Below are 72,089 nucleotides of genomic sequence, written 5' to 3'. Positions count from 1 at the left end.
TTATATTAAATACAGTAAAAATAGTATTTTCTGTCTGTTTCCTGATTTATCCGTGCAATATAAAAATATCCCGAAAATAAAAGTCCTCAGAACGACATGTCAATTTAATATGATTTTTTTGGGAATATTTGAGGATTTACTGTGCAAAAATTACCGCGGGAGGAGCTGCCACCTGGCCAAGAGGGTGGTGGGCACCCCCCCCCCTATAGGGCACGCCCCCTGCCTCGTGGGCCCATGGTGGCCCTCCTCCACTTATCCCAGCACCCATCTTCTTCCTCTATCTCACACAAACCCGAAAAACCAACTCAAGCACGAGTTCCAGCCACTTTTGCTATGATTTTCGATCTCCTTGCTCAAAGCACCTCTCTCAAAACTGCTTGGGGAGATTGTTCCATGGTAGGTGACTCCTCCATTGGTCCAATTAGTTTTTGTTCTAGTGCTTTATTCTTTGCAAATTTGTGCTGCATAGGTGACCATGTTCCTGAGCTTGCATGTCAAATTTATATGGTTCCAAGTAGTTCTAATGCTTGATATAGGCTCTAGGCACTTGTAGGAGTAGTTGCTATTAGTTTTATTGAAGTTGGTTCACTTTTATTTTGAAGTTACTAAAAATTTCAGAATTTTTCAGAGAAAAACAATATGTTTAGGAAGATGTTCCAAGGTGGTTCCTCTAAGAAGCAAGGACCCAGGATTGCTATGCGCGATGCTGACGAGGATCCACCAAGAGACGCTCCAGTACGGCCTTGCGAATGGCCGTTGTCGGTGTCAAAACCGGCGGATGTCGGGTAGGGGGTCCTGAACTGTGCGTCTAGGCCGGATGGTAACAGGAGGCAAGGGACACGAAGTTTTACCCAGGTTCGGGCCCTCTCGATGGAGGTAAAACCCTACGTCCTGCTTGATTAATATTGATGATATGGGTAGTACAAGAGTAGATCTACCACGATATTGAAGAGGCTAAACCCTAGAAGCTAGCCTATGGTATGATTGTTGATGTGTACGTTGTCCTATGGACTAAAACCCTCCGGTTTATATAGACACCGGAGAGGGTTAGGGTTACACAAAGTCGGTTACAATGGTAGGAGATCTACATATCCGTATCGCCAAGCTTGCCTTCCACGCCAAGGAAATTCCCTTCCGGACACAGGACGGAGTCTTTAATCTTGTATATTCATAGTCCAGGAGTCCGGCTGAAGGTATAGTCCGGCTATCCGAACACCCCCTAATCCAGGACTCCCTCAGTAGCCCCTGAACCAGGCTTCAATGACGACGAGTCCGGCGCGCAGATTGTCTTCGGCATTGCAAGGCGGGTTCCTCCTCCAAGTACTTCATAGAAGATTCTGAACACAAAGATAGTGCCCGGCTCTGTAAAATAAGTTTCCACATATTGCCATAGAGAGAATAATATTTACACCAATCTAATCTGCTGACGTATTCTGTAGCGTGACACACCACGGCCAAGCCTTTATCCGAGTCGTTTTATTATCCCACCTCAGCGCGTAATGCGAGGCGCTTTCCTTGGCACATCTTGTTAAAGCAGAGATCATGTCCCCTTATCTCGGGATTCTCATCAATACGGGCGTGGGTAACCCAACCGCTTCTAGGACTCCTAGATTATAGGCAAGTCCAAACAGACACGGAGAGGACGCTTGATATTCACCCTCTTTATAAAGGGGACAAGGCTTTTATTTTTCCCTCCCGTGCTCAATCGAATCCTTCCCCCACCTCAAGCTCAAACGCCCGAAGTTCAGGTCAGGTGCTCCGAACCTTCAGTCATGTCCAGATCTAGCCTTCAAGGCCGATGGATGCCTTCCTCCGTCACGGAAGAAGACATCAAGAAGTTGAGGGAGGCCAGATATCTGACCGCCGAGATTTTGCATCGGCTGCCTCCCCGAGGGCAGGCCGTCCCCACCCCCGAACTCAACGAGAACGTCGTGTTCGTTTCCCACTTCCTCCGAGGTCTAGGCCTTGCCCTGGATCCTTTCGTCAGGGGTTTGATGTTTTACTACGGGCTAAATTTTCATGATCTAGCTCCGGACTCCTTTCTTCATATCACGACATTTATTGTCGTGTGCGAGGCCTTCCTCCAGGTTACCCCTCACTTTGGCCTATGGCTCAAGACCTTTGAAGTGAAGCCGAAGATGGTCGAGGGGCAACATGCAGCGTGTGGAGGTGCCTCAATACGCAAGATGACGAGAGCTCCGTGGCCCAAAGGTTCCATCCCAGAGGTGTCTGAATTGTGGCAAAAGGATTGGTTCTACATCACGGCTCCTAGAAGTGCCAACTGGGCAGCCCCCCTGACTTCCGCTCAGGCCCTCCACCACAGCTGATGTCATGGATCAGCAGAGGTCTGAGCTGGGGTCCAGTCAAGGACGTGCCTATACTGCAAGGCCGCATTCGAGATCTCTTCAATGGAGATTTCAGTTTGGTTGCGGTAATACAGGTTATGCTGGTTCGTCAAGTCCAGCCTTGCAAACGCCGGCCTCTTCGCCTGTGGGAGTTCAATCCCGAGGGACTGCGTGCCATTCAAAGTTTTCTTGGCCTGACGCACGAGGAGATGTACAAGTCATTCTTCGGACCTCAGGTGGAGTGTTCGGAAATCACCGAGGACGTGGGCCTGAGTAGTAACCGCACCGCCGAACAGGTAAGGCATCTTCCGGCCGAACATACTATCTCTACTTTGTTACAAAGTTATTTCTGAGAGTTCGCTTTTTGACCAGGACTGGCTAACAAAGGAGAAGTTGATTCGGTGTTCAGCCCCCCTCCCTGAGGGTTTGGAAAATCCGGTATTGGAAAATATGCTCCAGACCGCACCTTGCTCGGAGCCCTTGAAGGAAGATACTGTGGAGGATAATGCGGGCAGACACGGGCCCCCAACGCTGCCCATTCTAGCCGAGGGAGCGAGCGTCTCCATGAGGGAAGGCGACCAGAAGAGGAAAAGGACTGCGCCCGGGGATTCGGAAGCTGAAGCTTCCAAACGGGAGAAGAAGTTTCCCACAGAGGATCCTACCTTGGGGGGCGCTATTGCCGCACAAAGTCCGCGGGGGGATCAATTCTCCCATGAGTCGTAAGTGACCCGAAATACTTTTAATAGTACATATATGCCATCTTTTTCTTCTGAGAAAATAACCACCGCATATATTTTTGCAGCTTGGGCCTTAGCCCCTCTCAAATGAGCTCATCTTCGGGGGATCTTCTTCCAGAGATGATGGAGAGCGAAACGCCTCCTCCGGACTCCTCCGCTCCAGAAGCGGGCGACCTTGAAGTGTCGTCGTGGAGGGCCTCTCCGAGTCCGGTGAGGCCAAAAGACAATCACATTGACCCCCGAAGCTCCTAGTGTCCGGCTCCCGAAGAGAGCAGACAAAAGAGTCCGGCCCCATCTAGTGTGCGATCGGATGTTCTGAGGGAGTTGGTGGGGCGAGCGGCCATCTCAGATGAACACCGTGTGATGATGAATACGGCGATGGAGAGAGTATCATCCGCCGAAAGCGGATTGCATGAAGCTTTTATGAGTCTACTGACAGGCTTTGAGGTACGTAAAAGAATGTATGATAATCCTGCACATGCTAGGTGTGCCCTGTGTAGATAGTAGCCCCTGAGAATCTGGTTGTCGTCAGAAATGACGACAAACAGAGGATCATATTCCCAGGAAATAACCATACTGCCTCTATGTGCAGGTGATGGAAGCTCCGGTGGCTAGCCGGACTAGCGAGTTTGCCCATTTAGAATGGCAGTTGGATGCGGCAGACGCCGACATCGAGCTTGTTAACAAAAGGCTTGACGAGGCACAGGGTAAGTGTCAATATCTGGTAAACGCCACATAGGAAGAGCAGCATGATGCCAGTATTTTTAATATGTTGTGACTGCAGATGGAGCTGCCACTATTGAAGCCTTGCGGGCAGAACTTGCCCGAGCCAAGGAACAAGCAAGGTTGGGTAATGCGGCTGTTGTGAAGGCGGCCAAAGAGTTGCAAGCCGAGAAGGTCGCGCATGGCGAGACCTGAGACAAGATGGCCAAGATGGCTATAGAATTAAAAGCCGCCGCCGATCGTTGTCGGGTTCTTGAAAAGGAAAACCAAGCGAAGGCATCATACCTTGAGAAGGCTGCTGCGACGAAAAAGGATCTCTGCTTTGCTATGAGGGCAAAGAAGGAGGAGCTGCGGGAAGCCGGGGATATTGTAGCTGGGAAATCCTTTATGAAGCGGAGGAAATTCAGAGATCCACGGTATGCCCCTCTGGATCGGCTGTGGAGTTCGGAGGATTTGTATATGGATTTGGCGGCGAGCGCTACCGATGCGGCCAAGTACTTCCAGGGTCAGACGGACCATGGAGTAGACCAGCTGTTTTGGAGACAATTCCATTCTCCCGAGAGTCCACTTTCACTGACTGACTAATTAGCGAATGGGCCGAACTAAATAGGTTGTCTGGACTCTCTATGAGGTCTGTTGTGGACCAGCTATGGCCGGGAAGGTCAAAACCGAACAGCTATTTTAGCTTGGTGTAGCAGGTCCTTGACGTGGTGCCGCACATTAATGCGATGAGGAGGTCGGCATGCATAGAGGGCGCACGGATGGCCTTTGCCCGTGTTAAGGCATATTGGGCGGAGATGGATGCTACCAATATTGCAGCGCGGGATTCGGCTATAGGTCGAAAGGCTGCCGAGCACTACTTTGAAGAAGTTCTTGAGGGTGCCCGTTTGATAGAGACCCAGTGCTCAAAAAATATTATGTTTGAGTGATATGTAATCTCATTGTAAGCGAAATGCTTTTATAAATTTTTATAAGGCTATTTTTATACTTTTGCCTGAAAGTAATATGATGCCTCCTGGGCGGCCGTTTATGTATACATGTGTATAACCTGAAAGATTGCAGCCGTCGGCTTAAACCTTCACGCATATAATGCGGAGGTGCTCACAAAAACACGCATTCACACTTAACCCAACGTCTTGGTCCTATTAAGGAGGTGATAGCGGAGCGAGCGAGGCAATCGGACTATAATGCTTTAGCACTTTCTCTTAGCCATAGGAGTTTGACAGTGGGGCTACTAGATAGCCCCTGGTGGCTCCGCGCTCTCCCGATCTCGGGGTGCGTACATGCCTGGCCGGGAAACGGCCCTTCGTTAAAGTGGAGGAATTCTAACATTCCGACAGGTCATCGAGTGGTTGACTAGTCTCACACTATATCATGACAGTCAGTTTTCGGCTTTCTCTACTGAGGTGCTCGTCCGGATGAACCAGGGCACAATCGCAGTAGTTCTCCTGGTGCTATCTTAGCCGGCAAGGCAGAACGTAAGGCACCAAAACACAGGAGCCGGGCAAACCCAACATTTGACCAAAGACAATGATTCGGAGCTGATGCATATAGGGCCAAACTCGCGACGCTGAACACTCCCTAAGGTATTCGGTCTTTGTGGTATAAACCGGGCCTAAATAGTGGCCTTTGTAAGAAGCCCCGTGTGTCCAGGTATGTGCATTGTTCTGGCGTGGCCACATGCCAAGACGTCAGCATCCTTCTCAACGGTGGATATGTATCAACAAGAGACAGTAAAAAAGGTTTACGCAGGGTCTTAATCTAAAAAGAATCCTTGGAGCGGGTCCCTGCTGCACGTCTGCGCCTGTGTCTCCATTGTGCCGTATCCTGGACGGGTGTAGCACGATGATCGTCTGTAAAAGAGAGGAAGTTAAGTGAAAAAGTTGTCGTGCAAAAGGATAGTTTTTAAAGAAACCATGTATAATTCAAGATGATAAGAAATTGCCACTTGTCTGCGCGCGTTGAGCCCCTTGTATTGACAAATAGGGGTGTGACCACTTATTTCCGTATAAATAGCGGCGCCGGACTTGATTAGTTGTATCGGAGGTCTTGACGACCTATTGGGTGCTTTCGCTTGTCCGGGCGCCTTTAGTGTGCAGCGGCCAAGGCAGCCTCACTCTCTTCGGCGCGCAGAGATCGCTTGATATTTCCGTGCACTGTAATGATGCCACGTGGACCGGGCATCTTGAGTGTGAGGGAGGCGTAGTGTGGTATTGCATTAAAGCGAGCGAAAGCTTCGCGTCCGAGCAGTGCTTGATAGCCACTTTGAAACGGAGCGATGTGGAAAGTTAAATGCTCGCGACGGAAGTTATCGGGGGAGCCAAATATAACTTGTAGTAGGAGGGAGCCCGTACAACAAGCCCCTGGGCCTGGCGTTACTCCTTTAAAGGTAGTATTGCTATGGCGAATTTGTGTTGGGTCTAACCCCATCCCGCGGATTGTATCCTGATATATTAGGTTTAGGCTACTGCCGCCGTCCATCAAGACCCTTTGAAGTGATATCCGCCAATTACTGGGTCTAATACCAGGGCAGTCCATCCTGCGTGTCGGATACTTGCTAAGTAATCGCGATGGTCGAAAGTGATCGGTTGAGATGACCAGTGGCAGGACTTCGTGGTGACAGGCACTTGGGTATACTTTCCTGGGAGTGCCGCATTATTTTTTCCCTTGATTACGTGTAACACATTTACTGTTTTGACTTCTGGTGGAAATTGCTTTTGTTACCCCGTGTCTTGCTTGGGGGGCTCGTCCTCGTCTTCAATTGGTGTATCCTCCCCCTTGTGTACGGCGTTGAGCTTGCTGGACTGCTTGAAGACCCAACATTCTTTGTGGGTATGATTAGCAGGTTTACCAGGGGTACTATGAATCTGACATACTTGGTCCAGAATTTTGTTGAGGCTGGACAATTCATCCCTGGTGCCTTTAGGGGGCGGCTTTTGTCCTGGCCGAGAGCTTTTGAATCTGGCATTTACTATCATGCCCTTCGTGCTGTCTTCTTTATTCCGGCGTTTGTTATTGCTGTTGCGCTGTGATTTCCCGTTTCCATCTCTAACTTCAGATGTACTGGGGTTGCTGGTGCTGCATCTGGCTAGCCAGCTGTCCTCTCCCGCGCAAAAGTGGGTCATGAGGTTTGTTAATGCGACCATCATTCTCGGCTTATTTTGGCTGAGGTGTCTGGCGAGCCATTCGTCACAGACGCTATGCTTGAAAGCTGCTAAGGCTTCGGCGTCCGGACAGTCGACAATCTGGTTCTTTTTAGTAAGAAACCTGTTCCAAATCTTTCGGGCTGACTCTCCAGGCTGTTGAGTTATATGACTCAAATTGTCCGCATCTGGAGGTCGGACATAAGTCCCTTGAAAATTTGCCCGAAAGGCGTCTTCGAGCTCTTCCCAACTTCCAATGGAGCTTTCGGGGAGGCCTTTGAGCCAGTGACGAGCTGGCCCTTTGAGCTTGAGGGATAGGTACTTGATGATGTGGAGATCATCTCCTCGAGCCATATGGATATGAAGGATGTAGTCCTCAATCCAGACCCCAGGGTCTGTTGTTTCGTCGTATGCCTCTATGTTTATGGGCTTGAATCCCTCTGGAAATTCGTGGTCCAGCACCTCATCGGTGAAACATAGGGGGTGTGCGGCACCCCTGTAGCTGGGTGTACCGCGTTGTTCGGATGTTTTTTGTGTTGCATTGTATGTTGGGGCGCGCTTGCGTGGTCCATAGATGGATCTTGTTGCACCGTTCTTTGGGTGCGAGCCCTCGCATTGGTTGCGTGTTGTATGGTGAGCAGCGTTGTATGCCGCTCTGTGTTGGTAGAGGGTTCGTCTATCTGACCAGGTGGCTGCTTTGATATTTGGTTGTGGGGGGTCTGAGGCCTCCTCATCGAATTCGGGTAGCAGCTTCCGCTTTGGGTAGCTCTTGTAGGGGCGATTGTCGCCGTACCTTGCTGCCGTGTTGAGTATTTTACTCCATCTGATTTGGAGTGTGTCTTGCGCGGCCTTGAGCCTTTGCTTCTGCTTTTTCAGACTCCTCGCGGTGGCAACAAGCCTTTTATGGGCAGTCTGCTGCTCCGGGTGCCTATTCGGCGTTATGTCGTCCAGACCATTATCCTTGATAGGATTTGTTTGTTCGGTTTGATTATCCGGATTGCCGTTGTCCGGCAGCGGTTCGCCCTACTCCAGCGCTGGGTCTGTGTGATCGCTATTTCTGTCGAGGCGGGATTTGGGGCGGCGCTTGCGTCGCCGCTTTGACTGCTTTTCGAGGGAACAAGCCTTCGGTGCGTCTTTCCGATCCTTGTCGTCATCTTTTGGTGCGCCCACCATGTATACGTCATATGACGAGGTGGTGTTCCAGGGCCCAATAGGCGGTGGTTCTTCATCGTCTCCTTCATCGGCATCCATACCATCGATGTCTTCGGAGTCGAGGTCGAGCATGTCGGTTAAATCGTCGACGGTGGCTACAAAGTGGGTGGTGGGTGGGCTTTGAATTTCTTCATCGTCCATATCCCAATCTCGCTGACCGTAGTCCAGCCAGGGCTCTCCTGATAAAGAGAGAGACTTTAGTGATTTCATAATATCGCCGAAGGGCGAGTGCTGAAAGATGTCCGTGGCAGTAAACTCCATGATCGGCGCCCAATCGGGTTCGATCGGCAGAGGCGCGAATGGTTCGGAGTCCGGAGAGGAGTCCGGCTCCTTGGAGTCACGAGTCTCGCAGAGTACGGGGCTGGTGTTCGGCTCAATCACCGTTGGGTTCGCAGCCCCCGAGGTGGCGTCCAACCGCCCATCCTCGATCGGCGCAGTTGGCTCCGGATTAAGGGTCAGAGCCGATGCGGGTGCGGCCTCCAGGGCACTGTTCGGCGGCAGAGCTAGATCATGCTCGTCGTGACAGTGCGGCGCGCTCGGCAGTGGCTCGAATCGTGTAGTTTAAACTTCCGAATCTGACCTGACGGCCAGGGGCGTAGCTTTCGATCTGCTCCAGATGGCCAAGAGAATTGGCCCGCAGTGCGAAGCCGCCGAATTCGAAGATCTGTCTGGGGAGGAAGATCTCACCCTGGACTGCATCTCTATTGATGGTCGTAGGAGCCATCGAGCCTGACGGCGATGACACAGCGAACTCTCAATGAAAGCACCAATGTCGGTGTCAAAACCGGCGGATCTCGGGTAGGGGGTCCCGAACTGTGCGTCTAGGCCGGATGGTAACAGGAGGCAAGGGACACGAAGTTTTACCCAGGTTCGGGCCCTCTCGATGGAGGTAAAACCCTACATCCTGCTTGATTAATATTGATGATATGGGTAGTACAAGAGTAGATCTACCACGAGATCGAAGAGGCTAAACCCTAGAAGCTAGCCTATGGTATGATTGTTGATGTGTACGTTGTCCTACGGACTAAAACCCTCCGGTTTATATAGACACTGGAGAGGGTTAGGGTTACAGAAAGTCGATTACAATGGTAGGAGATCTACATATCCATATCGCCAAGCTTGCCTTCCACGCCAAGGAAATTCCCTTCCGGACACGGGACGGAGTCTTTAATCATGTATCTTCATAGTCCAGGAGTCCGGCTGAAGGTATAGTCCGGCTATCCGAACACCCCCTAATCCAGGACTCCCTCAGCCGTCGGAAAATTTTATGGACCATGCGGGAATTAAAGAAGAATTCAAAGCATATTTGCGCAATGCCGGTCTTGAGGATTTTGAGGCTAACAAATGCCCCCAGTATCATGGATCTCACAAGTTCATTTGTGAGGAGGTTTGAGTATTCATCTTCGCGTAATTCTCCTTCAGTCATGTTTGATCTTTATGACAAATCTTATACCATGGACCTAGAGGATTTCACTTCTGGCTTGCAACTTCCATCATGGGCAGTAGTTAGGATCCCTAAATATGAATTTAGAAACTTTCTTGCTAGTATAACTGTGGGGAATTAGAGATATAACGCGGCTTACCATAGGGAGCATCACTTTCCTGCTATACATTATTTTGCTCTTTTCATCGGTAGGATGCATAAATGCTAAAGGATTGAAGCATGTCAACATGTGTGTCCTGATCTTAAGCATTTCTTAGGAGTGCTGTGTTAGGAGACCAATCTTATCATATGGGAGCCATTGTAGCTCGTAGGTTGCATCATAATAGACATAATGGAGATTTCTTTGGAGGAATTTATGCAACCCGCTTAGCTCATTTTCTTGAAATAGACATTCGTGAGGGTGATATGGAGTTGCCTCCTGCATATTTAGATTATAACTCTATGGCTTCGCACCAGTTTGTCGAGAGGCCTAAATCACCTCTCCTATATCGTTTAATTTTTGATAAACGACGTGTTTTCTGTATTACTCTCCCTGCTCCTGCCTTCTTTGATTCACAGGCAAAAGGAAGATATGTTATTACCAGAGAGGAGGCAGAAGAGTACGAGAGGAGAGCGGAGGAAGCCCGACTCCACGCTGCAGCTCAGCAGGCGATAACCGCTGCACATCAGCATGATCCCAACTATCCTTCCTCATCACAGTATGACCCCAACAACTATTATTATGGATATCCGCCAGGCCAACCGTGGCCATAGACCAACTTAGGCCAAAAGCCTAAGCTTGGGGGAGTACGTATTTCTCACCGACATTACATTTATGTTCACACACACTCATTGCTAGATGTTGGTGCTCATACTTTTTCACTGTAATATCCATGCTAGACTATTTTCTTTTTCCTGCTTTCTTCTTGTGTGTTTGTTAAACCTTAAGAAAAACCAAAAAAATTAGTAGTAGTTTCTTTTTCTACTGTAGTAGTAATAATTAAAAAGAAAACCCAAAAATATTTCCCGTTCTTATTTTGCTTGTTGGGAGCTTTCCCGTGTAAATAGTTTATTTCTTTTCTTTTATTTGGGGGTCAGTAGGAGAAGACCATAATTAAATTGTTGAAGTGGCTCTTATATGCATTATTGTTGACTTAACCCAGAGCCCATATTGCCTTGTCTTCTCCTATTTATTGAATGCTTGCAGATTCTAGCTTAGTCCAATGCACGTGCACTCTTATTATTATTCACACCATTCGGTCGTGCAAGTCAAAGGCAATTATGATGATATATGATGGACTGACTGAGATGAGAAAAGCTGGTATGAACTCGACCTCTTTTGTTTTTGTAAATATGATGAGTCCCTCGTTCTTGATTCAGCTTATTATGAATAAACATGTTTGCAATGACAATTAGAGATCATAGTTGCTTGTGCCATGCTTGATTAGCTATGAGTTATAATGACTTACCTTGTATGCCAACATGCTATTGAGATGATTATGATGTGGTATGATGGGGTGGTATCCTCTTTTGAATGATTTAAGTGACTTGACTTGGCACATGTTCACGCATGTAGTTGAAACAAATCAACATAACCTTCACGATATTTATGTTCATCGTAGATTATATCCTACTCATGCTTGCATCCAATGTTTATTAATTTTAATGCATGTACATGGCTGTTGTCGCTCTCTAGTTGGTCGCTTCCGAGTCTTTTGCCAGCCTTCACTTGTACTAAGCAGGAATACTGCTTGTGCATCCAATCCCTTAAACCCCAAAGTTATTCCAGATGAGTCCACCATACCTTCCTATATGCGGTATCTACCTGCCGTTCCAAGTAAATTTGTATGTGCCAAACTCTAAACCTTCAAATAAATATTCTGTTTTGTATGCTCGAATAGCTCATGTATCAACAAAGGTTGTCCTTATCTTCCGTGTTAGGCGGGTTATTCTCAAGAGGAGTGGACTCCGCTCCTCACTCACGAGAAAATGGCTGGTCACCGGGATGCCCAGTCCCATGCTTTATGCAAACTAAATCAAAATTAATTGCAAACAAAACTCCCCCTGGGACCTGATGTATGTTGCAGGCACTCGTTGTTTCGAGCAAGCCATGGATTGATGCTTGTTGGTGGAGGGGGAGTATAAACTTTACCATTCTGTTTGGGAACCACCTATAATGTGTTTAGCATGGAAGATATCGCCATCTCTTAGTTGTTACGTTGACAATGAAAGTATACCGCTCAAAATACAATTTATCTCTATTTCAAAACCGAGCTCTGGCACCTCTACAAATCCCTGCTTCCCTCTGCGAAGGGCCTATCCATTTACTTTTATGTTGAGTCATCACCCTCTTATTAAAAAGCACTAGCTGGAGAGTCCAGCCGTCATTTGCATTCATCACTGTTAATTTATATTGGGTATGACTATGATTGGATCTCTTTTACCATGAATTACAATGTCTAGTCAGTCCTTGATCTTTAAAGGTGCTCTGCATTTATGTTTTGCGGTCTCAGAAAGGGCTAGCGAGATACCATCTTGTTATATCATATTATGATTGTTTTGAGAAAGTGTTGTCATCCGAGATTTATTATTATGACTTTCTAGTTGATAATGTTATTGATATGAGTAATCATGAGACCTGAGAATTATTGCACATGTGGTTAGTTATGATTTATGTTGAAAACTTGAATGCTGGCTTGACATAGTTACAACAACAAGAGCAAACAGAGTTTGTAAAAGTTTTTCTTTCTTTCTTTCAGTTTGTCAACTGAATTGCTTGAGGACAAGCAAGGGTTTAAGCTTGGGGGAGTTGATAGGTCTCCGTCGTATCTACTTTTCCAAACACTTTTGCCCTTGTTTTCGACTCTAACTTGTATGATTTGAATGGAACAAACCCGGATTGACGCTGTTTTCAGCAAAATTACCATGGTGTTGTTTTATGTGCAGAAAACAAATATTCTCGGAATGACCTGAAACTCCACGGAACATCTTAGAAAAAACAATAAAAAATCCTCGCCAAAGATGAAGACAGGGGGGCCCACACCCTTCTCACGAGGGTGGGGGGCGCCCCCCCTAGGGCGCGCCCCCTACCTCGTGGGCCCCCTGTTGCGTCTCCGACTCCAACTCCACCTCCATATATTGAGTTTCGATGAGAAAAAAATCAAGGAGAAGAAATCATCGCGTTTTACGATACGAAGCCGCCGCAAAGCCATAAAACCTCTTGGGAGGGCTGATCTGGAGTCCGTTCGAGGCTCCGGAGAGGGGGATTCCTCGCCGTCGTCATCATCAACCATCCTCCATCACCAATTTCATGATGCTCACCGCCGTGTGTGAGTAATTCCATCGTAGGCTTGCTGGACGGTGATGGGTTGGATGAGATTTATCATGTAATCGAGTTAGTTTTGTTAGGGTTTGATCCATAGTATCCATTATGTTCTGAGATTGATGTTGCTATGACTTTGCTATGCTTAATGCTTGTCACTAGGGCCCGAGTGCCATGATTTCAGATCTGAACCTATTATGTTTTCATGAATATATGTGAGTTCTAGATCCTATCTTGCAAGTCTATAGTCACCTACTGTGTGTTATGATCCGGCAACCCCGAAGTGACAATAATCGGGACCACTCCCGGTGATGACCATAGTTTGAGGAGTTCATGTATTCACTATGTGTTAATGCTTTGTTCCGGTTCTCTATTAAAAGGAGGCCTCAATATCCCTTAGTTTCCAAAAGGACCCCGCTACCACGGGAGGGTAGGACAAAAGATGTCATGCAAGTTCTTTTCCATAAGCACGTATGACTATATACGGAATACATGCCTACATTACATTGATGAATTGGAGCTAGTTCTGTGTCACCCTATGTTATGACTGTTACATGATGAACCACATCCGGCATAATCATCCATCACTGATCCGGTGCCTACGAGTTTTCCATATACTGGTTTACGCTTATTTACTTTTCCACTGCTACTATTACAATCACTACAAAATACCAAAAACATTACTTTTGCTGTCTTTACTTTTGTTGCCGCTACCACCACTATCATATTACTTTGCTACTAAACACTTTGCTGCAGATACTAAGTTTCCAGGTGTGGTTGAATTGACAACTCAGCTGCTAATACTTGAGAATATTCTTTGGCTCCCCTTGTGTTGAATCAATAAATTTGGGTTGAATACTCTACCCTCGAAAGCTGTTGCGATCCCCTATACTTGTGGGTTATCAAGACTAATTTCTGGCGCCGTTGCCGGGGAGCATAGCTCTATTCCTTGAGTCACATGGGATTTATATCTGCTGGACACTATGAAGAACTTGAGAGATCCAAAAACCAAGATCTATCCCTCAACTACAAGGGGAGGTAAGGAACTGCCATCTAGCTTTGCACTTGATTCACCTTCTATAATGAGTAAGTTTGTGACACCTACATCTGCTTCTGCTATTCGTTCTGATATGTCGCATGTTATTGATGATGCCACTTCTGCTATGCATGGTACTTATGATGAAACTACTTATATGCCTGATACTACTGTGCCCCTTAGTGAATTTCTTGATGAACAAATTGCTAGGGCTAGAGAAAAAGAAATCATTGAATATGAATACGATGATGATAGTGATGATGAAAATATGCCTGTTATTCCTGAGGGTTATCTTTTTGATATGGAATCTTCTGCCGCTATTTTTGCTTGCAAAGATAGATATGAGCTTAAGAGGTTATTAATTAAATGGAACAAAGAATCACTTAGAGATAAAATGAGACCTGACCCCGCTTTTGCTACTTCACATATTTGTGTTCCTGATAAGGATTATGAATTCTCTATTGATCCTGATATAATTACTTTGGTTGAATCTGATCCATTTTATGGCTATGAATCTGAAACTGTTGTGGCACATCTTACTAAGTTAAATGGTATAGCTTCCCTGTTCACTAATGATGAGAGATCGCGTTACTTTTAGATACTCAAAATATTTCCGTTCTCATTAAAGGGTGATGCTAAGATATGGTTTAATTTTCTTTATCTTGGTTGTGTGCGTAGTCCCCACGATATGATTTATTACTTCTCTGCTAAATATTTCCCTGCTCATAAGAAACAAGCTGCTTTGAGGGAAATATACAACTTTGTGCAAATTAAAGAAGAGAGTCTCCCACAAGCTTGGGGGAGGCTTCTCAAGTTACTTAATGCTTTGCCTGATCATCCTCTTAAGAAACCTGAAATACTTGATATCTTTTATAATGGACTAACAGATGCTTCCAGAGATTACCTGGATAGTTGTGCTGGTTCTCTTTTCAAGGAAAGAACACTGGATGAAGCTGAAATTCTATTGAATAATATGTTGAAAAATGAAAATAATTTGGCACCTCCTGAGCCATCTCCTGAGCCAAATCCTGCTCCAATTACTGAGCCTATTCCTAAACCAACTCCGAAGAAGAGAGGTGTTCTATTTCTCAGTCCCAAAGATATGCAAGAGGCAAAGAAATCTATGAAAGAAAAAGGTATTAAAGCTGAAGACGTTAAGAATTTACCTCCTATTGAAGAAATACATGGTCTTAATATACCGCCTGTTGAAGAAACATATGATGTTAATTGTTTATTTACTGAAGAACCTCCTGATCCCGATATTCCAACACAGGTAGTAAAGGTAAATTCTCTCTATAGATATGATAAAGCTGAAGTCCCTCCTACTAAAATTGCTAGTCAATGCTTGGATGAGTTTGATAACTTTGTGTATAAGCAAGACGACTTCAATGCTTATTTTGGTAGAAAATTAAAAGAAAATGCTTATATGATTAGACGCTTGGGCGATTATATGGCTGATATTAAAGGTGAACTTAAACTTGTTAGCAAACATGCTTCTATGGTTACCACTCAAGTATAACAAGTACTTAAGGCTCAAAAAGAAGTGCTTGATGAAATGAATAGTAAGAAAAATGATTATGCTATTAGAGTGGCTACTAGAACTGGTAGAATGACTCAGGAACCTTTGTATCCTGAAGGCCACCCTAAGAGAATCGAGCAAGATTCTCAAAGAAATAATATTGATGTTCCTAGTTCTTCTAAAAAGAAGAAGAAGAAAAATGATAGAACTGTGCAAACTTCTAGTGAACCTATTGTTGAACCACTTGATAATCCAAATGATATTTCTATGCCAGATGCTGAAACACAATCTGGTAATGAACATGAACCTAGTAACAATATTAATGATGATGCTCAACCTAGTAATGATAATGATGTAGAAATTGAACCTGCTGCTGATCTTGATAACCCACAATCAAAGAATCAACGTTATGATAAAAGAGACTTTGTTGCTAGGAAACATGGTAAAGAAAGGGAACCTTGGGTTCAGAAACCCATGCCTGTTCCTCCGAAACCATCCAAGAAAAAGGATGATGAGGATTTTGAGCGCTTTGCTGAAATGATTAGGCCTATCTTTTTGCGTATGAGATTAATTGATGTGCACAAAACAAATCCTTATGCTAAATATATGAAGGATATCATTACTAATAAAAGAAAGATACCGGAAGCTGAAATTTACACCATGCTTGCTAATTATACTTTTAAGGGTGGAATACCAAAGAAACTTGGAGACCCCGGAGTACCTACTATACCTTGCTCCATTAAAAAGAATTATATTAAAACTGCTTTATGTGATCTTGGAGCCGGTGTTAGTGTTATGCCTCTCTCTTTATATCGTAGACTTGACTTGAATAAGCTAACACCTACTAAAATATCTTTGCAAATGGCTGATAAATCAACTGCTATACCTGTCGGTATTTGTGAGGATGTGCCTGTTGTGGTTGCAAACGTTACTATTTTAACGGACTTTGTTATACTTGATATTCCCGAGGATGATAGTATGTCTATTATTCTTGGAAGATCTTTTCTTACTACTGCAGGGGCTGTTATTGATTGCAACAAAGGCAATGTCACTTTTCATGTTAATGGTAATGAGCATACGGTACACTTTCTGAGGAAACAACCTGAAGTTCATAGTATCAATTCTATTGGGAAAATTCCATCGATTATATTTGGAGGTTTTGAATTTCCTCTTCCTACTGTCAAGAAGAAATATGATATTCTTATCATTGGGGATGTGCATATCCCCGTTGAGGTAACTTAGTGTTATTCGAAATTTCTCCGGTTTCATGATTATCGGAATGAGTTTGTTAACAAGACTTGATCAACCTTGTTAGTGGATTCTTTTTGATGAGCATGAGATGGATGAAACTAGAAGCACAAACTTCTGTACCCCACTTTTACTTTCTGTTATTTATATTAAATAAAGTAAAAATAGTATTTTCTGTCTGTTCCTGATTTATCCGTGCAATATAAAAATATCCCGAAAATAAAAGTCCTCAGAATGACATGCCAATTTAATATGATCTTTTCGGGAATATTTGAGGATTTACTGTGCAAAAATTACCGCGGGAGGAGCTGCCACCTGGCCACGAGGGTGGTGGGTGCCCCCCCCCTATAGGGCACGCCCCCTGCCTCGTGGGCCCATGGTGGCCCTCCTCCGCTTATCCCAGCACCCATCTTCTTCCTCTATCTCACACAAACCCGAAAAACCAACTCAAGCACGAGTTCCAGCCACTTTTGCTATGATTTTCGATCTCCTTGCTCAAAGCACCTCTCTCAAAACTTCTTGGGGAGATTGTTCCTTGGTAGGTGACTCCTCCATTGGTCCAATTAGTTTTTGTTCTAGTGCTTTATTCTTTGCAAATTTGTGCTGCATAGGTGACCATGTTCCTGAGCTTGCATGTCAAATTTATATGGTTCCAAGTAGTTCTAATGCTTGATATAGGCTCTAGGCACTTGTAGGAGTAGTTTCTATCAGTTTTATTGAAGTTGGTTCACTTCTATTTTGAAGTTACTAAAAATTTCAGAATTTTTCAGAGAAAAACAATATGTTTGGGAAGATGTTCCAAGGTGGTTCCACTAAGAAGCAAGGACTCAGGATTGCTATGCCCGATGCTGACGAGGATCCACCAAGAGACGCTCCAGTACGGCCTTGCGAATGGCCGTCGGAAAATTTTATGCACCGTGCGGGAATTAAAGAAGAATTCAAAGCATATTTGCACAATGCCAGTCTTGAGGATTTTGAGGCTAACAAATGCCCCCAGTATCATGATCTCACAAGTTCATTTGTGAGGAGGTTTGAGTATTCATCTTCGCGTAATTCTCCTTCAGTCATGTTTGATCTTTATGACAAATCTTATACCATGGACCTAGAGGATTTCACTTCTGCTTGCGAACTTCCATCATGGGGCAGTATTAGGGATCCCCCTAAATCTGAATTTAGAAACTTTCTTGCTAGTATAACTGTGGGGGAATCCAGAGACATAATGCAGGCTACCATAGGGAGCATTCACTTTCCTGCTATATATTAGTTTGCTCTCTTCATCGGTAGATGCATAAATGCTAAGGATGAAGCATGTCACATGTGTGTCCCTGATCTAAGCATTCATAGGAGTGCTGTGTTAGGAGACCAATCTTATCATATGGGAGCCATTGTAGCTCGTAGGTTGCATCATAATAGACATAATGGAGATTTCTTTGGAGGAATTTATGCAACCCGCTTAGCTCATTTTCTTGAAATAGACATTCGTGAGGGTGATATGGAGTTGCCTCCTGCATATTTAGATTATAACTCTATGGCTTCGCACCAGTTTGTCGAGAGGCCTAAATCACCTCTCTTATATCGTTTAATTTTTGATAAACGGCGTGTTTTCCGTATTACTCTCCCTGCTCTTGCCTTCTTTGATTCACAGGTAAAAGGAAGATATGTTATTACCAGAGAGGAGGCACAAGAGTACGAGAGGAGAGCGGAGGCAGCCCGACTCCACGCTGCAGCTCAGCAGGCGATAACCGATGCACATCAGTATGATCCCAACTATCCTTCCTCATCACAGTATGACCCCAACAACTATTATTATGGATATCCGCCAGGCCAACCGTGGCCATAGACCAACTTAGGCCAAAAGCCTAAGCTTGGTGGAGTATGTATTTCTCACCGACATTACATTTATGTTCACACACACTCATTGCTAGATGTTGGTGCTCATACTTTTTCACTGTAATATCCATGCTAGACTATTTTCTTTTTCCTGCTTTCTTCTTGTGTGTTTGTTAAACCTTAAGAAAAACCAAAAAAATTAGTAGTAGTTTATTTTTCTGCTGTAGTAGTAATAATTAAAAAGAAAACCCAAAAATAATTCCCGTTCTTCGTTTGCTTGTTGGGAGCTTTCCCGTGTAAATAGTTTATTTCTTTTCTTTTATTTGGGGGTCAGTAGGAGAAGAACATAACTAAATTGTTGAAGTGGCTCTTATATGCATTATTGTTGACTTAACCCAGAGCCCATATTGCCTTGTCTTCTCCTATTTATTGAATGCTTGCAGATTCCAGCTTAGTCCAATGCACGTGCACTCTTATTATTATTCACACCATTCGGTCGTGCAAGTGAAAGGCAATTATGATGATATATGATGGACTGACTGAGATGAGAACAGCTGGTATGAACTCGACCTCTTTTGTTTTTGTAAATATGATGAGTCCCTCGTTCTTGATTCAGCTTATTATGAATAAACATGTTTGTAATGACAATTAGAGATCATAGTTGCTTGTGCCATGCTTGATTAACTATGAGTTATAATGACTTATCTTGTATGCCAACATGCTATTGAGATGATTATGATGTGGTATGATGGGGTGGTATCCTCTTTTGAATGATTTAAGTGACTTGACTTGGCACATTTTCACGCATGTAGTTGAAACAAATCAACATAGCCTTCACGATATTTATATTCATGGTAGATTATATCCTACTCATGCTTCCATCCAATGTTTATTAATTTTAATGTGTGTATATGGCTGTTGTCGCTCTCTAGTTGGTTGCTTCCCAGTCTTTTGCCAGCCTTCACTTGTACTAAGTGGGAATACTGCTTGTGCATCCAATCCCTTAAACCCCAAAGTTATTCCAGATGAGTCCACCATACCTTCCTATATACGGTATCTACCTGCCGTTCCAAGTAAATTTGTATGTGCCAAACTCTAAACCTTCAAATAAATATTCTATTTTGTATGCTCAAATGGCTCATGTATCAACAAAGGTTGTCCTTATCTTCCGTGTTAGGCGGGTTATTCTCAAGAGGAGTGGACTCCGCTCCTCACTCACGAGAAAATGGCTGGTCACCGGGATGCCCAGTCCCATGCTTTATGCAAACTAAATCAAAATTAATTGCAAACAAAACTCCCCCTGGGACCTGATGTTTGTTGGAGGCACTCGTTGTTTCAAGCAAGCCATGGATTGATGCTTGTTGGTGGAGGGGGAGTATAAACTTTACCATTCTGTTTCGGAACTGCCTATAATGTGTTTAGCATGGAAGATATCGCCATCTCTTAGTTGTTACGTTGCCAATGAAAGTATACCGCTCAAAATACAATTTATCTCTATTTCAAAACCGAGCTCTGGCACCTCTACAAATCCCTGCTTCCCTCTGTGAAGGGCCTATCCATTTACTTTTATGTTGAGTCATCACCCTCTTATTAAAAAGCACTAGCTGGAGAGCGCAGCCGTCATTTGCATTCATCACTGTTAATTTATATTGGGTATGACTATGATTGGATCTCTTTTACCATGAATTACAATCTCTAGTCAGTCCTTGATCTTTAAAGGTGCTCCGCATTTATGTTTTGCAGTCTCAGAAAGGGCTAGCGAGATGCCATCTTGTTATATCATATTATGATTATTTTGAGAAAGTGTTGTCATCCGAGATTTATTATTATGACTTGCTAGTTGATAATGCTATTGATATGAGTAATCATGAGACCTGAGAATTATTGCACATGTGGTTAGTTATGATTTATGCTGAAAACTTGAATGCTAGCTTGACATAGTTACAACAACAAGAGCAAACAGAGTTTGTAAAAGTTTTTCTTTCTTTCTTTCAGTTTGTCAACTGAATTGCTTGAGGCCAAGCAAGGGTTTAAGCTTGGGGGAGTTGATACGTCTCTGTCGTATCTACTTTTCCAAACACTTTTGCCCTTGTTTTGGACTCTAACTTGTATGATTTGAATGGAACTAACCCGGACTGACGCTGTTTTCAGCAAAATTACCATGGTGTTGTTTTATGTGCAGAAAACAAATATTCTTGGAATGACCTGAAACTCCATGGAACATCTTAGAAAAAACAATAAAAAATCCTCGCCAAAGATGAAGACCAGGGGGCCCACACCCTTCTCACGAGGGTGGGGGGCGCCCCCCCTAGGGCGCGCCCCCCTACCTCGTGGGCCCCCTGTTGCGTCTCGGACTCCAACTCCACCTCCATATATTGAGTTTCGATGAGAAAAAAATCAAGGAGAAGAAATCATCGCGTTTTACGATACGGAGCCGCCGCGAAGCCCTAAAATCTCTCGGGAGGGCTGATCTGGAGTCCGTTCGGGGCTCCGGAGAGGGGGATTCGTCGCCGTCGTCATCATCAACCATCCTCCATCATCACCAATTTCATGATGCTCACCGCCGTGCGTGAGTAATTCCATCGTAGGCTTGCTGGACGGTGATGGGTTGGATGAGATTTATCATGTAATCGAGTTAGTTTTGTTAGGGTTTGATCCATAGTATCCATTATGTTCTGAGATTGATGTTGCTATGACTTTGCTATGCTTAATGCTTGTCACTAGGGCCCGAGTGCCATGATTTCAGATCTGAACCTATTATGTTTTCATGAATATATGTGAGTTCTTAGATCCTCTTGCAAGTCTATAGTCACCTACTATGTGTTATGATCCGGCACCCCGAATGACAATAATCGGGACCACTCCCGGTGATGACCATAGTTTGAGGAGTTCATGTATTCACTATGTGCTAATGCTTTGTTCCGGTTTTCTCTATTAAAAGGAGGCCTTAATATCCCTTAGTTTCCAATAGGACCCCGCTGCCACGGGAGGGTAGGACAAAAGATGTCATGCAAGTTCTTTTCCATAAGCACGTATGACTATATACGGAATACATGCCTACATTACATTGATGAATTGGAGCTAGTTCTGTGTCACCCTATGTTATGACTGTTACATGATGAACCGCATCCGACATAATCATCCATCACTGATCCGGTGCCTACGAGTTTTCCATATACTGGTTTACGCTTATTTACTTTTCTGCTGCTATTGTTACAATCACTACAAAATACCAAAAACATTACTTTTGCTGTCTTTACTTTTGTTGCCGCTACCACCACTATCATATTACTTTGATACTAAACACTTTGCTGCAGATACTAAGTTTCCAGGTGTGGTTGAATTGACAACTCAGCTGCTAATACTTGAGAATATTCTTTGGCTCCCCTTGTGTCGAATCAATAAATTTGGGTTGAATACTACCCTCGAAAGCTGTTGCGATCCCCTATACTTGTGGATTATCAGTGGACCGGTGCTTAGGTGTTGTTCTTACTTGAACAAGCCTCCTACTTATGATTACCCCCTCGCAAGAATCCACAACTACGAGAAAAGTATTAAGAATAAATTCTAACCATAGCATTAAACTTTTGGATCCAATCGGTCCCTTACAAATTAGCGCATAAACTAGGGTTTAAGCTTCTGTCACTCTCACAACCCATCATCTAATAACTACTCCACAATGCATTCCCTTAGGCCTAAATATGGTGAAGTGTCATGTAGTCGACATTCACATGGCACCACTATGGGAATCACAACATACATACTATCAAAATATCGAATACATATCAAGTTCACATGATTACTTGCAACAGGATTTCTCCCATGACCTCAAGAACAAAAGTAACTACTCACAAGTGATAAACATGCTCAGGATCAGAGGGGTATTAAATAGCATAATGGATCTGAACATATAATCTTCCACCAAATAAACCATATAGTAATCAACTACAAGATTTAATCAACACTACTAGTCACCCACAAGCACCAATCTATAGTTGTGGTACAAAGATTGAACACAAGAGATGAAGTAGGGTTTGAGATGAGCTGGTGATGTTGAAGATGTTGATGGAGATTGCCCTCCCCAAGATGGGAGAGTTGTTGGTGATGATGATGAGGACGATTTCCCCCTCCGGGCGAGAAGTTCCCCCGACGGAATCGCTCCGTCGAAGGGCAAAAGTGCCCCTGCCCATGTTCCACCTCGAGATGGCGGCTCTCCATCCCGAAAGTCCTCTCCTTATTTTTTCTAGGTCAAAACGACTTATATACTAGAAGATGGTCAAGGAAGGTGGGTCGAGGGGAGCACAACCCACCAGGGCGCACCTGGGCTCCCTGGCGCGCCCAGGTGGGTTGTGCCCACCTGGTGGGCCCCCTCTGGTACTTATTGGCTCCAATATTCCTCTTATATTCCATAAAAATCCCTGTAAAGTTTCAGCTCATTTGGAGTTGTGCATAATAGGTGGCCTTACGTAGCTTTCCCAGGTCCATATTTCCAGCTGTGGGAATCCTCCCTCTTTGTGTGTACCTTGCATATTATCAGAGAAAAGGCATTAGAATTACTCCAAAAAGCTTTATTGTGCATAAAAACATCATAAATAATAGTAGGAAAACATGATGCAAAATGGACATATCAACTCCCCCAAGCTTAGACCTCGCTTGTCCACAAGCGAAAACCGAAATCGAAAAACATGCCCACATGCTTAGAGAGAGAGGTGTCGATAAAAACAAAATACGGACATAGAAGCATCATGTGAATTATTATAACAACAACAAAAATTCAACAGGAAACTTTTATCATAGAACTTTTATCATGGACTTCTTATGAATAAGTAACAATTCATCACACTATCGAAGTATAAAGCATAAACTCTATTCGAAACCAACAAACTATGTTCTCAGTCAACTTTGCAACTACAATTCATCATCTTTTTAGGAAGGGTCAGGTATCGGAGCCTTTTGGCAAGTCCACATACTCAACCATCATATAGTATTCTATGATTGCTAACACTCACCGCATACACATGAGCAAAACGTCTCCTCCCAATGTATTCACCTCAAGGGTGATGTCAACAATAATAATTCATGCTACCCATATTCAAATGGACATATGTGCCTAGATCTTTCCTCACCACATGATTCTTGACAAAGGAGAAAAATAAAAAGGAATAGAGAGAGAAAAACTTTGACCCTTGCATAAAAGTAAATACATAAAGGCAAAAGATATTCCCTTCGCAGAGGGAATCAGAGGTTGCCATGCGCTTATTTGTTTGTATTCTCAACCCCTTAGTGCAAAAGAACGTCACATTGTATTGCCCCTTGTGATGGCAAACTTTATTATGCAGTCTGTTGCTTTTATTCTTCACCATCACAAGTTCGTACAACGCTCAATTTTCTCTTACACTAAATGATCTCACAATTTTAGAAGCAATTTTATTGCCTTATTGCACCAATGACAACTTACTCGAAGGATCTTGCTCAATCCCTAGGTAGGTATGATGGACTCTTGAAAGTAAGATTTGGGTTTAAGGGTTTTTGGATGCACAAGTAGTATCTCTACTTAGTGCAAAAATTTTGGCTAGCAAAGATGGGGGGCAAGCACCACATGTTGAAGGATCTATGACAATATAAGTTCTATGTGAATATAAACAAACATAAATCATTACGTTGTCTTCCTTATCCAATGTCAACAATTTTGGCATATAATATTTTGATGGGGGCTCACAATCACAAAAGATTTCTAGGATAGTGTATTTATATGTGAATCTTCTCTTCCCTTATTAATCCTTTCATGAGTTGCATCATTGATCAATGCTATGTTTGTCAATCTCTAATAAAATTTTCTACTTATACTTTTCCTTATGCGGTGTCATCACCTACCATTAGATTAGCATATGGTCTTTTTCATTTATTTCCTTTATTTTTATTGGAACATGAAAGTAAAGAAAGCAAAACTCAAACTAAACTTTATTCTATATCTCGCACACGATTACAAAGATGGATCACTAAGCAAACTCTCAAAAAGAAAGGATCGAACTAAACTTTTATTCATCTAAAGCAAAAGATAGTTGTGGATTGAACTAAGATAAGTAAGGGAAAAAGATAGTGGGGGTGATATGATACCGAGGCACCTCCCCCAAGCTTGGCGGAAGCCAAGGGGAGTGCCCATACCCAATACTCAATTTCCTTTTGGTGGTGAAGAAGGTGGCGGTGATGAAGTAGAGGTCTTTTCCTTAGGTTTCCATGGCAGAGGTCCACCATCATAAGAGGAGGAATGAGTCTCACAGGTCCTGCAACTTGCAGCCAAACTCATACCTTTAAACCTTGCCTCATATTCAAAGACTTTGTTTTGGAGATCGAAGATCTGGCTTTGGAGGAAGTTGATTTGCTCGTTGAGGGTGAAGACGATGTGCTTCATGGACTTGCCATCCACCTTGAGATCACGGGTCAGGTCCGTGATCATGAGGTGATTGGCATTGAGTCCACGCTCCATGATCCCCTTGCAACGAAAAACTTCCTGCTCCATAGCTTCAAGCCTAGCCTCCATGGTTCCCGTCCCCTTGGACCTTGCACGTTGTGGATGTGCATCACCCCCTCATGCATCTGGATGACCTGAGGGTGCTGTACCACCTCCCGCAAATATGGGTTGATGACATTCTTGAAGAACTTTTCCTTGGAGGAGCTTGAAGCGGCCATGGTAGATGGGATCTGACAGAAAACAACAAAGAAAAGAAAACAGAAGATTTCTCCATGATATGGTGGTCAATAGATTCGGGGGGGTATATAAAGATTTTTTTATCTTGGGAAACAAGAAAGTTGTAGAAAAATAGAGTCTGGAAGGTACCCGAGGTGGGCACAACCCATCTGGGCGCGCCTGGCTTGGGTGACCTTCCTGGTTGTTTCTTATTTCCCTAATTTTTTGTTATATTCCAAAACTAAAAAAAACATTTTTGCGGATTTTTCGGAGTCCGTTTACTTATCGTATCACGTACCCCCTCTTTTTCATGATTCTGGAGTGTTCCGAAAGGTCTCTTTTATGTGTTCTTCCGATGTCATAGTTTGGATAATATTACTTTCTACATTAATGGGTGTACCTTAGATATAGTGTTTTATTCATTTCCCATTAACAACCTTTGGGTTAGTACCTTTGGCATTATTTATTTTGATAGATCCAGACCGATAAACCTCCTTGATAACATAGGGTCCTTCCCATTTGGAGAGGAGTTTTCCTGCAAAGAATCTGAAACGAGATTTGTACAAAAGAACACATTCTCCAACTTTGAACTCACGCTTTTGGATTCTTTTATCATGCCATCCTTTAACTTTTTCTTTAAATAACTTGGCATTTTCATAAGCTTGGGTTCTCCATTTATCTAATGAGCTAATGTCAAATAACCTCTTTTCACCCGCAAGTTTAAAATCATAGTTGAGTTCTTTGATTTCCCAATATGCTTTATGTTCTAACTCAAGAGGCAAATGACAAGCTTTTCCATAAACCATTTTGTAGGGAGACATACCCATAGGATTTTTATATGTTGTTCTATAAGCCCAAAGTGCATCATATAATTTCTTAGACCAATTCTTCCAGGACCTATTGACAGTCTTTTGCAAAATTAATTTTATTTCTCTATTGCTAAGTTCAACTTGACCATTGGACTGAGGATGATAGGGTGATGCAATTCTATGGTTAACATCATACTTGGCAAGCATTTTACAGAAAGCACCGTGAATAAAGTGTGAACCACCATCAGTCATTAAACATCTAGGGACTCCAAACCTTGGGAAAATAACTTCCTTAAGCATTTTAATAGAGGTTTTGTGATCAACACTACTAGTTGGAATAGCTTATACCCACTTAGTAACATAATCAACGGCAACCAAAATATGTGTATACCCATTAGAGGAAGGAAAAGGTCCCATGTAATCAAATCCCCAAACATCAAATGGTCCAATAGCAAGTGAATAATTCATAGGCATTTCTTGACCCTTAACGATATTACCTATTCTTTGGCATTCATCACAAGATAATACGAACTTATGAGCATCCTTGAAAAGAGTAGGCCAATAAATCCAGATTGCAATACCTTATGAGCAGTTCTGTCTCCCGCATGATGTCCTCCATAAGCTTTGGAGTGACATTTCCGTAGGATTTGTCCCTATTCATGCCCAGGTAAAAAACGTCTAATAATACCATTTACCCCTTCTTTATAAAGATGTGGGTCATCCCAAAAGTAGTTTCTTAAATCATAAAAGAATTTTTCTTTTGTTGGTATGTAAAGCTAGGTGGTAAATATTTAGCAACAATGTAATTAGCATAGTCAGCATACCAAGGAGTGTTATGAGAAACATTTATTGCAGCTAATTGCTCATCAGGAAAACTATCATCAATAGGTAGTGGGTCATCAAGCACATTTTCAATCCTAGACAAATTATCAGCTACGGGGTTCTCTGGCCCATTTCTATTAGTGATATGTAAATCAAATTCTTGTAGCAAGAGAACCCAACGAATAAGTCTGGGTTTAGCATCTTTCTTTTCCATAACATATTTAATAGCAGCATGGTGGGTGTGAACAATTACTTTTGAATCAACAATGTAAGATCTAAATTTATCACAAGCAAACACCACTGCTAGAAATTCTTTTTCAGTAGTAGCATAATTTCTTTGAGCACTATCTAGATTTTACTAGCATAATGAATAACATTTAATTTCTTATCAAATCTTTGTCCTAGAACAACACCAACATCATAATCACTAGCATCACACATAATTTCAAAAGGCAAGTTCCAATCAGGTGGTTGAACAATAGGTGCAGAAATTAAGGCTTTCTTGGGTGTTTCGAAGGCTTCTAAACAATCATCATCAAAAACAAAAGGAACATCCTTTTGCAAAAGATTTGTAAGAGGCCTAGAAATTTTAGAAAAGTCTTTGATAAATCTCCTATAGAAACAAGCCTGACCTAGGAAACTACAAATACCTTTGATATCTTTAGGACATGGCATTTTCTCAATTGCATCAACCTTAGCTTTGTCCACTTCAATACATCTTTCAAAAAATTTATGGCCGAGGACAATACCTTCATTAACCATAAAGTGGCACTTCTCCCAATTCAAGACAAGATTTGTTTGTTCACATCTCTACAAAACTTGATCAAGATTGCTTAAACAATCATCAAAAGACTTCCCATAAATGGAGAAGTGATCCATGAAAACTTCAACAATCTTTTCAACAAAGTCAGAGAATATAGCAGTCATACATCTTTGAAAGGTAGCAGGTGCATAAGCATAAGTTCCAAAAGGACAAGTAAAAGTGGTCTTTTCTTGATAAGGTTGAGAAACAGGTATTTGTGAAAAACCAGAGTATCCATCAAGGAAGCAAAAATGTGTGTTCTTAGATAATGTTTCTAGCATTTGATCAATGAAAGGTAGAGGTTAATGATCTTTTCTAGTTGCTTTGTTTAATTTTCTAAAATCAATTACCATTCTATAGCATGTAACAATTCTTTGTGGAATAAGTTCATTCTTATCATTAGGAACAACAGTAATACCTCCTTTCTTAGGGACACAATGAACATGACTTACCCATATACTATCAGCTATAGGATAGATTATACTTGCTTCCATAAGTTTTAATATTTCCGTTCTTACCACTTCCTTCATCTTCGGATTTAACCAACGTTGGTGATCAACAACGGGTTTAGCATCAGGTTCCATATTAATTTTGTGCTGACATAGAGTGGGGCTAATGCCCTTTAAATCATCAAGAGTATATCCAATAGCAGATCGGTGCTTCCTTAGAACATTCAATAATCTTTCTACTTCATGTTCTGAAAGGTTAGCACTAATAATAACAGGATATATCTTCTTCTCATCAAAATAAGCATATTTCAAAATGTTTGGCAATTGTTTTAATTCTAACACAGGATCACCTTTAGGTGGAGGAGGGCCTCCTAGAGTTTCAATAGGCAAATTATGTTTAAGCAAAGGACGTTGTTCAAAGAAAATCTTATATATTTCATTTCTTTCATGCATATGTAAATCATTTTCATGGTCTAGCAGATATTGTTCTAGAGGATCAGTAGGAGGCACAGTAATAGAAGCAAGAACAATTATTTCATCCTTACTAGGCAATTCTTTTTCATGAAGCTTTCTACTAAACTTGGAAAAATTAAACTCATGAGACTCATCACCAAAGCTAACACCGACAGTTTGTTTCTCACAATATATTTTAGCATTAACGGTGTTCAAGAAAGGTATACCAAATAGAATGGGACAAAATTCCTCTTGTGGGGAACCAAGAACAAGAAAATCAGTAGGGTATTTTATTTTCCCACACAAGACTTCAGTATCTCTAACAATCCAAAGTGGTGTCCTGGTGTCTCTATTAGCAAGTTTAATAGTAGCATCTATTTCTTCTATTTTGGCGGGTGCTGGTACGTCTCCAATGTATCTATAATTTTTGATTGCTCCATGCTATATTATCTATTGTTTTGGATGTTTATGGGCTTTATTATACACTTTTATATCATTTTTGGGACTAACCTATTAACCCAGAGCCCAGTGCCAGTTTCTGTTTTTACCTTGTTTTAGGGTTTCGAAGAAAAGGAAAATCAAACGGAGTCCAATTGACTTGAAACTTCACGGAACTCATTTTTGGAAGGAAAGAAGCCCAGAAGACTTGAAGTGCATGTAAGGGAAGCTTCGAGGAGGCCGCGAGGTAGGGGGGTGCCCCACCCCCCTATGGCACGCCCTCCACCCTCGTGGGCCCCTCGTGGCCCCCCTGACGTACTTCTTCCGCCTATATATCTCCATATACCCTAAAACTTCCGGAGAGCACAATATATCGGGAGTTCCGCCGCCAGAAGCCTCCGTAGCCACCGAAAGCCAATCTAGACCCGTTCCGACACCCTGCCGGAGGGGGCAATCCTTCTCTGGTGGCCATCTTCATCATCCCGGTGCTCTCCATGACGAGGAGGGAGTAGTTCTCCCTCGGGGCTGAGGGTATGTACCAGTAGCTATGTGTTTGATCTCTCTCTCTCTCTCTCTCGTGTTCTTGAGGTGATACGATCTTGATGTATCGCGAGCTTTGCTATTATAGTTGGATCTTATGATGTTTTCTCCCCCCTCTACTCTCTTGTAATGAATTGAGTTTCCCCTTTGAAGTTATCTTATCGGATTGAGTCTTTAATGATTTGAGAACACTTGATGTATGTCTTGCCGTGCGTATCTGCGGTGGCAGTGGGATACCACATGATTCACTTGATGTATGTTTTGGTGATCAACTTGCGGGTTCCGCCCATGAACCTATGCATAGGGGTTGGCACACATTTTCGTCGTGATTCTCTGGTAGAAACTTTGGGGCACTCTTTGAGGTCCTATGTGTTGGTTGAATAGATGAATCTGAGATTGTGTGATGCATATCGTATAATCATACCCATGGATACTTGAGGTGACATTGGAGTATCTAGGTGACATTAGGGTTTTGGTTGATTTGTGTCTTAAGGTGTTATTCTAGTACGAACTCTAGGGCTGTTTGTGACACTTATAGGAATAGGCCAATGGCTTGATTGGAAAGAATAACTTTGAGGTGGTTTCGTACCCTACCATAATCTCTTCGTTTGTTCTCCGCTATTAGTGACTTTGGAGTGACTCTTTGTTGCATGTTGAGGGATAGTTATGTGATCCAATTATGCTATTATTGTTGAGAGGACTTGCACTAGTGAAAGTATGAACCCTTGGCCTTGTTTCAACGCATTGCAATACTGTTTACGCTCACTTTTATCATTCGTTACCTTGCTGTTTTTATATTTTCAGATTACAAATACTATTATCTACCATCCATATACCACTTGTATCACCATCTCTTCGCCGAACTAGTGCACCTATACAATTTACCATTGTATTGGGTGTGTTGGGAACACAAGAGACTCTTTGTTATTTGGTTGCAGGGTTGCTTGAGAGAGACCATCTTCATCCTATGCCTCCTACGGATTGGTAAACCTAGGTCATCCACTTGAGGGAAATTTGCTACTGTCATACAAAACTCTGCACTTGGAGGCCCAACAACGTCTACAAGAAGAAGGTTGTGTAGTAGACATCAAGCTCTTTTCTGGCACCGTTGCCGGGGAGGTTAGCGCTTGAATGTATATCTTTAGATCTTGCAATCGAGTCTTTTAGTTTCTTGTTTTATCACTAGTTTAGTTTATAAAAGAAAACTATAAAAAAATGGAATTGAGTTTGTCTCATACACTTTATCTTTTTAATATCTATCATGAGAATAAGGATTCCGATAATTGTTCTCAAGTGCTAGAAGAAGAATGCATTAGAATTTTTGGCACTAGATATTTGAATGATGAGAATGATTGCAATGTTGTTAGTATGAATTCCTTGAATATCCATGATACAAATGATATGCAAAGCCACAAGCTTGGGGAAGCTATGTTTGATGAAGATGATATTTTTTGTCCCCCAAGTTTTGATGTGCAAATTTATTATGATGAGAGCATGCCTCCTATCTATGATGATTATTGTGATGAAACGTATGCTTTAAAGAATAATGATAACCATGAAACTTGTCATCTTGATCTTAATTTTCAATCACATGATAGTTATTTTGTTGAGTTTCCTCCCACTATTATTCATGAGAAGAAATTTGCTTATGTGGAGAGTAATAAAATTTCTATGCTTGTAGATCATGAAAAGAATGCTTTAGGTGCTGGTTATATTGTTGAATTCATTCATGATGCTACTGAAAATTATTATGAGGGAGGAAAATATGCTTGTAGGAATTGCAATAATATCAAGTTTCCTCTCTATGTGCTTAAAGTTTTGAAGCTATGCTTGTTTCACCTTCCTATGCAAGTTGATTCTTGTTCCCACAAGTTTTTTGCTCACAAAATCCCTATGTATAGGAAGTGGGTTAGACTTAAATGTGCTAGTCATATTCTTAAAGATGCTCTCTTTATGTTTCAATTCTTATCTTTTATGTCAGCATCTATGAAATCATCATGCCTAGCTAGGGGCGTTAAACGATAGCGCTTGTTGGGAGGCAACCCAATTTTATTTTGTTACTTGCTTTTTGTTCCTGTTTAGTAATAAATAATTCATCTAACCTCTGTTTATAGGTGGTTTTATGCTTTTAGTTAGTGTTTGTGCCAAGTAGAACCTTTGGGAAGACTTGGGGGAAGTCTTGTTGATCATACTGTCGAAAACAGAAACTTTAGCGCTCACGAGAATTGCTGCCATTTTTATTTGGAGAGTTATATTTAGTTAATTCTTTTTGAATATGATTAATAGATAAATTTCTCAAGTCCTGTAATTTATTTGAGAATTTTATGAGTTCCATAAGTATACGTTTGATCCAGATTACTACAGACTATTCTGTTTTTGACAGATTCTGTTTTTCGTGTGTTGTTTGCTTATTTTAATGAATATATAGCTAGTAAAAGAGTTTATAAACTATAGAGAATTTGGAATACAGTAGGTTCAACACCAATATAAATAAAGTATGAGTTCATTACAGTACCTTGAAGTGGTGATTTATTTTCTTATACTAACGGAGCTTACGTGTTTTCTGTTAAGTTTTGTGTTATGAATTTTTCAAGTTTTGGGTAAGGATTCGATGGACTATGGAATAAGGAGTGGCAAGAGCCTAAGCTTGGTGATTCCCAAGGCACCCCAAGGTAATATTGAATGATAGACAAGAGCCTAAGCTTGGGGATGCCCCGGAAGGCATCCCCTCTTTTGTCTACTTCCATCGGTAACTTTACTTGGAGCTATATTTTTATTTACCACATGATATGTTTTTTGCTTGGAGTGTAAATTTATTTTGTTAGGATTTGCTTTTTGTTATTTAGGACAATTTTTTGCATCTTTTATTTCAATAAAAGTGGCATTGATAGCCTTTACAATGCCTATTTTACAAGTCTTCATGTTGCTGTTTGAAAACAGAAAGTTTACCGCTGTTGCAATAATTCGCTAGAAAATTCAGAATGTGATAAAATGTTGAAACATTTTGCATATTAAGCTCTGATAAATTTAATACAGTGGTAATTTTCTTTCATAATTTTTTGAGTTAGGTAAGTATGGATTTAGCTGCATTCTTTACAGACTGTCCTGTTTAGGCAGATTGCTGTTATGCTTGCATTGTTTGCATATGTTTGTTTCCTTAATGATTCTATTTGAGGATAGGACTATTAAATATGCAGAGGCATTTAGTATGCAATGTTGAATAATAATTTTAGTGATTTTCTACAGTAGAGTATGATAAGGTTTTGGCAATGGTTTATACTAACTCATCTCACGAATCCTTGTTGAGTTTTGTGTGGATGAAGCTTTTGAGATTTAGGGAGACCGTGATATGAGAGGAATTAAGGAGACACAAAAGCTCAAGCTTATGGATGCTCAAGGCATCTCAAGATAATATTTCAATAAGTCTCAAGCATCTAAGCTTGGGGATGCCCCGGTTGGCATCCCACCTTTCTTCTTCAACAACTATCGGTTAGTTTCGGTTGATCCTAAGTTTTTGCTTCTTCACATGATGTTTACCTTTCTTAGAATATCATTTTATTTTTCTTTGCTTTCTGTTTGAATGAAATACCAAGATCTGAAATTCTTAAATGTTAGAGAGTCTTCAAATAGTTGCATAATTATTCGACTACTCATTGATCTTCACTTATATCTTTCGGAGTAGTTTGTCATTTGCTCTAGTGCTTCACTTATATCCTTTTAGAGCATGGTGGTAGTTTTATTTTGAAGAAATAGATGAACTCTCATGCTTCACTTATATTATTTTGAGAGTCTTAAATAGCATGGTAATTTTCTTAAAATCCTAATATGCTTGGTATGCAAGATTAATAATAAAATTCTCTTATGAGTGTGTTGAATACTATGAGAAGTTTGATACTTGATAATTGTTTTGAGATATGGAGATGGTGATATTAGAGTCATGCTAGTTGAGTGGTTATGAATTTGAGAAATACTTGTGTTGAAGTTTGTGATTCCCGTAGCATGCACGTATGGTGAACCGTTATGTGATGAAGTCGGAGCATGATTTATTTATTGATTGTCTTCCTTATGAGTGGCGGTCAGGGACGAGCGATGGTCTTTTCCTACCAATCTATCCCCCTAGGAGCATGCGCGTAATACTTTGCTTCGATAACTTGTAGATTTTTGCAATAAGTATATGAGTTCTTTATGACTAAAGTTGAGTCCATGGATTATACGCACTCTCACCCTTCCACCTTTGCTAGCCTCTCTAATACCGCACAACTTTCGCCGGTACCATAAACCCACCGTATACCTTCCTCAAAACAGCCACCATACCTACCTATTATGGCATTTCCATAGCCATTCTGAGATATATTGCCATGCAAATTTCCACCGTTCCGTTTACTATGACATGCTCCATCATTGTCATATTTCTTTGCATGATCATGTAGTTGACATCGTATTTGTGGCAAAGCCACCGTTCAAAATTCTTCCATACATGTCACTCTTGAGTCATTGCACATCCCGATACACCGCCGGAGGCATTCATATAGAGTCATATCTTGTTCTAAGTATCGAGTTGTAATTCTTGAGTTGTAAGTAAATAAAAGTGTGATGATCATCATTATTAGAGCATTGTCCCAGTGAGGAAAGGATGATGGAGACCATGATTCCCCCACAAGTTGGGATGAGACTCCGGATGAAAATAAATGAATAAAATAGGCCAAAGACGCCCGAATAAAAAAAGAGAAAAAAAGTGGCCATAAAAAAAGAGAAGGCCCAAATAAAAAAATAAAATAAAATAATGAGAGAAAAAGAGAGAAGGGGCAATGCTACTATCCTTTTACCACACTTGTGCTTCAAAGTAGCACCATGATCTTCATGATAGAGAGTCTCCTATGTTGTCACTTTCATATACTAGTGGGAATCTTTTATTATAGAACTTGGCTTGTATATTCCAATGACGGGCTTCCTCAAAATGCCCTAGGTCTTCGTGAGCAAGCAAGTTGGATGCACACCCACTTAGTTTCTTTTTGAGCTTTCATACACTTATAGCTCTAGTGCATCCGTTTCATGGCAATCCCTACTCACTCACATTGATATCTATTGATGGGCATCTCCATAGCCCGTTGATACGCCTAGTTGATGTGAGACTATCTTCTCCTTTTTGTCTTCTCCACAACCACCATTCTATTCCACCTATAGTGCTATGTCCATGGCTCACGCTCATATATTCCGTGAAGATTGAAAAAGTTTGAGAACATCAAAAGTATGAAACAATTGCTTGGCTTGTCATCGGGGTTGTGCATGATTTAAATATTTTGTGTGGTGAAGATGGAGCATAGCCAGACTATATGATTTTGTAGGGATAACTTTCTTTGGCCATGTTATTTTGAGAAGACATGATTGCTTTGTTAGTATGCTTGAAGTATTATTGTTTTTATGTCAATATTAAACTTTGGTCTTGAATCTTTCGGATCTGAATATTCATGCCACAATTAAGAAGAATTACATTGAAATTATGCCAAGTAGCACTCCGCATCAAAAATTCTGTTTTTATCATTTACCTACTCGAGGACGAGCAGGAATTAAGCTTGGGGATGCTGATATGTCTCCAACGTATCTATAATTTTTGATTGCTCCATGCTATATTATCTACTGTTTTGGATGTTTATGGGCTTTATTATACACTTTTATATCATTTTTGGGACTAACCTATTAACCTAGAGCCCAGTGCCAGTTCCTGTTTTTACCTTGTTTTAGGGTTTCGAATAGAAGGAAAATAAAACGGAGTCCAATTGACCTGAAACTTCACGAAACTCATTTTTGGAAGGAAAGAAGCCCAGAAGACTTGAAGTGCACGTAAGGGAAGCTTCAAGGAGGCCATGAGGTAGGGGGCGCGCCCTCCACCCTCGTGGGCCCCTCGTGGCCCCCCTGACGTACTTCTTCCGCCTATATATCTCCATATACCCTAAAACTTCCGGAGAGCACAATAGATCGGGAGTTCCGCCGCCAGAAGCCTCCGTAGCCACCAAAAGCCAATCTAGACCCGTTCCGGCACCCTGCCGGAGGGGGAAATCCTTCTCTGGTGGCCATCTTCATCATCCCGGTGCTCTCCATGACGAGGAGGGAGTAGTTCTCCCTCGGGGCTGAGGGTATGTACCAGTAGCTATGTGTTTGATCTCTCTCTCTCTCTCTCTCGTGTTCTTGAGGTGATACGATCTTGATGTATCGCGAGCTTTGCTATTATAGTTGGATCTTATGATGTTTTCTCCCCCCTCTACTCTCTTGTAATGAATTGAGTTTCCCCTTTGAGGTTATCTTATCGGATTGAGTCTTTAAAGATTTGAGAACACTTGATGTATGTCTTGCCGTGCGTATCTGTGGTGACAATGGGATACCACGTGATTCACTTGATGTATGTTTTGGTGATCAACTTGCGGGTTCCGCCCATGAACCTATGCATAGGGTTTGGCACACATTTTCGTTGTGATTCTCCGGTAGAAACTTTGGGGCACTCTTTGAGGTCCTATGTGTTGGTTGAATAGATGAATCTGAGATTGTGTGATGCATATCATATAATCATACCCACGGATACTTGAGGTGACATTGGAGTATCTAGGTGACATTATGGTTTTGGTTGATTTGTGTCTTAAGGTGTTATTCTAGTACGAACTCTAGGGCTGTTTGTGACACTTATAGGAATAGCCCAACGGATTGATTGGAAAGAATAACTTTGAAGTGGTTTCGTACCCTACCATAATCTCTTCGTTCGGTCTCCGCTATTAGTGACTTTGGAGTGACTCTTTTTTGCATGTTGAGGGATAGTTATGTGATCCAATTATGCTATTATTGTTGAGAGGACTTGCACTGGTGAAAGTATGAACCCTAGGCCTTGTTTCAACGCATTGCAATACTGTTTACGCTCACTTTTATCATTCGTTACCTTGCTGTTTTTATATTTTCAGATTACAAAAATTATTATCTACCATCCATATACCACTTGTATCACCATCTCTTCGCCGAACAAGTGCACCTATACAATTTACCATTGTATTGCGTGTGTTGGGGACACAACAGACTCTTTGTTATTTGGTTGCAGGGTTGCTTGAGAGAGACCATCTTCATCCTACACCTCCTACGGGTCGATAAACCTTAGGTCATCCACTTGAGGGAAATTTGCTACTGTCCTACAAATCTCTGCACTTGGAGGCCCAACAACGTCTACAAGAAGAAGGTTGTGTAGTAGACATCAGGTGCTATGTCATTCATAATTTCTTGATATAAGGTAAAGGGAATAGCACTCATGCTAGCACCTATGTCACATAAACCATGATAACAATAATCTCCTATTTTAACTAAGACAACAGGCATGCCAACAACGGGTCTATGTTTTCCTCTTTATTAGGTTTGTCAATTTTAGTAGCTTCATTACAAAAGTAAAATAGCATGCCCATCCATATTTTCTTCCAGGAGATCCTTAACCATAGCAACACTAGGTTCTACTTTGATTTGTTACTCAGGTTTAGATGTTCTAATATAACTTTTGTTATCCATAGTTGAAACTTTAGCATGTTGCTTTATCCTAACAGGGAAAGGTGGTTTCTCAACATAAGCAGTAGGAACAACTAGATAAACATTATAAATAATAGTTTCCTCTTTAGCCAGTACCAGTTCTTTAATTTCTTCTTTTATTAGGTGGGTGATATTTAAACCACTTCTCCTTAGGGAGATCAACATGAGTAGCAAATGATTCCCAAAAGGAGGCTACTATCTCAGAGTCAAGTCCATATTTAGTGCTAATCTTTTGAAAAGCATCAGTATTTGTGACGCCCTCGATTCAATCGTACACTAATCATACACGCAAATGTGTACGATCAAGATCAAGGACTCACGGGAAGATATCACAACACAACTGTAGACACAAATTAAAATAATACAAGCTTTATATTACAAGCCATGGGCCTCGAGGGCTCGAATACATAAGCTCGAATACACAAGAGTTAGCAGAAGCAACAATATCTGAGTACAGACATAAGTTAAACAAGTTTGCCTTAAGAAGGCTAGCACAAAAGCAACAACGATCAAAAATGCAAGGCCTCCTGTCTGGGAGCCTCCTAACTACTCCAAGTCGTCAGCGGTCTTCATGTAGTAGTAGGCATCCTCCGGGTAGTAGTAGTCATCAGTGACGTCGTCTGGCTCCTGGGATCCGTCATCTGGTCGCAACAATCGGGTATGGGGGAAAAGAAGTAGCAAAGCAACCGTGAGTACTCATCCAAAGTACTCGCAAGACTTACATCAGATCTAAACTAAGTATGCATCTGTATCAAAGGAATGGGTTGTATCTGTGGACTAAACTGTAGAATGCCAGAAGGGAAGGGGAAAGCCTAGCCTATCGAAGACTAGCATCTTCTGGAAACCACCATCTTGCAGCAATAGGAGGGAGTAGAGTAACATAAAGTAAAGTAGCAGTAGTGTTATCAACCTCCGCCAGAGATCCTTTCTCGACTCCCTACGAGAAAGGAATCCCAGAGCCATACTATCCAGTTGTCATCTCATAACCAAGTCTCATCTCCATGTCTCATCTCAAGTATCCAGTTCTAGTTGTATCGATCGGGATACAACTCCAAGTGTCCGTTACCGTAGGACAGGCTATCGATAGATGTTTTCTTCCCTGCAGGGGTGCACCAACTTACCCACCACGCCCGATTAACTCCGGCCGGACACACTTTCCTGGGTCATGCCCGGCCTCGGCCAAACAATACGCCGCAACCCGACCTAGGCTTAATAGAGAGGCCAGCACGCCAGACTAAACCTATGCCCCCAGGGGTCATGGGCCATCTCCCCGGGAACTCCTGCACGTTGCGTGGGTTGCCGGTGAGCAGACCAAGCTACCTCCTTCAACAAGGCAGGTGCTTACGCAGTCCAACCTGGCGCGCGCCGCTCAGTCGCTGACGTCTACTAAGCTTCGGCTGATGCATACGACGCAGAACGCCCATACTATGCCCACGTGATGGTTAGTGCTATTAGGCCAGAGGCCCCTTGGATCAAATATCCAAACCGTAGTGGATTAGGAGCACGCGGTAACGAGCAGAGACTCACGATCAATGTGACCCCGTCGCCCCGTCTCGAGTACTTGCGGCAAGGGCTAAGAATGCCCGGCCACGCCTCGTAAGTATCTCGCAGGCACCTTCCAGATCAACCCGACTCCACATCACTCGCAATTAAGCTCGCGCGGGTACCACTCAGGGTTGACCCGTCTTTAGTAACATGGTTCAGTGCAAAGTCATAGTAACCATAGTAACTGTGTGTCTAACACCAAAGGGGAAACCCGAGGAATCACCCCCGATGAATTCCACTAGATGTAATCATCAAGGTGAACGTAAGAGGAACCACCCTCGAGGTTCACACCTGAGGGGTTGCACGACAGAGTCGTATCGGAAGTGGTTAAGGAGGAAATCACCCTCGATGACCACGACCGAATAGCTACTCTACAGAGATCTCATCAGGAGTGATGTATGAGGTTCCACCCTCGGCACTCGATGGTAACGCTGCAGAGTCGAGCAACAAAGGGGCGTGATGTGACGTGACGTGTCGAGGCCTGGTCTTCGATCCTGTTGATCGGGTCTTCTGATAATCCAGCGGGGCAGTCGGGTCAAGTGGGCGGGGGTCACTGATGGGTCTCTAACCAACCTATACTAACCAGTTTAGGATAAGCAGGTAGGTAACAATAGAAGGTTACAATAAACAGGCTATGCATCAGAATAGGAGACAATAATAACAGTAGCAAAAACTAATGCAAGCATGAGAGAATGGAATGGGCGATATCGGGATGATCAAAGGGGGGGCTTGCCTGGTTGCTCTGGCAAGAAGGGGTCGTCGTCGACGTAGTCGATCACAGGTGCGGCTTCGGTCTCGGGGTCTACCGGAGAGAAGAGGGGGAAGAAATAGTAAATATAAAGCAAGCATAGCATCACAAAGCATAACATGGCAATAAGCTGTGCCGGGAGTTACCTAACGTATGGCTACACGATATAGGTGAAGGGGGGATTCAACCGAGAATGTTTTCCCGGTTCCGGACCTGTGTCAAACAGATGACCGGAGGGGGAATGTCCCATGTTCAGCATGCTAGGGGCATGTGACAGATGAACGGACCGCGCATTCGGGTTCATTGGATTTTTCTGAGCAACTTTCATATAGAAAACATTTTCATCCGAGCTACGGTTTATTTTCCATGAATTTCTAAAGATTTAAACATTTTTTGGAATTATTAATATTAACATAAATGGGATATGACATCAGCATGATGTAGAGGTGATGTCAGCAGTCAACAGGACGGTTGACTGGGGTCAAACCTGACCTATGGGTCCAGTGGGACCCACATGTCAGCCTCTGTTAGCTCAACAATGGGTTAAACTAACTAACAGGGTTAGTTAGGGATGTGGGCCCCACTGGTCAGTGACTAATTAGTGATTAAAACTATTTAACAAATTAATTAACAATTTATTTATTTATAAAACATGTTAATTAGTGTGGGACCCACATTTCAGTGGCACTGGGCTGCCCAGTCAGCACATTGACTTGGTCAACCCAGTCAAGGGGCCTGCGGGGCCAGCTGGCAGTGACCCAGGGGTGGCCCCAGGTGTGCCACGTCAGCGGTCGGCGCCGGAGTTGTGCCGGCGAGCTCTCCGCGGCGGCGAGTTCACCGGAGAGGCTCGGATTTTTGCTACAGAGCGCCAAATCACGTGTTTTCACCTGCGTCCGAACGCTGACGCTGCCGCGCGTCGAGTGGTGCCACTGGACCGACCGGAGATGGCCGGAACAGGGAGCTGCAAGGTCGCCGGCGTCGGTGGTCTACGGTAGCTCGGCGAAAACGAAGAACTAGCGCGCGCACAAATGATCTAAAGCACCAGGCCGCACCGCTGGAGTGCCCCGAGCACGATGGTGTGCTCGAACGGTCATGGCATCGAAGGAAGCGACGACGATGAGCAGCACGGCGGAGCTGCGTTCGGTCGTCCACGGCGGTGACATTATGCGTGACAAAACGAGGGGGAGGCAGGGGGAGGACATCTGGTGCTCACCATGCGGGCGCAAGGAGGCCCCGTGAGTGAACGGGAACGCAGAGGGAGGCCGCGGTCGACGGGAATCACCGGCGGCCGAGGCGGAAGGGGACGAGATGGATCCAGCGCTGTGGTGCCTCCCGGCTCCAACGGTAGGCACCGGTCGACGTGGAAGACGGCGGCGAAGACGTTGGGCACGGTGGCGAGGCGAGGCGGTGGCGGTGGCCAACGGCGGCCGAAGCGAAAGGGGAACGCATCGATGGCAACGGAGGAGGGCCTCCCGGCTCGTTCCAGCGGGCGAAGGCGAAGCAGTCGATGTCGGGGAGGCCGGTGGACTCGTCGGAGAGGAGCGGGGGTGGCGCTCGCCGTGGTGCTGCGAGGTGGAGGGCGGCGATGGCGCTCGAGCGAGGGAAGGTAGGCAGAGCGAGCGAGGTGGAGATGGGGGAGGAGAGGCGCAAGTGGGGGAGTGGGAGTGGCAGTAGGTGGGGAGGAGGCCAGTAGTCGAGGGGGGGCTCGACCTTATCCTCTCGTAGGGCGACGCCGACGAGGTGGTGCGGGGCCGACCGTGGGCGGGAGCGCCCTGTAGCGGCCGAGTCCGAGGAACAAGAAGGAGGGGGAGGCGACCGGTGTAGGGAGTTGGGCCGTGGGGGGGGGGGGGGGGGGGGGGGGGGGGGGGGGGGGGGGGGGGGGGGTGGGGGGGGTGGTTGGGGGGGGGGTGGGCCGAGGCCCAGGGGGAGTCAGGGGCCTTTCTCCTTTCTTTTTCTTTTTGTTTTTTTGCAGCGTTTGCATTTTATTTTAGTCACTAATGACTTTGCAAAATTATGCCACTGGCCAAAACAACTTCAAAGAATTATTGTGCACTGCCACAAAAATATTGTAAGACTTTTGAAAAAGTTTGCCAATTTTATAAATTAAAAAGGCATTTAATTTATTGCTTAGGTCACTGTTTTAAGTAGTTTAGGCCACTCAAACCCTTTGCAAAAATGTTGGTTCACCACCAATATTAGTTGTGGATTATTTGGTACATGATGAACATTTTAGTTTTCATGTTTGGCAAATTTGAATTTTTGACTTTAATGTGAAATTGAGATTTGGACTGGAATAGAATCAAAGTGAGTAGCAACAGTAACAATGATGACAAGGCATCATTAGAAGGGATTACTGTAGCATGATTCTTGGGGTGTTACAATATTCATAAAAGATTTAACACAATCATACTTAAGCTTAATACCCGAATCTTTACCTTCTTTGAGTTCCCAATCTTCAGAGTTGCATTTAATTCTTTCTAAGAGATCCCACCGAAATTCAATAGTCTTCTTCATAAAAGAGCCAGTACAAGAAGTATCGAGCATGGATTGATCATCACGAGAAAGCCGAGCATAAATTTTTTGAATAATAATTTCTTTTGAGAACACATGATTCGGGCATGAATATAACATTAAATTAAGGCTCCCCCAACCTAGAGTGATACTTTCTCCTTCACGAGGCCAAAAATTATACATGTAATTCCGATCACGATGAACTAGATGCATAGGATTAAATTTTTGGTGAAACTCCAATTTCAATCGATTCCAATTCCAAGATCCTATACCATGTCAATGCTTTTCCCTTCAAAGATAAAGGGAAAACCTTCTTCTTAACATCATCTCCGGGTAAACCTGCAAGCTTAAACAATTCGCAAATTTCTTCCACATATATCAAGTGCATATCAGGATGTTCGCTTCCATCTCCTACATAAGGATTAGCTAGCAGTTGATCTATCATACCCGTAGGGATTTCATATTCAATATTTTCAGTAGGTGCAGTAGGTTGAGAGGTAGAAAATTGTGGTTCCGGTCGAGGTGAAGATACCCCAAACAAACCCCTCAAAGGATTGTTTTTAATAGTAACAAGTGACAATAAATTTCAGGACGTGGTAATAATTTTTCCTTACCAATTTCCACTTACCAAGAGCGCTTCACTCCCTGACAATGGCGCCAGAAAATAACCTTGATGGCCCACAAGTATAGGGGATCAATTGTAGCCTTTTCAATAAGAGTGTCGAACCCAACAAGGAGCATAAGGAAATGACAAGTAGTTTTCAGCAAGGTAATGTCCGCAAGTGCTGAAATTGTAAGTAACATAGTAGTTTGATAGCAAGATAATTTGTAACGAGCAAGTAAAAATAGTAGTAGCAAAAGTGCAGCAAGGTAGCCCAATCCTTTTGAGGCAAAGGACAGGCCAAACGGTCTCTTATACTAAGCAAACTGTTCCTGAGGGTACATGGAAATTTCATCTAGTCACTTTCATCATGTTGATTCAATTAATGTTCTGTAACATCCCAATTTTCAGTTTGGATGTTTATAAATAGATCATTCATATGCATCCATGATTTATGCATTTTTGCCTCCATTTGTTTTATTTGATTTTTGATCCAAGGAACTTTGAGCAACTCAAGGACCAAAAGAGAGAGTTGGAAGTTTCCCTAAAAAACCAATTTTGAATTTTTTTCGAAGTTGGGAGATTGGATCAAATTTGGTTTCCCCAAAATTCATTTCAATTATATCAAAAATAAAATAAGGAGAGAAGATAAAATGACTTCTTCAAAAATAAAAAGAAAATGTTGGAAATTCAATTTGGCACCAAAATATATTTGTTGGGTTTTATTTGCACTTTATTTTATTAGTTTAGCAAAAAAATTATTTTTTTTAACTTGCATTTTAGGACAGATAGAAGTTCACTAGGTCATATATAAGACCATATATCTATGTGAATTTTCTGAGATTTTTAGGCTAAATTTTATTTGTATATTCGGTGTTTCTTTGCTACTGTAAAAAACATTTTAAAAACGTGGGCAGCCAAGGCCCAAGGAAGGCCCAGCCTTCTTCACGACAGGAGGTCGTCTTCAACCTCCTGTACGAGAGCAGGAAGCACGTACGTAGCACTCCCACCCAACGCCCCACCCCCTCCCCTCCTCTCCCTCGCTCCAAAACCGCTCTGAATCGGTTCCCCTCGCCTCCCTCTATCTTTTCCCCTTCACTAGTGCGCCTTAATTCCTCCTCTAATGGCCATTAGAAGCCCAAGTAACAGTCACCATTAACATCATAAAGTTGGCAACGCTCAGCTCATCTCCAGACCTCCCCAAGCCCTGTATAAAGCACCCCTGGGAGCCCCTCTCACCCCTCGTCTGAAGCCCTCTCCTTCTGGAGTTTTTCTCTCTCTCGAACCTCTCCAATTGCTCGCCGGAGTTCGTGTATTCCGGCGACCTCTCACCGCGTGTACAGGAAACATTCTACAACCACAAGTTGTTCAAGTGGTTCACCTCATCATCCTCTACACCGTCCCGCACGCATCCTTCGCCGAAGCACCCCGGATCCACCATCTTCCTCATCTCCGGCGACTAGTCAAGTGAGCACTCAGCCAACCAATCATAAAGTGCCACTTGGCATCTGGCCGAATTTATTTCTCTTTTTCCAGTATTTTTCCAATCTCAGATTCTATATCAATTCTTGGTTCTAGTATATCTTTTAGTCTATAGATCCGATTTAGTTGATTCTTTTTCCTACCGCTTCATAAAAATATCCTCTATCCAGAGAACCAAACGAAAAATATTTTTGAAAATTTTAAATTTTGAATTCAAATAGATCTGAATTCAAACTTCGTTAGGCCATAACTCGAGTTTCGTAACTCCGTTTTAGGTGATTCTTTTTGCAAATCGAAGCTCGTGACGTGTACTTTCTGTTAAACCCAAACACACGTATTTTTGCTACTATAAAAATTACGTTCTGTTCAGAAACTTTATTTGGTTGTTTTTGAAGTTTTCCGAAGTCCTCTCTTTGTTTTCTTTTTGATTCTTTGCTTGTATGCTTATGTATGTTATTGCTTGCTTACGCTAGATCATCCGGAGTGTGAGGATTGCTACTACGAATCTTTGGAGTTCAACGATCGTCAGCAAGGCAAGTTCACACTTTGATCATAATTTTCAATACCCAGTTTTTACTATGCATTAGTTTCACCCTCAAAGATTGCATGAGTAGGATTGGGAACATGTGGTTATGCTTTGTAGTTCATGTGGTAGGAACCTATGACTTTTGATCACCCCGGGAATATTCGTTATATCATATACTGCTTAGCCATGCTCATAGATGGGGATTGGTATGTGTGATTCATGCAAGTTGTGAGAGATAATAATTTTGGGACAACATAAGGTGGCAACTTTAATACACATCTGGGTGGATTGTTTGGGGCACCTGGAGAAACCAGTGCTTGCCCAAGGGGAATCCCGGAGTACCCGTGAGATTACCCTAGGTCAGCCACCCAGGCTCAAAGGGATCATAAGATATTTCATGCCTAGAAACTTCCGTGTGCAGCCACAAGCCATTATGGGCTCTGGCATAGTTGAGTAAGTTGTGTGACCTCTTTCCGTGGTAGACTAGCTGATGTAGGGGAAAGTAGGTGTACCGGTCTACCCAGGGTTAAGGGAAAACTCTTCTGAAAGGCTATGTCTCGATCTTCCGATCATGCAGGCGGTTGAGTCTTGTGGGGAAAAGTGCGCAAACCTCTGCAGAGTGTACAAACTAATCATGATTAGCCGTGTCCCCGGTTACGGACATCTTGAGTATGTAGAAGTGAATTATTGGTTGATCTCATCACTCTTTTTAATGAAATTATTGGGTTACTAATAACTTGGGAATTTTGGGATTGAGTTGGAGGAACCTTCTCAATAATGGCATTTTAATTTAGTAGTAAATAAAAAAATTATTCCTTTGTTGTAGGGTAAAATTGGCTTTATGCAAAAATAAAACTTAGAGCCTCCACCAGCTAAATTTTCATATAGAGATAGTCTTTTCATTTATTATTGTTCTATGGTGTGAAATTGCCAGCATATTCCATGTGCTGACCTACATGGCTGCAACGTCTCATGTTGCAGACTTTTCCCACGAGGATTAAAGGTGCGATAGGTCGTTGTTCTGCACTCAGTTTGCCATGGAGTTGGATGGACTCATTTACCTTCAATGCTTCTGTAGTTATTTTTATTGAGATGGCCTTTGGCCATATTATTGTAATAAATACTCTTTTGAGAACTTCAATGTAATAAAGTGTGAATGAACTCTGTTATAATTCCTCGAGTATTGTGTGTGTCAGCATACCGATCCAGGGATGACACTTAAGCACAGAGACTTTGATCCATTTTGGGTCAGGTCGCTACAATATGGTATCAGAGCACACCCTGACTGTAGGACGCGACCACTAGAAAATGGAAAGCCATAGGAAGAAAACTCTATTTTATGACTTCCTTAAATATCTGTTGGTCTATACTCTTCTCTATTCATTTCTATCTCTTCTCTACTTCAATAAAATAGTTGTTGAACCCCATCACCAAGTTGCTTAGCCCGATGAGACCATGACCTATGAAGACATCATTGACGAAGAAGAAGAAGCTAGAGTTGACTTTGATTTGAGAAGATTTAGTTCAGACCACCACTACCAAGTTGAGTCCAACGAATGATTGCGGTAGTATGAAGAGATCATATCTCTTGTGGATATGACCTTACCTGTAGGTTTTTGCTTGTGTGGTGTGATCTGTGTGAATTGCTTGATTTGAAATTTTCTTGCTATCATAAGCATATGGGTAGTGATTTCTCTCATTAGGCCCTTATTCTATTCTAATTTCTCATCCACTCTAAACCTAACAGATGCCTCCAAGACGTGACCCAGAATTCCCACCAGAACTTACCCAGTTGATCCAGAACCAGAATGCCCTCATGCAACTACTCATCCAGAATCAGAACCAGAACAACAACAACCCACCGCCACCACCCCCGGTTGACAACCTTACCCGTTTCCTGAGGTTGAACCCACCACTGTTCTCTAGCAGCACGGAGCCGATTGTTGCAGATGACTGGCTTCGCAAGATCGGAACAGAGCTGACCACCGCAGGATGCACTGACACTGAGAAGGTGCGCTTTGCCGCGCATCAACTGGATGGACCAGCAGCTTCGTGGTGGGAGAATTACACCACCACATTCCCATAGCCAATGTGACTTGGGATCAGTTCCAGCAGGTGTTCCGTACCACACATGTTTCAGCCAGAGCTATGAGTCTGAAGAAGCGTGAGTTCCGCAACTTTCGCCAAGGAAATCGTTCTGTTGGTGATTATGTGGAGGAATTCAGCAAGTTATCCAGGTATGCTCCCAGAGACGTGGCTGATGATGCCGCTAAGCAGGAGAAATTTCTGGAGGGACTAAACAATGATTTGGGACTTCAATTGACCGTGGCTACCTTTAACAATTATCAAGAGTTGGTCGACAAGGCTCTCATTCTGGAAGGCAAGCAGCAGCAGGTGGATAATCACAAGAGGAAGTACGGACAGGGAAAGTACAACTCTAGAGTTCAGCAGAAGGATTCGTGAGGATGAACATGGAACCTTATGGTTTGAGCATCGTATTTACGTGCCAAATGACCCAGAGATCAGGAAATTGATTCTTCAAGAGGCTCATGATTCGCCTTATTCAATACACCCGGGCAACACCAAGATGTATTTGGACTTGAAGGAAAGTTTCTGGTGGACAGGTATGAAGAAGGATATTGCCGGGTATGTCGCAGTATGTGACGTATATCAGAGGGTTAAAGCAGAGCACCAGAAACAAGCAGGATTACTTCAGCCTTTGCCGATACCAGATTGGAAGTGGGACAAGCTTGGCATGGACTTCATTACAGGATTACCCAGGACCCGATCAGGCTATGATTCTATTTGGGTAGTGGTTGATCGCTTGACTAAGGTAGCTCACTTCATCCCCATGAAAACCACATATACAAGTACTAAGTTGGCCAAGATATACATGACCAGGATCGTATGTCTGCATGGAGTTCCGAGGACCATCGTATCAGATAGAGGAACACAATTTACCTCAAAGTTTTGGCATCAATTACAAGAAACTTTGGGTACCAGGCTGGAGTTCAGTACAGCTTTTCATCCGGAGACAGATGGGCAGACCGAGAGAGTCAATCAGATTCCGGAGGACATGTTGAGAGCTTGTGCGCTGGATTGTGGATCTAGTTGGGATGATAATTTGCCTTACGCAGAATTCTCATATAACAACAGCTATCAAGCTAGTTTGAAAATGGCCCCTTTCGAAGCTTTGTACGGAAGGAGGTGCAGGACACCATTGATGTGGGATGAAGTTGGAGACCGTAAATTATTCGGACCAGATTTAATTAGAGATTCAGAGGAGAACGTCAAGCTGATCTGCGACAGACTCAAGGCAGCCCAATCCAGATAGAAGAGTTATGCCGATATTAAACGCAAGGAGGTAACCTATGAAGTCAGAGATAGAGCATATCTGCGTGTGTCGCCACTTCGAGGAGTTAAACGATTTGGAGTCAAAGGAAAGTTAGCACCACGGTTTGTGGGGTCGTACAGAGTTTTAGAGCGCATGGGTGAAGTTGCCTACAAGTTGGAATTACCAGAAGCCTTGTCAGGAGTTCATGATGTGTTTCACGTTTCCCAGTTGAAGAAGTGCCATGCGGAGATGGCCGATATTCCTTTGAGAGATACAGTGCCACTTGAGGACATACAGTTGGATAGTGATCTAACCTATGAGGAGAAGCCCATCAAGATTCTCGAAACTGCAAGCAGGGTTACCCGCAGCAAGGTCATCAAGTTTTGCATGGTTCAGTGGAGTCATCATACTGAGGAAGAAGCCACCTGGGAACAAGAAGAAGACCTCTGACAGGACCACCCACACCTTTTTGCTAGCCAACCAGAATCTCGAGGGCGAGATTCATCTTAAGGGGGGTAGGTTTGTAACATCCCAATTTTCAGTTTGGATGTTTATAAATAGATCATTCATATGCATCCATGATTTATGCATTTTTGCCGCCATTTGTTTTATTTGATTTTTGATCCAAGGAACATTGAGCAACTCAAGTACCAAAAGAGAGAGTTGGAAGTTTCCCTAAAAAACCAATTTTGAATTTTTTTCGAAGTTGGGAGATTGGATCAAATTTGGTTTCACCAAAATACATTTCCATTATATCAAAAATAAAATAAAGAGAGAAGATAAAATGACTTCTTCAAAAATAAAAAGAAAATGTTGGAAATTGAATTTGGCACCAAAATATATTTGTTGGGTTTTATTTGTACTTTATTTTATTAGTTTAGCAAAAATGTTTATTTTTTTAACTTGCATTTTAGGACAGATAAAAGTTCACTAGGTCATATATAAGACCATATAACTATGTGAATTTTATGAGATTTTTAGGCTAACTTTTATTTGTATTTTCGGTGTTTCTTTGCTTCTGTAAAAAAACGTTTTAAAAACGTGGGCAGCCAAGGCCCAAGGAAGGCCCAGCCTTCTTCACGACAGGAGGTCGTCTTCAACCTCCTGTACGAGAGCAGGAAGCACGTACGCAGCACTCCCACCCAACGCCCCACCCCTCCCCTCCTCTCCCTCGCTCCAAAACCGCTCTAAATCAGTTCCCCTCGCCTCCCTCTATCTTTTTCCCTTCACTAGTGCGCCTTAATTCCTCCTCTAATGGCCATTCGAAGCCCAAGTAACAGTCACCATTAACATCATAAAGTTGGCAACGCTCAGCTCATCTCCAGACCTCCCCAAGCCCTATATAAAGCACCCCTGGGAGCCCCTCTCACCCCTCGTCCGATGCCCTCTCCTTCTGGAGTTTTTCCCTCTCTCTAACCTCTCCAATTGCTCGCCAGAGTTCGTGTATTCTGGCGACCTCTCACCGCGTGTACAGGAAACATTCTACAACCACAAGTTGTTCAAGTGGTTCACCTCATCATCCTCTACACCGTCCAGCACACATCCTTCGCCGAAGCACCCCGGATCCACCATCTTCCTCATCTCCGGCGACTAGTCCGGTGAGCACCCAGCCAACCAATCAGAAAGTGCCACTTGCCATCTGGCCGAATTTATTTCTCTTTTTCCAGTATTTTTCCAATCTCAGATTCTATATAAATTCTTGGTTCTAGTATATCCTTTAGTCTATAGATCCAATTTAGTTGATTCTTTTTCCTACCGCTTCATAAAAATATCCTCTATCCAGAGAACCAAACGAAAAATATTTTTGAAAATTTGAAAATTTGAATTCAAACAGATCTGAATTCAAACTTCGTTAGGCCATAACTCGAGTTTCGTAACTCCGTTTTAGGTGATTCTTTTTGCAAATCGAAGCTCGTGACGTGTACTTTCTGTTAAACCCAAACACACATATTTTTGCTACTATAAAAATTAAGTTCTGTTCAGAAACTTTATTTGGTTGTTTTTGAAGTTTTCCGAAGTCCTCTCTTTGTTTTCTTTTTGATTCTTCGCTTGTATGCTTATGTATGTTATTGCTTGCTTACGCTAGATCATCCGGAGTGTGAGGCTTGCTACTACGAATCTTTAGAGTTCAACGATCGTCAGCAAGGCAAGTTCACACTTTGATCATAATTTTCAATACCCAGTTTTTACTATGCATTAGTTTCACCCTCAAAGATTGCATGAGTAGGATTGGGAACATGTGGTTATGCTTTGTAGTTCATGTGGTAGGAACCTATGACTTTTGATCACCCCGGGAATATTCGTTATATCATATATTGCTTAGCCATGCTCATAGACAGGGATTGGTATGTGTGATTCATGCAAGTTGCGAGAGATAATAATTTTGGGACAACATAAGGTGGCAACTTTAATACACATCTGGGTGGATTGTTTGGGGCACCTGGAGAAACCAGTGCTTGCCCAAGGGGAATCCCGGAGTACCCGTGTGATTACCCTAGGTCCGCCACTATAACACCCCGAGACCAATGTGCCAGGTGTCCTCCAGTTATTCGCTGTTGTTGCCTTGTCATTTGCTTGCGTGTTGCATCTTGTCATGTCATCATGTGCATTGCATCATCATGTTTTTCGAAACTTGCATCCGTCCCGGCCTCCTCGTTCTCTCCATTGTACGTTCTGAGCCCAGACACACTTGCACGCGCCCGCGGCATGTCCGAAATAGTATTTTATAAGTGGCTGGAAAATGTTCTCAGAATGGGATGAGAGTTGACGTGTGGTCTTATTATAGTGTAGATAGACCGCCTGTCAAGTTTCATCGCATTCGGAGTCCGTTTGACGCCCCAACGGATAACTATAGCGGCATTATAGCCGGTCTAATGTCGGACGTTTTCGATCTCTGGATACAGTCGCCGGGGCTATCTCTCTTCTCTTCTCTCAGCTCGAGACCGTCTATACAGTCCACTACTCACCGCCAGGCCCTACCTAACCCCTCTCGTCAGCTCGCGACCCTCCTCACGCGCGCGCCCGAAAGCTGTCCCGGACCCGACCCGAACAGTTGTCACCGTTGGACTTAGAACATCCCCAAATATCTACAAAACATCTCCGTTTTGTTAATTGGACTTCATAGCATATTTTTTTCGACCGCCCGATTACGATCGGACGGACTAAACCCACTCTCTTTATCCTATATATGGACCAACCCCACCCAAATCAGACCAAACCCTATTTTCTAGGGATCCTCCCTGTCCAATCCCCGCCGCCAGCATCTCCCACCTCGGGATCCATCTCCACCCAATCCATCCTCCGCCTCCTTTTCCGTGCCTGACCAACCTCCTCTGGCCGCAGCCCCGTGTCTCCACGCTCGTGCCCGTGCAGGAGCTCCTCGAGACGGAGCTCATCCACAGCAGGTCCCTTGCCTCCCTTGATCCACCACGTCCCCGACCCCGAGATCCACTCCTCCAACGCGCTCGGCCTCTATCATCTTCCTCGCGAGGACTCGCTCCAGCTTCCTCTGCCGCATCAAGAACGACGACCCCAACTTGAACCCAGTCATCGTCGTCGCCCATGCAGTCCTCATCCAACACCCCCTTCTTCTCCTTCCCGTTTTCCTCCCTGCGTTTCCCATCTCTTATCTCTCTCTGTTCTCCCTTTCTCTGTCGACAGGAGCACCCCGCGCCATGGCCTCGCTGAGCGCCACCACGCCCAAGCTCCTCTGTCCATGCTGTCGATTGCCTGATCCGGCGCCAGCGGACCGTATCCACCCGTCTGCGTGTTCCCGGCGCTGCCGGAGCCGCAAGTTTTCCCTCATCGCCATCCTGCTCAAGCCCCTGCTGCAGCTGTGCATCGCGTGAAGCCTTCGACCTCCGCCTCGCCAAGTCCAGCTGGCCGGCCTCAGCGCCTACCCACCAGATCCGGCCTCCCCCTCGCCTTCTCCGCCATGCCCTCGCCTTGCCGGAGTTCTAGCCAGCGCACCTCCAGGGCCTTGCCTCGCTGCGGCTCCCGCTGAACCTCCCCGTCGTTGGCGTTTTTCTTCAGAGACGAGCAGTGCAGCTCGCCCGATGCCTGTTGACGCGTTGCCCTTCCGTGTGGGCTGCCACATCGCCTGCAGGCCTCCCAGCGCTCAAGGCCCATCTGAGATCCAGCAAGGCCCAGCTCCCTTGGCCCATGATGAGGCGCCCCCAGCAGCGCCTCGTTTGTTTTTTTTCTTCTACTCAGTTGGCCCAACTTGCACCAGAATTGGCCCATAGATGTTTTTTTAGTTCTGTGAATTTACTAATTTTCCTTCACATGCATAATTACAGAATATGCCATCATTTTAAAAAGGCTCACACCTAAATAACCGTGCATCGGTTTTAAACAAACTTAACATGAAACTTGCTTAGATTTTCGTCTAGTTTCATAATATGCAACTTTCATGCATGTTTGAAATGTTTAAAATGCTGTTTGTTTAAATTTGCCCCTATGCCATGTTAAAATGCTTTACTTCATAACTAATTACCCGTAGCTTCGAATTAAATAAATTATATATGTAAATGGGGTAGAAAAATGCCTAGTTTAACATGATGCACTCATCTAGCATGTTTAACAACTCTAAAATTATGTTTAGGGCATAACAGTACCAAACCTAATATATGCATATGAGGAGTTTCCGGACTTGTTGTTTTGTTGTTCCGGCCTCATTTAAACTTGCCTAGATTAGATAGTTTCATCATGTTTCACCTCTTGCCATGCTAACAACATTTAATATTGTTGGGTACATAAACGAGAGAGAACTAAATAAGTCACGTGGTGTTTCGTCAATATGCAACTCGTTGCATAGTGAGCTCCACTTAATTTGTAGGATTGCTTGTGCACTTTGACATGCCATGCTTCATTAAACCGGACATGCATCATACTTGATTGTGCATCATGCCATGTTCATGTCGTGGTTGTTTACTATGTTGTGTGCTTCTTTCCGGTGTTGCTTCTTCGGGCTGGTTCCGAGAATGTCGCGTTTGTGAGGACCCGTTCGACTACGTCCGTTTGCCTTCTTCATGGACTCGTTCTTCTTCCTTGCGGGATTTCAGGCAAGATGACCATATCCTCGAAATCACTTCTATCTTTTCTTGCTAGTTGCTCGCTCTTTTGCTATGCCTATGCCGCGATACCTACCACTTGCTTATCATGCCTCCTATATTGTTGAACCAAGCCTCTAACCCACCTTGTCGTAGCAAACCGTTGTTTGGCTATGTTACCGGTTTGCTCAGCCCCTTTTATAGCGTTGTTAGTTGCAGGTGAAGATTGGAGCTTGTTCCATGTTTGGAACATGGATATTTTGTTGGGATATCACAATATCTCTTATTTAATTAATGCATCTATATACTTTGTAAAGGGTGGAAGGCCCGGCCTTATGCCTGGTGTTTTGTTCCACTCTTGCCGCCCTAGTTTCCGTCAAATCGGTGTTATGTTCCCAGATTTTGCGTTCCTTACGCGGTTGGGTTATAATGGGAACCCCTTGACAGTTCGCCTTGAATAAAACTCCTCCAGCAATGCCCAACCTTGGTTTTACCATTTGCACTAACAACCTAGCCTCTTTTTCCCTTGGGTTCTGCAGACTCAAGGGTCATCTTTATTTTAACCCCCCCCCCCCGGGCCAGTGCTCCTCTGAGTGTTGGTCCGAACCAAGCTGCCTGCGGGGCCACCTCGGGGAAACTTGAGGGTTGGTTTTACTCGTAGCTAGTCTCATCTGAGTGTGCCCTGAGAACGAGATACGTGCAGCTCCTATCAAGATTTGTCGGCACATTCGGGCGGTGTTGTTGGACTTGTTTTACCATTGTCGAGGATGTCTTGTAACCTGGACGCCGAGCCTGATCGGATTGTCTTGGGAGAAGGAATATCCTTCGTTGACCGTGATAGCTTGTGATGGGCTAAGTTGGGACACCCCTGCAGGGTTTTGAACTTTCGAAAGCCGTGCCCGCGGTTATGGGCAGATGGGAATTTGTTAATGTCCGGTTGTAGAAAACATGAAGTTGACCTTAATTAAAATGCACCAACCGCGTGTGTAACCGTGATGGTCTCTTCTCGGCGGAGTCCGGGAAGTGAACACGGTGTTGGAGTTATGCTTGACGTAGGTTGTTCTAGGATCACTTCTTGATCATAGTTTCACGATCGTGCTTTGCCTTCTCTTCTCGCTCTCATTTGCGTATGTTTAGCCACCATATATGCTAGTCGCTTGCTGCAGCTCCACCTCATACCTTTTACCCTACCTATAAGCTTAAATAGTCTTTATCGCGAGGGTGCGAGATTGCTGAGTCCCCGTGACTCACAGATACTTCCAAACCAGTTTGCAGGTGCCAATGTTACCAAGCAGGAGACACAACCAAGCTCAAGGAGGAGCTCGATGATGATCTTGTCCTTTGTGTTGTTTCGTTCTAGTGGATCAGTAGTGGAGCCCAGTTGGGGTCGATCGAGGATCTGTGTAGCATTTGGGGTAGTCTTCTTTTATTTTGGTTCTGTAGTCGGACCTTGATTGTATCTGTTTGATGTAATGCTTTATTCATGTATTTGTGTGTAGTGGCGATTGTAAGCCAACTATGTATCTCTTTCCCTTATGTATTACATGGGTTATGTGAAGATTACCTCACTTGCGACATTGCTTTCAATGCGGTTATGCCTCTAATCGTGCTTCGACACATGGGAGATATAGCCGCATCGAGGGCGTTACAGCCACCTAGGCTCAAAGGGATCATAAGATATTTCATGCCTAGAAACTTCCGTGTGCAGCCACAAGCCATTATGGGGTCTGGCATAGTTGAGTAAGTTTTGTGACCTCTTTCCGTGGTAGACTAGTTGATGTAGGGGAAAGTAGGTGTACCGGTATACCCAGGGTTAAGGGGAAACAGTTCTGAAAGGCTATGTCTCTATCTTCCAATCATGGAGGCGGTTGAGTCTTGTGGGGATAAGTGCGCAAACCTCTGCAGTGTGTACAAACTAATCATGATTAGCCGTGTCCCCGGTTACGGACATCTTGAGTATCTAGAAGTGAATTATTGGTTGATCTCATCACTCTTTTTAATGAAATTATTGGGTTACAAATAACTTGGGAATTTTGGGATTGAGTTGGTGGAACCTTCTCAATAATGGCCTTTTAATTTAGTAGTAAATAAAAAAAATTATTCCTTTGTTGTAGGGTAAAATTGGCTTTATGCAAAAATAAAGCTTAGAGCTTCCACCAGCTAAATTTTCATATAGAGATAGTCTTTTCATTTATTATTATTCTATGGTGTGAAATTGCCAGCATATTCCATGTGCTGACCTACACGGCTGCAACGTCTCATGTTTGCAGACTTTCCCGACGAGGATTAAAGGTGCGATAGGTCGTTGTTCTGCACTCAGTTTGCCGTGGAGTTGGATGGACTCATTTACCTTCAATGCTTCCGCATTTATTTTTATTGAGATGGCCTTTGGCCATATTATTGTAATAAATACTCTTTTGAGAACCTCGATGTAATAAAGTGTGAATGAACAATGTTATAATTCCTCGAGTACTGTGTGTGTCAGCATACTGATTCAGGGATGACACTTAAGCACAGAGACTTCAATCCATTTTGGGTCAGGTCGCTACATGTTCGCTACTTTGATAATTTGATATGTGGGTGGACCGGTGCTTAGGTGCTGTTCTTACTTGAACAAGCCTCCTACTTATGATTAACCCCCTCGCAAGCATCCACAACTACGAGAAAAGTATTAAGAATAAATTCTAACCATAGCATTAAACTTTTGGATCCAATCGGTCCTTTACGGAATAGCGCATAAACTAGGGTTTAAGCTTCTGTCACTCTCGCAACCCATCATCTAATAACTACTCCACAATGCATTCCCTTAGGCCCAAATATGGTGAAGTGTCATGTAGTCGACGTTTACATGACAACACTAAGGGAATCACAACATACATACTATCAAAATATCGAACACATATCAAGTACACTTGATTACTTGCAACATGATTTCTCCCATGACCTCAAGAACAAAAGTAACTACTCACAAGTGATAAACATGCTCAAGATCAGAGGGTTATTAAATAGCATAATGGATCTAAACATATAATCTTCCACCAAATAAACCATATAGTAATCAACTACAAAATGTAATCAACACTACTAGTCACCCACAAGCACCAATCTATAGTTTTGGTACAAAGATTGAACACAAGAGATGAACTAGGGTTTGAGACAAGATGGTTATGTTGAAGATGTTGATGAAGATTGCCCTCCCCAAGATGGGAGATTTGTTGGTGATGATGATGCCGATGATTTCCCCCTCCGAGAGGGAAGTTCCCCCAGCGGAATCGCTCCGCCGGAGGGAAAAAGTGCTCCTGCCCAAGTTCTGCCTCGAGACGGCGGCGCTCCATCCCGAAAGTCCTCTCCTTATTTTTTTTCTAGGTCAAAATGACTTATATACCAGAAGATGGGCACCGGAGGTGGGCCGAGGGGAGCACAACCCACCAAGGCGCGCTTGGGCTCCCTAGCACGCCCAGGTGGGTTGTGCCCACCTGGTGGGCCCCCCTCTGGTACTTATTGGCTCCAATATTCCTCATATATTCCATAAAAATCCCCATAAAGTTTCAGCTCATTTGGAGTTGTGCAGAATGGGTGGCCTGACGTAGCTTTTCCATGTCCAGACTTCTAGCTGCCAGAATTCTCCCTCTTTGTGTGTACCTTGCATATTATGAGAGAAAAGGCATTAGAATTACTCAAAAAAGCATTATTATGCATAAAAATCATAAATATCAGTAGGAAAACATGATGCAAAATGGACATATCAGGTTGTAGGATGTGTCCCTTTTCTGTAGTCTATCCTGAGGGCATGGAAGGATCCCCCGCTTCCTGGATCTGGCTTCCTGTGACCACTTGAGATTCCTCCTGCTTGCCGGTGTCCTCTTCACCTGTCACCTGACGACCACTCATAGTATACCTTGCTAAAAGGACGTTTGCCCGGTGAGGCTTCCACAATTCGGTGCTTGGTACGGAGCCTCCGGGGAGCCATGGGGATCTAGATATGTGAGAAAAATAGCTGGAAACAAGGATGGAGGAGAAACTTAAGATGTAGTGGTCAAAACATATGGGAGTATATACAAAGAACTTTTATCCTGCAAAACAAGTATCTGGAAGAATACAGAGTTGGGAAGGCCCGTGAGGGGCCCAAAAGGCAACCCGACGTGCCTAGGGGGTAGGCGTGCCCTGTTGCCTTGTGACCTCCTCGTGGGTCCCCTCGGCTAGTTCTTATTTTTGTATTTTTTTTCTAACATTTCAAAATAGACATAAATATTTTTTATGGAATTTTTGGAGTCGTTTTACTTACTCTATCACGTACCTACTCCTTTTCAGGGTTCTTGAGTGTTCTGGAAGGTCTCTTTTATGTGTTCCTCTAGTGTCATAGTTTGAACAATATTAGTTTTAACATTAATGGGCGTACATGAGATATAATGTTTAATTCTTTGTCCATTAACCACTCTCAGATTAGTGCCTTCTGCATTGTCGATCTTAATAGCACCGGAGCGATAGACTTCTTCGGTCATATATGGTCCTTCCCATTTAGAGAGAAGTTTTCCTGCAAAGACTCTGAAACCAAAATTGTACAAAAAGAACTTGATCACCTACATTAAATTCCTGTTTTTGGATTCTTTTGTCATGCCATCCTTTAACCTTTTCTTTAAACAACTTGGCATTTTCATAATCTTGTGTTCTCCATTCATCTAGTGAGCTAATATCAAATAACCTCTTTTCACTCGCAAGTTTGAAATCATAATTAAGTTCTTTAATTGACCAATAAGCCTTATGTTCCAACTCAATTGGTAAATGACATGCTTTTCCATAGACCATTTTACATGGAGACATACACATAGGATTTTTATAAGGAGTTCTATAAGCCCATAATGCGTCATCAAGTTTCTTAGACCAATTCTTCATATATCTATTAACATTCTTTTGCAAAATCAGTTTTATTTCCCTATTGCTCAATTTAACTTGACCACTAGACTGAGGATGATAAGGTGATGCAATTCTATGATTGAAATCATATTTAGCAAGAAGTTTATGGAAAGCACCATGAATAAAAAGTGAGCCACCATCTGTCATTAAATATCTAGGGACTCCAAACCTCAGGAAAATATCTTCTTTAAGCATTTTAATAGAAGTTTTATGATCATCACTACTGGTTATATATAAAGTGCTCAAGTAATGGATCCACCCGGATCCCAACGTACATCAAAGACAATTTTAATTAGTAATGATTTATAATTTCTTAGTGATCACAAAGCAACATATATCATACACTTCCTATGCATCGGCATGTCATAAAAGAACAATTCATCTACATCAAGTAAAGGCCAATACATAGAATAAGTAGTTTCTTGCAATTTTATCGTGTGGGAAACTAGAGAGGCAGAGATGTAGTTCCTCTCTCATAATAATTGCAAGTTGGAGCGGCAAGCACATGCATATTGTATTCATCAAAATTATCATGTGCAACGGTAAAAGGCAACCCATCAATGTAATCCTTAATAAGTGCAAACTTCCCCAATATAGTGTAGTTTGGAGAATTCAAAAACATAATAGGACTATCATGCGTGGGTGCAATAGCAAAAATTTCATCCTTAACATAAGGAACTACAACAAGTTCATCTGCATAAGCATAAGTCATATTGGCATCTTGGCCACAAGAATAGCAAGCATCAAGTTCGTCAAAAAGGGATATTTTAAATGAATCAACGGGATCATAGCAATTATCATAGCATTCATCCTTCGGTAAGAACGAAGGGACATTAAAGAATGTATGATTTGAAGAGTTTATCATTGGAATCAAAAAGGGAAACTCTTATGGGATCAAATTGAAATGTTGCATCGGTATGCTTGGAATTTATGCTAGAGATATGATTATACTTGTTGCTCTAGGATGAAGGTTCGACACCTTCCCTTTTCTTGTATCATCAGAAGGTGGGAACGGGTGATCAATCCACTCTTCCTCCTTTTGTTCTTCACTCTGCTCCTCATCTTTTGCATCTAATGAGCTCACAGTTTCATCAATTTCCTCTTCCATTGACTCCTGCTAAATATAACTCTCTTCTTGGACAGGGGCGACTTTCTCAATAAACTCATTAATATCGGCATTATATTCATAATTCTCATAGCAATATTTAAGTATAGCAAAATTTTCAGGTCTGTAAACAGAATCATCATAATTTTCACACTTTTCAAATAGAGATTCAATTTCATAAGCACCCTTAAAAGTAACACATTCTTCTATTCATTCCACATCATAGTAATCATATATACCATTATCATAAGAAGCCAAGCTTTCATTATCATTAAATCTACAAGAAAAGGGAAGGTGTCGAACCTTCATCCTAGAGCAACAAGTATAATCAATCTCTGGCATAAATTCCAAGCATACCGATGCAACATTTCAATTTGATCCCATAAGAGTTTCCCTTTTTGATTCAAATGATAATCCCTAAAGTATTCATGTTGATCCAACGTGTCTCCCATTATCAAGTTGAATCGGGTTTTCTCAGGATTATCAAAGTAGTGTTTAATATTTTTCACATAACAAGCATCAATGGTTTTAGGAGGTTCCCCATCTCCATGAGTAGCAAGTACAGCTAATTATTTTTGGTATTTCATGTTCCATATCCATAACTAAAGATAGATAACAACTTAGAACGGAAAATAAAAACTACTTAGTGACAAAGCAAACAAGCACACACGAGAATATTCACCCCACGCTATTGCTCCCCGGCAACGGCGCCAAAAAGGGTCTTGATAACCCACAAGTATAGGGGATCGTCTGTAGCCTTTTTCGATAAATAAGAGTGTCGAACCCAACGAGGAGCTAAAGGTAGAACAAATATTCCCTCAAGTTCTATCGACCACCGATACAACTCTATGCACACTTTAACATTTGATTTACCTAGAACAAGTATGAAACTATTTTGTAGGTGTGATGCTAGAACTAGTTTGCAAGAATAAAACTACGAATAAAATACAAGATAATAAAAGTAGATAGATTTTATCATGCAGGAAAGTCATTTGTTGCTAGGTGATCAATAACTAGACCGGTTATCATTGTTGTAATTTTATATGAGGGTGAGGCATGAGCTAACATACTTCCTCTACTTGGATCATAGCACTTACAATTGGAACTCTAGCAAGCATCCGCAACTACTAAATAGCATTAAGTATCAAGTCATCTTTACTCCCATACGCAACAACCCCCTTACTCGGGTATGTGCTTCTGTCACTCACCCCCACCATAAAAGAATCGTGAATGTATTGCAACACCCTACAAGGGGGATCCCTCACGTTTGCGCGACATGAAGGGCACCATAGGACAACACCAAAATAAAACATACAACTCAAACCGACCACGATCATCCATCAACCCATAGGACAAAATGGATCTACTCAAACATCATAGGATAACCACATATCATTGGGAAATAATATATAGCATTGAGCACCATGTTTAAGTAGAGATTACAACGGGTAGAAGAGAGGTTACACCGCTGCATAGAGGGGGAGAGAGTTGGTGTTGACGGCGGCAAAGTTGTTGGTGTAGATCGTTGTCATGATCCTTGCCCCGGAAGCGCTCCGGCGCCACGGGGAGAGAGGGGAAGAGAGCCCCCCTCCTTCTTATTCTTCCTTCGCTTCCCCCTACATGGGAGGAGAGTTACCCCTCTGGTCCATGGCCTCCATGGCGGTGGAGGGGCAGGAACCCCTCCTAGATTGGATCTATCTATCTGTTCTCTTCTGTTTCACGTTCCTGTTTTCTGGCCAAAAAACATTTCTTATATTCCCAGAGATCTGTAACTCTGCTTGCGCTGCGATTTTAACACGACATTTTTCTAGATATAAGCTTCCTTGCACCCGAAGTATAGCAGCAACCGCCTTACGAGGTGACCACAACCCACCACCACGCACTTGGGCCCTAGAGCACCTTGGTGTGTTGTGGGGGCTGTGAGCCTCCTTTTGCGTTGATTCCACCTCCCAAAAATCACATATATTCCAAAATAATTCTCCATAAATTTTTATCGCGTTTGAACTTTGTTTTATGTGGATATTCGGTGAAACAAATAACATGCAATAAACAGGAACTAGCAATGGATCAATAGGTTAGTCCAATAAATCATACAAAATGTTGCGTGATACGTCTCCGTCATATCTACTTTTCCTAATGCTTTTGATCTTGTTTTGGACTCTAATTTGCATGAAACTAAACTAGAATGACGTTGAACTACCATGGTGTTATTTTTGTGCAGAAATAAAAGTTCAAAAATGGAACGAAACTTTTTTGAGAATTGTTTTGCAATAAAAGAAAAATATTGGAGCCAAGAACCACGGGAAGGGGCCCCCGGTTGAGCATAACCTGACAGGACACGCCACCCCCTCCAGGCGCGCCCATGTGGGTTGTGCCCACCTGGTTGCCCCGCAGACCGTAATTCCAACTCATTAAATACCTCTTTTCGGAGAAAAAATAGACAGTAAGTTTCATCGTGTTTCATAATATGAAGCCGCGGTCACCTCCTATTCTTTATCGGGAGGGCAGATCTGGAGTCCGTTCAGGGCTCCGGAGAGGGGAATCTTCGGTCTTCATCATCACCAACCCTCCTTCATCGCAAATTCCATGGTGCTCCCCATTGGGAGTGAGTAATTCCTTCATAGGCTCGTTGGTCGATGAGGAGTTGGATGATATTCATCATGTAATTGAGCTAGTTTTCTTAGGCTTGTTCCCTAGTATCCATTATGTTCTGAGATTGATGTTGTTATGACTTTGCCATGCTTAATGCTTGTCACTTTGGGCCCGGGTGCCATGAGTTCAGATCTGAACCATTTATGTTTTCACCATTATACTATGTTCTAGACCCGATCTTGCAAGTCATATTCACCTATTACTTGTTATGATCCATAAAACCCAGTGTGACAGTAATTGGAATACTTTCCAGTGATGACTGTAGTTTGAGGAGTTCATGTATTCACTATGTGTTAATGCTTTGTTTCGGTTCTCTATTAAAGGGAGGCTTAATATCACTTAGTTTCCTTATGGACCCCGCTGCCATGGGAAGGTAGGAGAAAAGACGTAATACAAGTTCTTTCCATAAGAACGTATGACTATTTACGGAATACATGCCTACATTATATTTATGAAATGGAGCTAGTTTTGTATTGCCCTAGGTTATGACCGATCCAATGCCTACGAATTTTCCATATATTATTTTTACTAAGTTACTACTGCTCTTGTTACTATTACACTTCCTACAAACCATTGCTATCACTGTTACCAGTGCTATCAAAACGATCATATTACTATGCTACTCATTACTTTGCTGCAGATATTTAATCTCCAGGTGTGGTTTAATGGTGCTAATACTTACAAATATTCTCTAGCTCCCGTTGTGTTGAATCTATAAATTTGGGTTGAATACTCTACCCTCGAAAACTATTGCGATCCCCTATAATTGTGGGTTATAATTGCCAAAAATATGTGAAAGTTGTGTAATACTGACATGAAACAATCAAAAATTATAGATATGACAGAGACGTATCATGGGTCATCAAGAACATTTTCCATCCTAGAGAAATTATCTGCTACGGGATTCTCAACTCCTTTTCTATTGATAGTATGTAAGTTAAATTCTTGAAGTAAAAGAACCCACCTAATCATTCTAGGTTTAGCATCTTTAGTTTCCTGTAAGGTATTTAATACCAGCATGATTGGTGTGAATAGTAAATTTAGAGTCTTACTGGCATAATGAATAACATTCAATTTATTATCAACTCTTTGACCTAGAACAACACCAATAGCATAATCACTAGCATCACACACAATTTCAAAAGGCAAGTTCCAATCAAGTGGTTGAACAATAGGTGCAGAAATCAAGGCTTTCTTAAGTATTTCAAAGCCTTCTACACAACCATCATCAAAAATAATTGGAACATCCTTTTGAGGGAGATTAGTTAGCATCCTAGAAATCTTAGAGAAATCTTTAATGAACCTCCTATAAGAACCAACATGACCAAGGAAGCTTCTTATACCTTTAATATCTTTAGGACATGGTATTCTCTCAATTGCATCAACTTTAGCTTTATGTACTTCAAAACCTCGTTCGGAGATTTTATGCCCAAGTACTATATTGAAGGAAATATGCCCTACATGCAATAATAAAGTTGTTATTTATATTTCCTTATGTCATAATAATTTTTTATTATTCATGCTAGAATTGTATTAACCGGAAACTTAGTACATGTGTGAATACATAGACAAACTGAGTGTCACTAGTATGCCTCTACTTGACTAGCTCGTTAATCAAAGATGGTTAAGTTTCCTAACCATAGACATGATTTGTCATTTGATTGACGGGATCACATCATTAGAGAATGATGTGATTGACTTGACCCATCCGTTAGTTTAGCACAATGATCGTTTAGTTTGTTGCTATTACTTTCTTCATAACTTATACATGTTCCTATGACTATGAGATTATGCAACTCCCGAATACCAGAGGAACACTTAGTGTGCTATCAAATGTCACAACGTAACTAGGTGACTATAAATATGCTCTACAGGTGTCTCCAATGGTGTTTGTTGAGTGGGCATAGATTGAGATTAGGATTTGTCACTCCGTGTATCGGAGAGGTATCTCTGGGCCCTCTCCGTAATGCACACCACTATAAGCCTTGCAAGCAATGTGACTAATGAGTTAGTTACAGGATGTTGCATTATAGAACAAGTAAAGAGACTTTCCGGTAACGAGATTGAACTAGGTACTGAGATATCGAAGATCGAATCTCGGGAAAGTAACATATCGATGACAAAGGGAACAACGTATGTTGTTATGCGGTTTGACCGAGAAAGATCTTCATAGAATATGTAGGAACCAATATGAGCATCCAGGTTCCGATATTGGTTATTGACCGGAGATGAGTCTCGGTCATGTCTACATAGTTCTCGAACTCGTAGGGTCTGCACGCTTAACGTTCGATGACAATCGGTATTATGAGTTTATGTGTTTTGATGTACCGAAGGTAGTTCGGAGTCCCGGATGTCATCACGGACATGAAGAGGAGTCTCGAAATGGTCGAGACTTAAAGATCGATATATTGGAAGTCTATGTTTGGACATCGGAATGGTTCCGGATGAGTTCGGGCATTTACCGGAGTACTGGGGGGTTACCGGAACCCCCCGGGAGTCAATGGGCCTTATTGGGCCTTAGTGGGAGAGAGGAGGAAGCGGCCAAGGTGGGGGTGTGCCCCCCAAGCCCAATCCGAATTGGGAGGGGGGCCGGGCCCCCTTTCCTTCTCCCCCTCTCCCTTCCTTCTTCTCCTACTCCAACTAGGGAAAGGGGGAAACCTACTCCTACTAGGAGTAGGACTCCCCCCCTTGGGCACGCCCTATGAGGGCCGGCCCTCCCCTCCTCCACTCCTTTATATACAGGGGAGGGGGCACCCCATAGACGCACAAGTTTATTGTTTAGCCGTCTGCGGTTCCCCCTCCACAGATTTCCACCTCGGTCATATCGTTGTAGAGCTTAGGCGAAGCCCTACGTCGGTAACTTCGTCATCACCGTCATCACAACATCATGCTGATGAAACTCTCCCTCGACCTCAGCTGGATCTTGAGTTCATGGGACGTCACTGAGCTGAACGTGTGCAGATCATGGAGGTGACGTACCTTCGATGCTAGGATCGGTCGGATCATGAAGACATACGATTACATCAACCGCGTTGTCATAATGCTCCCTCTTACGGTCTATGAGGGTACATGCACAACAATCTCCCCTCTCATTTCTATGCATCAACTAGATGGATCTTGCGTGTGCGTAGGAATTTTTTTGAAATTACCACGTTCCCCAACAGTGGCATCCGAGCCAGGTCTATGCGTAGATGTTATATGCACGAGTAGAACACAAAGGAGTTGTGGGCGTGGGTATATACATATTGCTTGCTGTCACTAGTTGTTTCTTGATTCCATGATATTGTTGGATGAAGCGGCCCGGACCAACATTACATGACCGCGTTCATGAGACTGGTTCTACCGACGTGCTTTGCACACATGTGGCTGGCGGGTGTCAGTTTCTCCAACTTTAGTTGAATCAGATTCAATGAAGAGGGTTCTTTCTGAAGATCAAAAAGCAATCATTATACCACGTTGTGGTTTTTATGCCGTAGGTAAGAACAGTTCTTGCTAAGCCCGTAGCAGCCACGTAAAACTTGCAACAACAAAGAAGAGGACGTCTAACTTGTTTTTGCAGGGCATGTTGTAATGTGATATGGTAAAGACATGATGAGATATAAATTGTTGTATAAGATGATCATGTTTTGTTAAAGTTATCGGCAACTGGCATGAGCCTTATGGTTGTCTCTTTATTGCATAAGATGCAAGCGCCATATAATTGCTTTAGTTTATCACTATGCGATAGCAATAGTTGTAAAAGCAATAATTGGCGAGACAAACATGTGACGACACGTTGATAAAGATCATGGTGTCATGCCGGTGACGATGGAGATCATGATGGTACTTTGGAGATGGACATCAAAGGCACAAGATGATGATGGCCATATCATGTCACATATTTTGATTGCATGTGATGTTTATCTTTTATGCATCCTATTTTGCTTAGTACGGTGGTAGCATTATGAGATGATCCCTTACTGAAATTTCAAGGTATAAGTGTTCTCCCTGAGTATGCACCGTTGCGATAGTTCATCGTGCTGAGACACCACATGATGATGGGGTGTGATAAGCTCTATGTTCACATACAACGGGTGCAAGCCAGCTTTGCACACGCAGAATACTCGGGTTAAACTTGACGAGCCTAGCATATGCAGATATGGCCTCGGAACACTGAGACCGAAAGGTCGAGCGCGAATCATATAGTAGGTATGATCAACATAGTGATGTTCACCATTGAAAGCTACTCCATCTCACGTGATGATCGGACATGGTTTAGTTGATATGGATCACGTGATCACTTAGATGATTAGAGGGATGTTTATCTAAGTGGGAGTTCTTAAGTAATATGATTAATTGAACTTAAATTTATCATGAACTTAGTTGTGATAGTATTTGCATATCTAGGTTGTAGATCAATTGCTCGTGTATAGCTTCCCCATTTTATTTATTATATGTTCCTAGAAAAAATAAGTTGAAAGATGTTAGTAGCAATGATGCGGACTAGCTCCGTGATCTGAGGATTATCCTCATTGCTGCACAGAAGTATTATGTCCTTGATGCACCGCTAGGTGACGGACCTATTGCAGGAGCAGATGCAAATGTTATGAACGTTTGGCAAGCTCGGTATGATGACTACTTGATAGTTTACTGCACCATGATTTATGGCTTAGAACCGGGACTTCAAAAACGTTTTGAATGACACAGAGCATATAAGATGTTCCAACAGCTGAAATTGGTATTTCAGACTCATGCCCGAGTCGAGAGGTATGAGACCTCTGACAAGTACTTTGCCTACAAGATGGAGGAGAATAGCTCAACCAGTGAGCATTTGCTCAGAATGTCTCAATACTACAATCGCTTGAATCAAGTGGGAGTTAATCTTCCAGATAAGATAGTGATTGACAAAGTTCTCTAGTCACCATCACCAAGTTACTAGAACTTCGTGATGAACTATAATATGCAAGGGATGAACAAGACAATTCCCGAGCTCTTCGCGATGCTGAAATCAACGAAGGTAGAAATCAAGAAATCATCAAGTGTTGATGGTTGACAAGACCACTAGTTTCAAGTAAAAGGGCAAGGGAAAGAAAGGGAACTTGAAGAAGAATGGCAAGTAAGTTGCCACTCCCATGAAGAATCCCAAAGCTAGACCCAAGCCTGAAACTGAGTGCTTCTACTTCAAAGGAAATGGCCACTAGAAGTGGAACTGCCCTAGATACTTGGCGGATAAGAAGGATGGCAAAGTGAACAAAGGTATATTTGATATACATGTTATTGATGTGTACTTTACTAGTGTTTATAGCAACCCCTCAGTATTTGATACTGGTTCAGATGCTAAGAGTAGTAACTCGAAACAGGAGTTGCAAAAATAAAAAGAGACTAGTTAAGGGTGAGGTGATGATGTGAGTTGGAAGTGATTCCAAGGTTGATAAGATCACCATCGCACACTCCCTTTACCTTCAGGATTAGTGTTGAACCTAAAATAAATGTTATTTGGTGTCACTGAGTATAGAACCACGACCTAAGACTCCTTAATCGTCGTCTGAAAAGTCTGCAACATTAACGTTGCAGCCCGGAAACGGGTCAGCACATGGAATATGCTGGCAAGGTAACACATAGAGAATAATGGAATGCAACAGCTATACTATATGCATATTTGGCTGGTGGAAAGCTCTATGGTTATAGTTTTTGCGTAAAGCCAATTTTTCCCTACTTCAAAGGAATAAAATTAATTACTATCATGGTGGTTGTTAAACATTGAGAATGGTTGACAGCATTCTCAATCCCAATTAAGTAACATCATTAAAATCCCACATAATTTATTTTAGAGTAACATGTTGAGATTCACATGATAATCCAGGTACTAGATACTCAAGATGTCCATAACCGGGGACACGGCTAACCATGATTAGTTTGTTACACTCTGCAGAGGTTTGCGCACTTTTCCCCACAAGGCTCGATCGCCTCCGTTTGGTTTCTCGCACTGCAGGGTGTTTGAGAAGACGGATGACCGAGACACAGTCTTTCAGAAGCGCTAGCACCTTACGACGGGTAGACCGGTACACCTACTTTCCCCTACATCTGCTAGTCTACCACTGTAAGAGTTCGCACAACTTAGTCAACTATGCCAGAGCCCATAATGGCTTGTGGCTGCACACGGAAGTTTCTAGTATGAATAATCTCATGATCCCTTTGGGCCTGGGTGGCGGTCCAAAGAAAAACAGGCAAGTCCTGGTAACCCCAGGTGCCTCAATCCACCCAGATGTGTGTTAGGTTGCCACCTTAGATAAACCCTTAATTTTCAATCTCACATCTGTCATGGATATCACTCACCCAATCCACATCTACTAGCATAGCATGGCATAATAAGCAAACGTAGAAGTAACTCCCAAAGGTTTGATAATAAACAGGTAATAGGTACTACCTCATCTACTTCCCATCCCACAATTTAATTAGATCCTAACCATGCAATGTGTGAGGATTGATCTAATGCAATAAAACTTGGGTTGTAGAAAAGGTATGATCAAAGTGTTACTTGCCTTGCTGATGATCCGCGAAACCTAGAGATTCGAAGTAACAGGCGGCGCACTCCGGGTATTCTATCGCAGACAAACAACAAGCATACAATAAGTACTCATCTAATGCACAGGTAAAACTCAAATAGAAGATCTAACCAGAAAGTTCAACTTAAGAACCCTGGTTGGCAAAAGAATCAAATCGAACGAAGCAAAAGAAATCAAACGGCGAAAGAAAACAACTTCGTTCTAGTAATCTGGATCTAGGGCAAATTTTACAGTAGCAAAAACATGTTTAAGTTGATTGTTCGGAAAGAGGGTTTTGAGACGAAACTCCAGGCACTTGAATCGCTTGATTCCGATAAACAAGCGAAAAGTTATACTAAAACGAAAATCGGATCAGAAATCGCGATCAGAAAATAATCGCGGAAAATCCGACGAAAAAGAAAAACGATGAACAGAATTTTTTTAAGAAAAAAAACAGCACGGAAAACGAGGCGGCGGCGAACCTCGAAAGGCGCGCGCTCCGGCGGCGGCGACGGCGGCTAGGGTTTCGGCTGGGCTGGGGCGGCTCTCTCGGTCGGGCCTCGGGCGGCTTATAAAGGCCCCAGGCCAGGGAGTCCTGGCCGGGTACGGCCCGGAGTCGGTTCCGTTTTTTTTAAATCCGCTCGGAAGAAAAATAAAAAGAAATACTAAACGGACTCCAAAAATCATGAAATAAATTTTGCCGGGTTTCTAAAATCAAGCCCGATAAAGTGAACATTTATCTGGGCCCAAACTACAACTTTGAAAAACGCGCATTTTTCCTAAATTCAAATAAAAATACCGAAATAAAACTTATTTGATTTTTTTATTAAATCCTCATTATTTCTATATTTTGGGAAAGTCATTTTATTCCCTCTCTCATATTTTTGTAATAGAAATAATTGATGATAAAATAAATAAAATCAAATGATCCTGTTTACATAATTTGAGAAAACTCAAATATGTAAATAACGAAATCCCCAACTCTCTCCGTGGGTCCTTGAGTTGCTTAGGATTTTCTAGGATCAAAACCAAAAGCAAATAAAATATGATATGCATGATGATCTAATGTATAACATTCCAAATTGAAAATTTGGGATGTTACAAACCTACCCCCCTTAAGATGAATCTCGCCCTCGAGATTCGGGTTGGCTAGAAAATAGGTGAGGGTGGTCCTTAGAGAAATCTTCCTCTCGCTCCCAGGTGGCTTCATCCTCGTGTGGTGGCTCCACTGAACTTTGCAAAACTTGATAACCTTGCTGCGAGTAACTCGGCTGGCAAACTCGAGATCTTGACTGGTTTCTCCTCATAGGTCAAATTGTTATCCAACTGAATTGCTTCTAATGGCACTGTGTCTCTCAAAGGTATGTCAGCCATCTCCGCGTGACACTTCTTCAACTGAGAAACGTGGAACACATCATGCTCCTGTCAATCCTTCTGGCAATTCCAACTTGTAGGCCACTTCTCCCATACGCTCCAAAACTCGATATGGTCCTACAAATCGTGGCGCTAACTTCCCCTTAACTCCAAAGCGCTTAATCCCTCGAAGTGGGGATACTCGAAGATAAGCTCTATCTCCAACTTCGTAAACTGTCTCCTTGCGTTTAGAATCTGCGTAGCTCTTCTGCCTGGACTGGGCTACCTTGAGCCTATCGCGAATCAACTTCACTTTCTGTTCAGACTCTTTGATCAGATCTGGTCCAAACAACTGGCGGTCTCCCACTTCGTCCCATGACAACGGTGTCCTGCACCTCCTTCCGTACAAAGCCTCGAAAGGGGCCATCTTCAAACTGGTCTGATAGCTATTATTGTAAGAGAACTCTGCATATGGCAAATTATCGTCCCAACTAGATCCATAATCTAGCATACAAGCTCTCAGCATATCCTCCAAAATCTGATTGACTCTCTCGGTCTGTCCATCTGTCTGCGGGTGAAAAGTTGTACTAAACTCTAGCCTGGTACCTAAAGTCTCATGCAACTACTTCCAGAACTTTGAGGTAAACTGGGTTCCTCTATCCGATACGATGCTCCTCGAAACTCCATGCAAACATATGATTCTAGTCATGTATATCTTTGCCAACTTAGCACTGGTGTAAGTGGTCTTTACTGGGATGAAATGTGCTACCTTCGTCAATCGATCAACTACAACCCAAATCGAGTCATAGCCTGAACGAGTCCTTGGCAATCCCGTGATAAAATCCATACCTAGCTTATCCCACTTCCATTCGGGTATCGGCAATGGTTGCAACAATCCTGCTGGCTTCTGATGCTCTGCCTTTACTCTCTGGCATACATCACAAACTGCTACATACTCCGCAATATCCTTTTTCATTCCGGTCCACCAGAAAATATCCTTCAAATCCAAATACATCTTGGTACTTCCTGGGTGAATCGAATACGGTGAGTCATGTGCCTCTTGCAGAATCAACTTTCGGATCTCCGGGTCATTGGGCACGTAAACATGGTCTTCAAACCATAGGATGTCATGCTCATCCTCTCGAAATCCTTTAGCTTTTCCTTTGCTCAGTTTCTCATTTATGGAGGCAATCTCTTTGTCCATTTTCTGAGCTTCTCTGATTCTATCCATCAAAGTTGACTGAATCTCTAGTGCTGCTACATAGCCTCTCGGAACTATTTCCACACATAGTTCACGAAAATTTTCTGCTAACTCCTTGGGTATTTCTCCCGTCATTAATGTATTGACATGGCTCTTGCGGCTTAATGCATCAGCTACTACATTAGCCTTTCCGGGATGATAATGCAATTTCATATCGTAATCCTTGATAAGCTCCAACCATCTCCTTTGTCTGAGGTTCAACTCCTTCTGTGTGAAAATGTACTTCAAACTCTTATGATCCGTGTACACCTCACAATGATTTCCAATGAGGAAATGTCTCCATGTCTTCAGTGCATGCACTACGGCTGCTAACTCCAAATCATGCGTAGCGTAATTCAATTCGTGGGGCTTCAGTTGTCGTGAAGCATACGAAACAACTCTTCCTTCCTGCATAAGCACTGCTCCAAGTCCTCGACGTGAAGCGTCGCAATACACCTCATAATCCTTGGTTTGATCTGGCAAAATCAACACTGGTGAGGTAACCAAACGTTTCTTCAACTCCTGGAAACTTGCCTCACAATCCTCTGTCCATTTGAACTTAGTATCCTTCTTCAACAACTCCGTCATAGGCTTTGCAATCTTTGAGAAATTCTCAATAAATCTCCGGTAGTATCCTGCGAGTCCAAGAAAACTCCGGATCTCTCCAACTGTTGTTGGTGCTTCCCACTTGGTCATGGTTTCGACTTTAGCGGGATCTACTGCTATACCTTCTCCAGATATAACATGTCCGAGGAATCCTACTTCCTTCAACCAAAACTCACATTTGCTGAACTTGGCATATAATTGGTGTTCTCTGAGCTTTCCAAGTACCAAACGCAAATGCTCCTTATGCTCCACTTCATCCCTCGAATAAACCAGGATATCATCAATGAACACTACGACGAACTTATCCAAAAACTCCATAAACACTTTGTTCATCATGTTCATAAAATAGGCAGGCGCGTTAGTCAGTCCAAATGACATAACGGTATACTCATACAGTCCATATCTTGTGGTGAATGCTGTCTTAGGTATATCCTGTTCTCGAATCTTCAACTGGTGGTATCCAGATCGCAAGTCGATCTTGGAAAACACGTTAGCTCCTTGCAATCGATCAAACAGATCGTTGATCATTGGTAGTGGGTACTTGTTCTTGATCGTTACTTCGTTCAATCCTCGATAATCAACAACCATCCTTAACGATCCATCCTTCTTCTCCACTAGAAGTACTGACGATCCCCAAGGTGAAGAACTTGGGCGAATATATCCCTTATCCAGTAACTCCTTAATCTGCTTCTTAATTTCCACCAAATCTTTTGCTGGCATCCTACATGGTCTCTTTGATATTGGCCCAGTGCCTGGCAAAAGCTCAATCAAAAACTCAATGTCTCTATCCGGTGGCATGCCTGG

The sequence above is a fragment of the Triticum urartu genome, chromosome 6, assembly GCF_003073215.2.
Source record: "Triticum urartu cultivar G1812 chromosome 6, Tu2.1, whole genome shotgun sequence".
NCBI lineage: Eukaryota > Viridiplantae > Streptophyta > Magnoliopsida > Poales > Poaceae > Triticum > Triticum urartu.
This window is presented reverse-complemented; position numbering follows the sequence as displayed.